This window comes from Tamandua tetradactyla, chromosome 26, assembly GCF_023851605.1.
Source record: "Tamandua tetradactyla isolate mTamTet1 chromosome 26, mTamTet1.pri, whole genome shotgun sequence".
NCBI lineage: Eukaryota > Metazoa > Chordata > Mammalia > Pilosa > Myrmecophagidae > Tamandua > Tamandua tetradactyla.
Genome location: NC_135352.1, coordinates 6,868,879 through 6,940,967, shown reverse-complemented (window position 1 = coordinate 6,940,967; position 72,089 = coordinate 6,868,879).

Genomic DNA, 72,089 nt, shown 5'->3' with positions numbered 1-72,089 from the left:
CTCCACACTCAACAAAGGAGATGGCCTTTAGCAACCAGGGAAGTCTCATCAAATCAGTTGAAGGCCTTAGAGGGAAAACTGTTGATTTCACAGTCAGAGAGAATTTCTATGTCTACTTTAGACAGCCAGCTTTTCCTGGGAAATTCATCAAAATGTACGTAAGAATTCCCACGTTGCAGGAGACCCAGGTTTGATTCCCGGTTGATGCACGTCCCAAAAAACAAACAAGCCAAACAAACTTCAACAAATGGTGCTGTAATAATAGGATACTCACATGGAAAAATAATGAAATGTGACCCCACCATACAGCATACAAAAATAAAAAAAGAATTCCTTTATTGTGGCCTGCCCTACGGTATTCAGACTTGCTAACTCTCATGGTCCTGTAAGACAATTTTTATAATAACTCTCATAATATTTATATTGTGGGTTCTGTTTCCCTGGAGAATCCTGAATAACTATACTATGCTTTCTCTTTCTTTCATCTTCCTTCTCTGTGTCTCTTACTGAATATATTATATTTAATTTAGTCCATTTTTTTCTATACTGGTTTAAGAGTTATTTTATTTCTATTCTTCTAAGAACTATTTGTAAGAATTCGCATATGCTTAAATTGATATTTTCCTAATAAAGTTTTAGTTTTAATCAATATCACTGTACTTCTGAAGAATACAAGGATCAGTTACCATGGCATGTTTTCCTTCCCCATCTAGTCTCTACACCTAAATGTTGATGCAATTTAGAAATTTTGTTCTATATTGCTAAATCACTTTTGTAAACAGATAATATAAATGATAATTACCAAGACTTTAAAGTGTATTTGTCTATCTTCTTTCCATTACTTTTTGCATATCACATCATTCATTTGGATTCATTTTTCTCTTTATTAAAATATATTATTTTAGTCTCAGATTTTTAAGTAAAGCACTCCTAAAGGTACTCACATGCTTTATACACTATCAGTTATTCTTCAATCCATTTCTATCTCTGTTCAATCTCTCAGGACTTCCTTGTGGTTTCTTTAGCTCTGAAATTTCCCCTTCTATTTATGAATTTGGGTATGCATGCGCTTCAAAATATGCATGATATTTCAAAAGTTTGATAAGGGAAGGCAGCTATTTTATGTTTTACCATCTTGAAATCATAATGAGATCTAAGGCTATTTTAAGAGTATATGTTGACAAATGATGGATGGATTTACAGGCTACTGACCAGTGGCTGGGACACATTAATTATAGAGCATTTATTTTAATTTATGAGTTACCAAATCTATTTCAAAATTTTCACTACTTTCTTTTCTGAATGCTAATAGCATAATGAGATTAAGAGCGTAAAACATCAAAATTTTATGAATCTTTAACAATTAACCAAGTCATAGAAATGACCATAGCCAAATTTAATTTCTTCTTAGTATATTCTTTCATGTTCATTTATTTTCCTCATCACGAACAATCTAGGAAGATGTCAAATCATTTATGAACAAAGGAAACAAGTGGCTATGAAACTTCTAGAGCCAATTGAATGGTAGGTGTACAAATTGCTCCTTGACTTTTTCTAATCTAACAGAAATGCACCATCCTCAAAATAATCTTTCTTAGGTACAGACCTTGTACAGAGCTTTCATTCATTCCCTTGTGCATCCTGAATTTATTTCACATTACTCATCATAACAATCAACATTGTGTTCTCATATTTTCTTTGCAGCCAATTTTCAAACAAATTGATATACATGCTTCTTCTGAATTTGTCTAGACATTCCTGTATTCACACCTTTGCTGATTCTATTCAGGATTCTAGGTAAGTGTTCCTCCAATATTTGAGATGCTTCAAATCTTACAAATGGTTTAAAATCCCACTGAAAAGAAAACTTATATCATAAGCTTTTTAGATTTCCTCAACTGTTTGCAAATTTTCTTTATACTCAATTCCAAATGGAATCTTCTTTACTAGTGACATTTACTTGTCTCCATTTGATAATAATATTTTGTGAGATTTTTTTTACACATCTAAACACACATGCCACTTTCACTATTACATTTATAACTTGCTTGGATAGGGTAATATTAGGGTAGCAAAGGTATCCTGAAACAAACTGAAAATTGTAGATAAGAGTGCAGCATCTTGAGCTATATGTCATGTTCAAAGCCTGGCTCCTTCTCTACCACCCACGTGACCTGGGGAGATTTATTTAAATTCTTGTTGCCTTATCTGTAAAACTGATAAAATAATTATGACAAATCATAGGGTTATCATGAGAATAAAATTAGTTCATTCATATCAAGCATTGAAACAGTGCTTGTCATATTCTAAATGCTTGATAAATATTAGGTATTTTTATTATTTATGCTAAAATCTAAGAATCCAGAATTTTCCTAGCTGGATGCATTAATGATAGCATCTAGAAGCATGGTTTAGATGGAAATAAAGCCAAATAATGAGGCATGACAACAAATGCTATACTTACTGGCCTCCTTGAGGAGATGTGAAAATGAGTGGGAGTGGGGGAAAGCAAAAGAGTACAAGAAAGCTAAACTTTAAAAAACTAATTTATTAAAATCATCTAAATTAGCCTTGAGTCCTTACCATACATTCCTTTAAGGATTTTCAAAAAATTAGAACCTTATATTGTAATTGTAACGAAATTACTTAGGCTGTGCCACGGAGTAGGTGTTTGGGTGTCTTAAGATATCATAAAGCTGTATTTACTCTGAAAGCTAATTTGGGCTAATAGGGGAGGTTGATTTAAATTAGTGGGAAATCTCAACTACAGCAAAATTCATTTACATTATGGGTTTATTTAACTTAATTCACGTACTTGAAAGTGATGAAGTATAGCTCAGTAAATAGCTTTTGGGGACCAACTTTAAAGACTAGCTGAGAATATTTTATTTCCGCATATAATTTGGTGTATATTCTAAGTACAATTAAGGTAGGTGTATAAATAGTATTTTATTTTTTACATATATTGAGCATTTTTTTCTAAAATTTCCCCCACATTGAAGTCTTTGAAGTAGATTTTGCTGCACAAAGATAACACAAGTCCGATCTTTATTTGAATTGTCATAAATACTGAATGAAGCTTGAATTAATAAGAAGAAAATCATTTGTGTATTCCCTTTTGTTAGGCCCCATTATATCCTAAACATCTAAAACCTGCATTGAAATTCAGTATCTCTAAAACTGGCTTGAGCTGCAAGTCAAAATTTCTGGGTTGCCATATTCACTGAGTGTTTTAGTGGAAAATTTAATATGATTTGTATAGGAGAGATTTATAATTCTTACCATTTTCTAGAATGACAAGAATAAGAGATCCAGGAACTGAGATTGTGGAACTGAACTGCTGATTTTGATTTCTCTGGAAATTTTGAGCATAGTACATCCCAATTAATGGCCAGGATGGATTTACTTTAATTTATTAGGCACTGTGTACCAGGTACTATGCAAAGTGTTTCACATATGTTTTTCATCATCACAAAATACCTTTGATATTGTCATTATCATCAGTTTCATGTAACTGATGAGAAAATTGAGGCAGTAAGCAATGACTTTAATAGCTAGTAAGTTCTAAATCCAGGAGTTAAATTTAGATCTGCCTGACTCTAAAGCTCTTTCCTCTGCATTATGCCATCTCTAGACCAGGTCATTTTCCATCAATTGCTTCTTTCTCCACAACTGTTTTCTGCAAACTTCCCTGGAAACTCCCACACTCATCATCCCATAAATGGTTCATGCTGTTGGCCAATAATTCTCTTCAAAAATCAATAAAGACTGAATGCTCAGTCTTTATTTAAGTTCCTCAATTAATGAGGAAACTGATAAAGCTAGTTCAATGAACATTTTGAGGAATAGGGAATTTATAATCTACTATGGTATTTTGAAAATAAGTTTCCTAGAACTAGAGATAAAACTGGCTAGGATCCAACAGAGCAATAATACTTTGGGGTTAGTATATCTTCCAAGGGAAATCTACAATTTATCATGTGACTCATGGAGTCTGGGCCCCTAAGAGCAAACAGCAAATTCAAACATAGCTACCTTCCTACTGACAATTACATAATCCTTGTTCAACAATGTGGTAATATGGCACTGAACAGATGTGCCACCCACATTTTTGTCATATTTCTAAGTTTGCAATAATTTTCCTTAACACTATGTTGCTATTTGATCTCATAACATCTGTTTGCCTTATCATGAGATTTATGACAGCTAATATTCTTTGTCATTTTACCCTTCTTTTACTAAATGTTATCTGAAGGTAGGAGTAATACTTGCCTTTTCTGCATTGTAGGGCTAGCTCCAAGCCAGGACTGTGTCTATCATGTAAAAAAATTTTATAAATTAATTAATTTGGATATTTTTAATATGTCAATGAGTGGGTTGCTCAGAAGTTTTCCCCATGGACTGAAATCCAGCTAAAGCAGATATATCAGCTTTTTCTCTCAGCAGCAGGGATAATTCTGCCACAAAAATGAAACTCTACATCTCCAGATTTCTATAACTCGTTCTCAGGGGCCACCTCATTCAGCAGGTATTGGTTTCCTTATAGCTTGGGGAAAAAATGATCATGTTCCTTAGCAGCTGGCTGGCTCAATTGCACTCTTTCTGCATCATTTCCCTAGGACTTCTTACAGCAGAGCTCATAAGATCCTAGAATATTGCATAGCTTTACTATGGAAACTTATTCAGCAGCTCTTAGGATGATATTAACAGAACACGCCTTAACATATAAAATTCTCATTCCCTCTTGAAGTTTCCTCTTGCCCCAAACAGAGCTTCTACCCAGACCAAAGTGTCCTACATCCTAAGCTATCAACACTAAATTTCCTTCCCCTATGTATCCTGAGACTTCACTTTGTTTTTATTATTGACAATTACTTGTGTTTGCTCTGATAGGTCATCAATAGCAAGCGCTCCTCTAAAAAATGTGCTTTTATTAGAGTCGGTAGAGGAAAGGGTGATTTTTGTAACTTTCTAGGCAAGTATAGAGCTCCATTTATTGCAGCGTAGAATTTACAACTTTGCTTTGCTCGAACTCTACCAACTTGGGAATCTGGCAACAACCCTATGTTATTTTTATTGTAAACTCAAAAGCACACAGAATTGCACATGTGAAGAAGCCCCAGAAACATACACTGGGCATCCTGACTTCTTTTACCAATAAACCCTGCTTTATGTTTGCGTTTGTTTCACTGGTAAACATTTCTTAGTTATTTTTCTGCATCTGCCACCTACAAGTTGCATAACTCCCCAGCTTTAATTTTCGAGCCTGTAAGATAAAGGTAATAGTAGCTATGTTGCAAGGTGAATACCAAATGAAATAATACATTTAAAGTGCCTGGTGCAGTGCCAGGTACATAATGAGATGCTGTAAAATTATGTCTCCTTTTCTTTGTTTTTTGCAATTTCCCATTCCTGATGTACAGGACTGGCCAAACAGATATATGTCACTTATATGTGAGATAGTTTCTTCCTTGGGTGTGACCTCAGTTGAGCCCACTCTGAAGAGCCCAGCTGAGATCTAGAATATGGAGAAAGGACAGCCCCAATGGAAAAAAACAGGTGGTTCCATGGGAAGCAGCAACCAGCAGTAATTCACAAAAGGACAAATCAGGATCTACCTTCCACCAAATTGTATGTTACTAGTTATGGCATGCCAGGTGTCATAACATGGCATACACTATGTTAATCATTTTGTATATTTTCTCAGTTATTTTGAGAAGAATATAGTAATATATCCATGTTAAAATCAGTTAAGAGAATTTTAATTAATTTGGTATGTAGAAGAGCTAGGATTTAAGCCCACGTTAACCAATTCTAGAGCTGAGACTTCAAATGTCTAAGCTGTTCTATGTATTCTCCACCTTTGCTCTTAGGTTCCTTCTCTCCACATTAAATGCTAGCCTTTTCCACTTCATGCCTTCATGCGGAAACACAAACTTCAAACACTGCCTGGCTCCAATCTCTTCTAAGGGTTCTTTAGCCTCTAGGTCCTTTTCTGTCATTTCTCCCACCACAACATTTTCTGCTGTGGGTTCCAGTCTTTGGAGGCTGAATGTGTCTATGTATTGAAACTCCTAAATCACACAAATGCATTTTCATAAGAGACAGTATTTTAATGTTAAGTCTTCATCCAAGCTGATAACTCCAGTGGTGAGAATGTTAGGTAGTAAAAAAGCATATGGTGCTAAAATCTCATCACACTACGGACATCTGTTCTTCCCACACAGAGGCCACGTGGCTTACAAAAAACAAAAGAAAACAAAAACACGTTTTCTCCTGCTACTCAGCACCACCCTGGATTAAATGCTTTTAAGGTGAAATATTTGCTGCCTTCGCAACAAACACTGCTAGTTTATCACTCTTATAGAAAAGATGATATTAGTAATAAAACTTATTACTTAGAAGTCAATATTATAACTTCTTTCCTTGTTGGCAAGTCAATCATTTGGCTGATATTGTCCGAGGACTGAGCTTGGTAAGTTTTCTAGGACTTAATTTTGAGGATCTTATGTCCTTTATGGTTTCCTGAAAATATATACCATAGGCCCTTCATTGCCTCCCTTGAAATCACCAAGTAGTTTCTAATTCCCTCTCTTGTCTCCTTTATAATAATGGAAAATTTTTAAACTGTTCAATGTTTTAAATATGCTCAGTATATTGAGGTATTACATTAAATGTCCCTTAGAGCTCACTGGTTAAATGAGCTAAAAGATGCTAATATCTTCAATATCAGCATTTTTGTCATTACTCTGTCACAAATTAATATTTCATGGTTTTCCAAATGGGCCAGCCCTATTTAAGGAATAGTGTAGGACACTGTATTAATAAAACTGCGCAAGTATTTTTACACTTTCAAGAAATTGACCATTTTAAAAATAGGAAAGCAAGTAGAGTATTTGGTAAATTTTAAAGTTGTTAAAGTTTTATTTTACACACACCTGTGACTTTATTGGTAATTGTCTTTTCTTTTTATTATGTATGGGCCATCTTAAAGCTAAAAGTATCAGATGTTTCTTGTGTTCGTTAATATAAACATCTATTGAATAACCACAGAGAGAAAACAGGGCGCTGGTTTGAAGTCAGATAGGAAAGGGTCAGTCTGTGGAATAAAATCTCTATTGTCACAGCCTGCCCATATACTGTTAGCTCCTTTTACCAGCTCTGAGGACCCTAAGCTGCTGACCCTGCTTGCTGTGCTGATAATGGCGCATACCTGAGATACCTGAACTGTGTGGAAGGAGATAGAGAAAACTCTGTGAAGATAAGTCCCGTTTCCGCTCCTCCCCATAGTATGTGGGGCCATCGTGTGTATGTACAAAAGCCCAGATGCTTTGCCTCTAGTCTAGGCAAATTCTGCAATTTTATACTTCAGAGTGACACCCACCTTGTTGGCAATCAGATCACACTCTTTCTTGGCCTTTCTGGTTCCCTGCCCCACTCCCCTCACTCCACTAATGATTTCTCCTGGGATCACTTCTCTAATAAATTACTTCCAAATGAATCCTTGACTTGGGGTCTGCTATTGGGAGAACCTCATTTAAAAACAAGTATGTATGGGGTGGGCAGCAGTGTCTCAGTGGCAGAGTTCTCGCCTGCTGTGCCGGAGACCCGGGTTCGATGCCTGAAGCTTGCCCATGAAAAAAAACAACCACCACAAAAACAAGTATATGTGTATTGAATCAAATTCTCCCAACTCCACAATATATGCTGGAATTTTCCATAAGGGATGATTGGAATGACAGTCTGAAGTCCATACATCTGTCTCTTCTCGTGGTGGCTTTGTGATGTGTCAGCTTGGCTCAGCTGAACCAATTTTCTAGAAGACTCTTCCTCTCTTTCTGTTTGAAACAGGCTATAAGAGAGATACTTGAGAGGCTTGGAGGATGGTTGGGAAATAGCAGCCATTTGCATTTTTTTTTCACATGGGCAGGCACCAGGAACTGAACCCAGTCTCCGACATGGCGGGCAAGAACTCTGCCACTGAGCCCCCGTCGCACCACCCAAATAGCGGGCATTCTGTAGCTCACTCATATTGTTGCAGAGTGACTGATTTATTTTCTTGGTACAAGGCAACAGCAAGGTCAGCAACTGCTTTCCCTTCCTTCATGTCCTCCTTTAGCTTCACTGACTCTAGGGCTAACGGTGTATATTTAGCTTTATGATAAAGAGCCCTAGCTTCTGTAGGACAAGTGCTTCTGTAGGATATCTGTATCACAGAGTCAGAGGAAATGAGAAAGGCTACAGGTTTCATGTCATTCTCATAGGCTCATGCTTGTGGTTCCAGCTTGCCCTTAATGTTCTCCATTCTACATCCGTCTTCCCTCTCTGACTGCCTGCCTAACACCAGACACAAAAACAACAGCCTTAAAGAGATGGCTTGACCAGCATTCATTATTATATAAGGTCAAAGCATTGTAACAAAACTCTTATGTGTGTGTGTGTGTATAAAGTAACATAACCATCCTTAGCTGAAAGAGAAAAGCAGATTAGAAATTAATGTTTTACTTTTTCCTCCTATTTATTGGAGATCAGCAAGGGAGAGGTAGGTTTAAGTAAGCTGGTGAACAATTTCTCCTCTAGGTAATATGAATTCAGATTTGGGGAAATTGCTCTCTACCTCCCTCCAAATAAATATAGATAGATAGATAGACTGGTTTAGTAGATACATCAGACTACAGGAAATCTGATTCTAAAATTTCAGAGATAAACAATAGGGAAAAGGAGTAGAAAACTAGAATCTTCAAAATCTTAAGCTATCCACAGGATAGGTGAAAACAAAGTTAATTAACTAATGAACTACTTTCAATCCTCTGGAAGAATGAGAATCAATTTCTTTTCCCCCAGTCCTCTTAGCTGATGCTTTTGTCTTAGTTTCTAAAGGAAGTTTCCGATATCCTTGTGAAGGGCTCCTGATGCAGGGGTGAGATCCTGGAAGAGAAATTTCTGGATCTTCCACTGGAAACGTAGAAAGAATAAAAAGACAAGGTAACTCTCCCTGTGCTTGCTGTGCAGTATGCTTCCCACCTCATCAGGACTATCTTAATTTGATAATTCTGCATGGACCAGCTCAGCCTGTTCTATCCTCTGTACATAATAAGAAACGCACCTATCACAGTTCAGCCTTCCCATTTAAGGGAGAGCCTGAATGCAGGTAAGGGTTAGAAAAATAAACCCATGCCAATGCCAAAACTAATCGGTATAGTCCTTCATTCGTAAAAATAAATGTACAGCAAAATCCCACCAGATAAGTGAAGGAAATTTTTCAGGACTTAGTATAGAAGAAACAAAATTAATTCAGAGAACAAAATAAAACTCAAAAATATTCTAATTGATTTTCTAGAGATAATGGAATGGATTTTTTTATATGAAAATGAGTAATGGAATGGACATTTTTTTATATGAAAATGAGTAATTAGAGAATTAGAAAGAGTTCTTGAAAATGTAGTATTTATTTCAGAACCAACTTTGGAGGACTAGAGAACTTAAAATATAATTTTAAGCTTTACTTATAAGAAGAAATACTTAGGGATAGCCCCAAAATACATGAAATAAAGAGCAACAAGGAGAAATCTCTTTACTGAATTAAAAAAGCAACACAACAAAACAACAGTGCCATTCTCAAGAAAATACTCTAGTAGAATATTGGTACCAGAGTAGATAAATATATCATAAATATGCCCAAACATCTATATGGGAACTTAACATGTATCATAATCACATTTCAATTCAGTGGAAAAATGATAACCTATTTAATAAATTGTATTGGGATAATTATCTAGTCATATGGAAAAAATAAGTTTAAGCTTGTACCTCATGCTGTAATAAAAGGAATTCTAATATTTTATTACAATTTTAAATAAAATATTTCTATTATAAGTTAAATTCTGTATGAGTAACCTTGGGTGGAAAAGACCTTTCCAAGCAACAGAGGAGAATCAGGCATAATAATAAAGATGTAGACAAATTTAATACCTATCTTATTTCTTGGATAAGGAAAGACACATATTCATAGTAAACAGAAAACTGATGGGAAAAAAAAGCAATTTTCAACAATAACAAGAAGCTAAGAGTTAACAAAAGATGAAATGCCTATAATCTTTTAAGAAAAAGGCAAATAGCCCATAGAAGAGTGGAAAAAGAACATGACTGGTCCATTCATGGGAAATAGAAACAAAATGGCCAAGAAACACATGAAAACATGTTCAGCCAAACTAATGGGCTGAGAAATGCACAATAAAGAAACCAATGAAATTCCATTTTGTTTCAATAATCAGATTGGCAGCAATTAAAAAGAGATTTAGAACCCAGTTCTGAGAAGGATACAGGAAAAAAAAATTGAAAATGGATGTTTTAATAGTTCTACATTTTATGAATGAAATGTTGCAACAGCTATTTAAATTTTGCATGTGTTTAGCAATTATTTTCATAATGTTAAGTTGTACAAGCAGGGTATACCAGGAAACATGAATAGCTATTTAACTTCCTTTGTAACTGCAGAAGGGAAATTAATATAGTCAGACATAAATTTTATGTGCACAAATAGAAAAAAAACAAACTCTGACAATACCAATAGTTGGCAGGAACCAGGAAAACTGGTGATTGGCTAGTAAAAAAGAAAAAAAGAAGAAACTGTGAGGTTAACTTTGCAACATCTAGTAAAACAATGTGCCCAGCAATTTTACTTTGAGCATATACTCTATAAAATGTTTGCAAATAATATAGAAAGATACATGTAAGGATATCTGCTTCCTGATGCTTCATTGATAGTAGTGAAATCCAGTGGCAATCTAGATTTCCAACAATACATATTGGCATAGTCATATAAGCAAATATTATGCACAGCCAGTAAAATAACCCCAAATGAATAAGCTAGTGTGTGAACACTTACTTGTGTATATAAAATGTTCACAAAACTGAAATTTTTAGAAAAATACAACTTATAAAATAATGCGTGCAGCATTATTATTACTGTGTGTATAAATTTAAAAATACACCAGCAACCTAACATATTGTTTATGGACACATGTACATGTAAGGGGTGTTTATTTCCCCCCTTATTGCTCTTGCCATATATATAAAAGTGCAAAGGCTTAGAAAGGAAGAAGTCATACCATAAATGTGACAGTAGTTGTCTTGGTAATAGGACTGGATCATAGCAACTCTACTTTTAATACTCTTTTCTAAAAAAAAAACAGGAAAATGTGAAAATATTAACTGCTTTTATTTATGGGAGATTGTTAGATGGTGTTTATTTCAGTGCCCTGTACTTCCTGTATGTTTGAAAATTTACATTATTAAAAATAAAACAATGCTTTATTGTTGCAGAGTCATATGTATACTAGAAGCTCATTCTGGTAAGAACAAACATCCTCAGTTAAATATATTTGCATGTAGATGTGGAGAAGGTCTGGACAGACACACAGTTCACTAATGAAATGGTTTGGGAGAGGAATGAGTAAATATCAGGGGAAAAACTTTTTTTCTCTGTACATACTTGCACTGTTTCATTAGTTGCAAAGAGGCTGTGTAGGTTTAATAATGTAAAATTTTAACAAGGAAATTTTGATAGAAATAAGCAGAGAACATGAGGAGGTAATTCACAATAGAAGAAATGCTTATGGCATAAATATTTGAAGAAAATGGTAATCTTCATAGTGATAAAAATTCAAATTGAAACAAGAATGAGTTACTTTCTTCTCAGTAGCCCTTCCCCCACAATTGATTGGAGAAATCAAAAAGGGTATGGCAAAAAAGCCACAGAAGATAATATTTCTGGAGAGGAATTTGACAATATATATCAAAAGATATAAAGGATAGATTTGGAAACCCTGAAAATTATTTATGCATTCATCATCACATGTTGATGATAGAGAGAAAAGGAAAAGAATCTTAACATCTATTAACAGAAAAGGGAAAATAAATTCCGGTGCATCTAAGCAAATGTATGATATCTAACTATTAAAATGGCAGTGTAAATGACACTGAAAGGGAATAGCAATGTTATATTACTAAATAAAAACTTCAGGTTAAAAAACACAATTTCTATGGTTCTACTTTATAAGAAAATAAATATAATAAAATGCATGAGTGCTTACATTAATACAAATAATTCTTACCAAAATGTTAACTCTGGGATTTGGAGTTACAAATTAGATTTAGTTTATTCAAATGTATTTTTTAGTATGCTTGCCAATTTCTTTGCAATGGAAATGTTTTTCTTTTATTATAGTACAATTAAATATAAAAACAAAATTCCAATAAAAAATACAAATATCAATCCATAATAAAATGGGCATAATTGAAGATCAAGTTAGTGATACAGAAGATAAATTGAGGGCACTCTTTCAGAGATAGAGGAAGGAGATGGAAATGTGAAAGAAATGTAAACAAACATGAAAGAAATAACAAAGATGTTTAACATTCATCTAATGAGAACTATAAGAGATGACAGACACAATGGACAAATGCAAGAACTTTTTTCCTGAGCTGAAGACAGGAGAATTCAGATTGGAAGTACCCTCCAACCCCCACCAAGCACAATGAAATTTCTCTGTGCTTAGACAGATACTGGTGAAATGGCATTACCACAAGATGAACCGAAAGTCCTATAAATTTCAGGAATGCAATTACAAGGTATCATGTTTTCTGTTAAGCATGGTGAACTGAAAGCATGGGCTTATCTCTACTTCCTCCTGGCTCCCACTAAAGTGACAGTAAAGGGATGAAGATAAAAGGAAGAAAGGGCCAAAAAAAAAAAAACTTGCAAAGATCCAGAAGGTCAGGTCATGCTCAAAATTCATCCAGCAATAGAGGATGCTGCAAAGAGTGAGAGAAAATGAAATAATAACAACTACAATAATAATGATAAATACATCGCTTAATGCAATTAATATCCTGTGGGAAATTTGAAAGGAATATGCACCCATGAAACAGACAACATGTGCTGAAAAGGGCTTTTTTTGAAAGAAGAAAGACTCTTGAAATTAAAACTATAACAGCAGAAATGAAAAATGCAATATGAACAGCGGAAAGTGAAGTTCTCGAATTCTCTCTAGCACTTAAAGAAATTAGAGACTTAGTCCACGAAGTGCAAGGACCAAATAAGAATTGTGTATAGAGAAAAGAGAAAAATGGAGAGGGGAATTTGTCAAAGAAAAAATGCAATAACATCTCCCAGAATTGAAAAAAATGAAAAGTCTGAAAAGACCCACACAATTAAAGTCCCTAAGCACACACTCATACACACACAGACACACACACACACATGTAGGTAAAAACTGTTAAAAAAAAAAAATCCAGAAAAAATCCAGAGCCTATATGACGTTGAGCTTCTCAACAGCAACACTGGACATTGGAAGATGTCTTCAAAATTCTGAGGGAAAATGAAACTTAGTAAAAAAAAAAAGAAAATAATAAAATGTGAAGGAAGTATAAAGATGAGGCATTGTCAAATATTTAAGTTGTCAAAACAAACTACCTCAAATATCCTTTCTCAGAAACTACTGGGAATACTGCACTAACATGGGAAAGTAAACAAAGAAAGAGGAAGAAACAGAAGGGCCAATGGTGGAGAGAGAATGGGATATCCCAGATACCGGGAAAGAGAGATCCCAAGGTAATAGCGTATTGCCACCCCAAAATGTATATATCCTGGTTGGAGCAGGAGCGTAGAGGGTCTGGAGGAGCTTAAGGAAATTCATGAATGTTCTGATGTGTTTACAGCAATTGCCAGATCTATCAAGAAATTTAAACCTGAATTAGTGGCAGCAAGCTAAACGACCAAGGTTGGGGTGAAGGAAGTTGTATAGTTAATGAAATATAATCACATAACACTAGACAGCTGGGCTGTGAATAATATTTAAATAGTTGCTATTAATAAACATGCTCAATTTAGAGTTTAAAAAAGTGGTGATGTATCTATATGAGAAACCTGGGAAAACTCTATCAATGTACTTGCACTGTGTGAGGGAAATTGCAAAAGCAAAATCCTGAATTTTCCATACTGGGAACACAATAGGCCTAAAAAAATTGAGAAATGGCAGCATAAGCATGCATTTAGAAATATTGAATTAAATTCCAGGAAATAACCTACTAAAAGGACCTTTATGAGTGGTAAACTTCCTGAGGCGATTAAAAGGTGAGTCACAGACTACTATTTCTTCTTATAAGCCTCCTAGGTTATTTGATTTGTTTGCTCATGTGCAATTTATTTGATAAAATAAAATAAATTTTCTTCTTTCTCATCTCTTTTCTCTTCTCCTCTCACCCCCTCCCTTTCTGTATTATTTTTCTATTGCTGCTGCAGCAAATTGCCACAAACTGGGTAGCTTCAGACAACACACGTCTATTATCTTTCAGTTCCATAGGTGAGAAGACTGACCAGGTCTACTGGGCTAAAATGAAGATGTAGGCATGGGGGTTCCATTCTGGAGGCTCTAGAGTACAGTATGATACCTTGTCTTTTCCTGCTGCTAGAGGCTGCCCACATCCCTTACTCACAGCTCCCTTCCTCCATATCCAGAGCCAGCAGCATTACATCTCTCTGACCCTTCTGTCCTATCTTCCACAGACTCTGATCCCAGCTGGCAAAGATTTTCTGCTCTTAGGGACGCACTAATTAAACCTGGCCCACCCCAAGAATTCAGAATAATTTTCCTGTCTCCCATCTCACATTGCAAAGTTCCTGCTGCCATGTGAGGTAAAACATTCTCAGGTATGCAACACTAGGAAGTGGGTCATTATTGCATGTAGCACACCTCCTCGCCCTTCCCTTCCAGAACGAGCCAGTCCAAGAGTAGTTAATACTGAGTGGGGTAGTCCTCAGTGTGGAAGGGGGGCAGCCATGGTGGACCACAGTCTGTGTCAGAGTCTGAGCCCATAGGTGGCTCTGTAAAGGTGGCCAGGCATGGAGTAGACACCTGAGAAGGTAAGAATATGTCTGTGGAAGCCCAGCCAAGTTAGAGTGTGAGATGGTGAGAAGGGTGGCTGCCCAGGAGGTTGGGAGACAAAGCATGGTGTGGGCGTGGGGGTAAGGGGATAAGAGGGTTACTTGAATTGGTGTGTTAGAGCCTGAGAGGAGGAGGAGGGCACCGACATGGGGGTGAGGGTGGTGGCACCAACGGGGCTATCAGCACCTGAACAGGGTAAGAATGTACATGTGAAGGAAAGTTAGCAACTGCCCTGCATAGAGTATCAGAGCCCAGAAAGTGTGAAGAGGGTATGCATATATATATATATATATATATATATATATATATATATAAAATCAAGGATAATGACAGCCAAGTATCTCACCCTGGAAAAAGGAAGTTACAGATATGGAAAGAGGGAAACTAGAATGGGCAATGTGGTGTTGAATAGGAATTAGAGGTATTGGCATAAATTCTTGTTTTCAATACATATATAGATAAAGAAATAATTTTAGATGTAAATGTATGTATGTATGTGTATATATATATATATATAAAACTATACAAGCACACATGTGTAATAATGCATCCACATACATCTGTATATAGCCCCCAACTCATGTTATCTAGGATCTATTTTTTCCATAAACAGCACTAGCACTCTTTATTGACATAGCTAATTCCAGGGCTGGGACAGGGCTAGTACAAGATGTGTTTGGACTATCTTGGTATATCAGAAGGTGTGGTGGTTTGAAAACTCTTATGTATCCCAGGAAAGGCCGTGTTCTTTTAATTCATTCCTGTGAGTGCAGACCTGTGGGCGGGACCTTTCAGTTAGATTATCCCCATTGAGATGTGACCCCTCCCATTCAAGTTGGGTCTCAATCTTTTCACTGGAGTTTTAATGGTTGGGTTGTGGGTATGTGTAGAATGTCTACATTTGTAGGGAATATACACTGTAGTATTTGGAACTGTTGGGGGTTAGAGTGAATTGAAAGGTCCTGAAGATGTCAGTGTCATTTCTATGCAAAATGTGTTTTTATTATCTGGATAAATATTTCAGAAATCATCCTGAGCTAGCTCCATGTTACACTCCATTGAAGCATTCCTCTGCCCTTTATTCTGATATTGTTGAGTACTGTAAAAAATAATCATAACTTTTAAGTCTTTTCAACAAGAGCTGGTCCCAGTTTCCCCCCCATGCTTTCCCAGAGGCCCATGGCACAATCTACCAAGTTGAAGTTGACTTTCCTAGAAGAAAATCACCAGAAGAACCACAGTTTCTGTAAAGGACCCTATCTAATGAAGCTGCATGAAATCAACTCCTGGGTTCAGGTTCCCTACTGTAAGCTGATGTCAGCATAGGAGAAAACATTTCTCAGACTGTACCAAGAGACTGAGTCAGGGTCTACAGGGTTTCAGGAACCAAGTAACTTAAAAATTCATGATTTTCAGTCAAGATCTGCCAAACAGGAGTTAAGGGAATGGACTGAGAAGGGGAATTTTTAGGGGAAATGTTTTTTGAATTGCATTTCTGTGATCCTGAGAATTGTTTCAGGGAGAAAAAAAAAAAGATGAGCATCATGGTAATAAAAAAAATCAATTTTTCTAATAGTCAACACAAATGAAAATTATATTCTCCATATTTTTGCAATCCCATTTAATATTTACCAATATGGAAAAGATTCCCCTGATTTACGTGTGGACCCACATGAAAAACTGATTAAAAGTACAAATATCCACAGTAAGAAGTATTTGAAAAATATATTGATAGACCAGGAAAAAAAATACTTAAAAGGGAGTTAGCTATGAAATAAAGATAATTAGACTGCGTTAAACTTTTCATCAGAGCACCCAATATTAGAAGTATATTTAGCGAAGTCTTAAGTTTTTAGGGGAAAAGAAAGTTTTCATTCTTGAATTCTCAGTCCAGCCAAAATATCAGTATACTCTGAAAGCAAAATTGTACTTTTCCCAAAACTAGTCAAAAATAATTTTATTTAGAAGAGTAAAAATATTAGGAATAATCGGGGTACACGGGAACACTATTTTTACATGATTTTTCTACAACTTCTTTTATTAAAATAAATTAGTAAATAAAAAAGAAGCAGTGGCAAGTGACCATGCACCAGAGGCTGTGATTAATAAGGACAGCAAACATTCATGGAGGACTTACTACATGCTAGACATTAAATACTCTTAATATATGAAGTTATTTAATCTCAAAATAAACCCACAAGATAGGTACTAATATTATCTCCACTTAAAAGCACAGAGGGATTAAATAACTTGATCAAATTCTCTGAGTTCACATCAGAGCCAGGGGGTCCTGCCTCCACCAGTAAAAATAAATGAGCAGCAATTAAAAGAGAATCTATTTGATCTTTAACACTTGAAGAATCCCCTTTTGAATGGTCAAGTTTAGTGGCAAAGAATTATATAAAATTTTTTATTAGTTTGATCACAGTACTTGGTTAATAGTATGCATTTATACTTAGAGATGTAATTATATTTATTGAATAGACTGTAAATCTGACAATGATTGAAAATGAACAAATTACCATAAAACAAAAAAAATATGAGATAGAATAGCAAGGATGTATAAAAAGAAAAGGTGCAGTTGAAAATATCTAAAATTAATAAATCAAGAAAATACATACATACATATACATGCACACATAAATATACATTTACATATGTATATTATATATAGTTTAGATATATGTTATATATGTGTACACATATTACATATAAAAGCGGTGACTAGTTGAACTAGATAAAACAGAAATTTTGACCTTAGCCTCTTTTGGAGAGTTTCGTTAAGGTTCAGAGACAGGAAAAGATACATTTGCTTTTCATTTTATGACTTTTGTTATTTTTTCAATTATTTTACAATGTGCATTCAATCTTTGGGTAATTTAAAATAAAAACAATTTAAAAATCCAATATAGGACACTGCACATTACTGCCAAAGAATGCAATAGATCTGTTAGTGTGGACCTGGGGAGATATCCCCAGTATATTGTTGAATGAAAGAAATAATTTGTCAAAAATCCCAATTGTGGTTTTCAAAGTATACCAGTATATACATGCACATAGGCATGTGAGTATCTCTGTGGCCATATATGTGCATGTAATTTAATACATGAAAGGTGTTGGAAAGGTGTTGAAAATATGTGATTCTAAGGAGTGGGACTGTGTCATAGTGAAGGAAAAATTGTAGGTTTACTTATTTCACTTCCATGATATTTTAATATTTTCACAAGTTTTGTGTATTATATGATTGCATGATGATAATAAAATAAACTTTTGAGAAAGTAGAAGAATGGCAAGAGATTTGCTCAGTTGCAGAAAAATTACTGAAGACAACAAACAGTGTAAGATTTCAGCTCTATCATAAGCTATCAAGGGCATAAATAATACCAGTTAAATTTTGTGACGTTGGGCGAGAAGTGGAGTGCAGGTGACTAGAATGCGAAAGTGAAAAAAGTAGACAGAGGATAGAATTTTTAACATTCAATATCTCACTTCACTTGTCACTCTGGCTGTTTATGCAATAAGAAATTATAGCTCCCAAAGGAATGATAGATTCATATTTGACCTCCAATGCTTCACCAAATACTTATTTCTTACCTCTGCTCTGTTCAACTGGCTTTGATCTTTGGAGAAATAGAAAAGCCCATAATGTACATAAATTAGTCTAGACTGCCTTCCCAGGGAATTTTGGAGCCCAGTCAAGAATGAAATTCCTTAAAATTATAGAGTCAAATAAGATGCTGGTCAGGTTGTTATGCTTGTTTCCATGGGAACAGATGTACCCTTCATCCTCACCACTTTTCCTTATCCCTGCTGCCTAGATGCACATACTCACTAATGAATTTCACACTGGGTACTCTTCCTGAGCAAGGCAATATTTTTCACAAAAAGAAGTACTGGAGCATCCTCACTTCTTCAGTATTGAATGCAGGAATATTATCAAGTCACAGCTCACTCGTGTATTTAGCTGCAATTTCCTCTAGCATTTTGATGCATCTGCTATTAATGAGGAGAACTTGGGGTGAGAGGAGACTGGTTGTTACACACTCAGCAGCTAAGAAACTAAAGAAGTATGCAGCCTCCACAGCCTATGTGCATTCCCATGCTGGGGCTGATGACACTCAAGACAGTTAGAATTCAAACCAGTAATTGGGGATATTCTTAGGCCAGATGCCGGTTAATGCCACCCAAAAATGCAATTTCTTGGGAGGCCCATGGTGCTCAACAGGCAGAATTCTTGCCTGCCATGCCAGAGACCTGGGTTCAATTCCTGGTGACTGCCTATGAGAAAAAAAAAAGCAATTTCTCAAGGTTCAGGCTGAATTCCTTTTGAACCCACAAGACAAAGCTTAAGAGAAGCTGGGTGAGAAAAGCACTGCTGTGGTAAGGACAGCTAATGTTTATTGAATATGTTCTGTGTCAGGAATATTGTTTTAAGAGTATCAAAGAAGAATTAAATTTCACACTAGCTTATGAGTTAGGCATCATTAGTGTTCACTCTAGTAGATGAGAAAACCTGGGCACTGAGAACATCTTTCCCTAAATCTACCCTCCCCATCTTCCCCAGTCATAATTTTAGGCTCTTACTCTTTTTTATGAGAATATTCTCTGAACTCGATGTCAGAGAAAAAAAGCTCCCAGAGCTAACAAATCCATGTAATTCTTTGGTTTTTATTTGCTATAGTAATAGATATGAAATTGAAAGGACAGAGGAATTAATGATGAATTAGGTTTGCACAACTCATAGAGATACATGTATAATACAACTTCTTAAACACTGAAATTTCTGCAGTGTACTTATTTTTTTCACTTATCCCTTAGCATTCATCAGTATCACCTGTCCCTCATTCCCTGTACTGTTTTCTCCAATAATGGAATCACACACACACACACCTCACTTCTGCCTTGATTTTAGAGTTGAACTTCAAAACTGCTCTCACCCTAACCTCTTGGCCACATTTTGATATGAGAGTTGGATTGCCCAGAGAACTTCAAAGAGGTGTGATAATCTATTAGGAAGAACAAACCATAAAAGCACTTTAATGAAGACCTGGGCTCTGTTCCTCCCAGTTCCTGTAATGTGGGGACATAAAAGGGAAGCTGAAGCATTGGCATGGTGCCGCCATTGAGAGAGAAACTGTGCAACAAATACTCCAGACAGAGATCTGCTACATAGTCCTATCATCATTATGGAAGTATGGTGATAAGGATGGTTATCTAGAATATCAGGCCAGGAAATTCTGAATTCATTCATTTAATTCGTTTATTCAACACTTCAAACATTCGCAGGGCATCTACAATATCTAGGGGTCCAGGGCACACAAAGCTGAACGCCTACCTCAGAACCCACCGAAAGATAAAAATCACCAACCCCTGTCCTAGATAGAGCCCTGCTACTCAGTGTGGCCCACAGATCAGTAGTGTTGGCATTACCTGGGGCTTTGCTAGGAAGGTAGAATATCAGGCCCATCCTGACTTTCTATATAAGCTAACTATCACTTTGTAACAAATTGCCACATAACACAGTGGTTTAAAATAACAACGATTTATAATTGTCCATGAGTGCAGGGGTCAGTTGGAAGTTGCTTCTGGTCTTAGCTTAGTCTTCATAGATTTTTCTCACGCCCCAACAACAGTGAGCTTCAAGTTAATGACAGAGCTCCGCTTCTAAATGTGAGTTGGCTATCGACTGTGTATCCCAGTTCTCCTCCTTATGGCTTCTCATTGTCCAGCAGGCTACTTTGGGCTGATTCTCACGGTGGGCACACAGTTCCAACAGAAGAAATGGCCTCAGTGTGGAACTGGCTGAATATTACTTCCTCCACATTCTTTTAGTCAAGGCAAGTCACAGGTCAATCCAGATTCTACTGGAAAGGAAATAGATTCCACTCCTTGGGAGGGAGAGTTGAAACATCAAATTACAAAGGGCATGGACAGAAGAAGAGATGGGGAATTGTGGCCATATGTGCTATCTACCATAGCTACCAAATCAGAATCTTCACAAGATCTCCAGATGTTTTATAGGCATATCAAAGTTTGAGTATTTTCATAGTATCTATAGATGCTACTTTTCCTCACTCTCCTCCTGAAGCAGTTTCATATTCCTGTTTTAAATAACCAGTAGTCAGAGAGGACTCAGAAGAGATATCTATTCAATACCTAACATCTATCAGGATATAGAGCTTGACCTTATGACTACTGCCACTCAAGATCTTCCTGATGGGACACTAGCCACCAAGAGGCACACCTGAACAGCCTAATTTATTCATTCACACGTCACATGAATCCTTTGCCTCTTCAGAGAGCTCTTGCTTCCAATCCAAGATGGTGTTTTGTGACTTTCAGCCTGTGAAGGAGAAATTTCTAATGGCTCATTGGAATCTACCCTATGGTTGCACATGAGGCCAGAATTCTCTGAGGAGCTAATTAGGTATCATGAATATACACAAGGAAACTATCTAAGGTTGAAGCAATAGAAGGATAGTGATGGATACATATATGTGAATGTGGTGTAAAGACTTTTACTTCCTACAAAGTTGGAATAATTCACAGCATAAAATAGAATATTGTTAAACTATGATAGATTTCCTGATGGCTAAGAAGACAAGACCTGGAGCCAGATTGCCTGAGTTAAATTCCAAGTCTGCCACTCATTGGGCATGACATTGGGCCAATTACTGAGTTTCTGTGTGCTTCATGATTTTGATCTTTGAAACAGAAGTAATAGTAGTTAATGCACAGGATTTTGAAGTGGAGTAAATGAACTGATATTTGAAAATAATCAAAGAGTACCTGCTTGAATTGTCTTATGAACATTATCAGTATCACTATTACAATTTTCTTGACATAAGAGCAACAACTCAGCCTGTATAGCTAAATTGATACTGCTTTGTGATCTTCAGTGAATTTTCAATTTTTTAAATAAAAAATTCACTCTTAGCCGCATTTTTTCACTTTGTGCATCATCAGACCATCTGTCATACCATAATATACTGGATGTATATACATGTATTAATATTTGCAGGATTTACAGAAATGACCTGTTTATCATATCAAGTATAAAAAATTGAAATTTTAATATATGTAATTATGCTATTTGCAAATGTGACAGCTTTGGTTACTAGAGCAATGCAAGAACATGATGTTACATTAAATTCACGACGCTATAATATTCTGATTAGTACTCATATTTGCGGTTTGTTTCTGGTGCAAACTTTCCCTGGGATAACATTAGTTACTACCCTTGAATCATTTTCTCTTAATTAAATTTTTTTTTTTACTAGAGAAGTTGAAGGTTTACAGAAATATCATGCATAAAATACATGAAATACAGAGTTCCCATAGACCATCCTATTATTTTATTAACACTTTGCATTAGAGTGGTGCATTTGTTATAACTCATGAAAGAACATTTTTATAATTGTACTATTGTACTAAATCCATCATTTGATAGGGTTCACTGTTTATATTGCAGAATTCTATGTTTTTATTTCTTTTAGTTTTTATTCTAGTAACATATATATATATATATAACCTAAAATTTCCCCTTTTAACCACATTCATATATTTAATTCAATGTTATTAATTGTATTTATAATGTTGTGCTACCATCACCACCAATCCTTAAAAGTCTTTATGATCAACCCAAATAGAAACTGTATAGTTTAAACATTAACAATAAAGTTTTCTCCCCCCACCTCATTTCCTGGTAACCTATATTCTAGATTCTAACTTATTAATCTGCTCTGGAACAAAACTCTGGGTTTCATCTCTTAGCCTCTGCTGGAGCTGGAGATTTCTTCCCTTCAGTTTCTGGCTATTTCTGTTTTAATCTCCAAATGTCTACATCAAGCTCTGCTGTGAGATCTCTCCAAAATGTCTCCTCATTTGAAGGACTCCAGTAAATTAATCGAGACCCACCTTGCATGGGTGGAGCCACATCTCCATCTAATCAAAAGTTGCATTTTGAGTATACAGTACTACTGGATTTTGCATTTATTCTTTTAGTTACTTTTACTGAAGATCTTCCTTTTTTCACACTATTCCAAGCTACTCTTTCCTTTCTTTTCTTTCCAATCTGAAGATTTCCCTTTAGCAATTCTTGTAGGGCAGGACTTTTATTGATGAGTGCTCTCAACTTTTGCTTATATGTGACTGTTTCAAATTCTCCCTCATTTTTTTTTTCACTTGTAGAAGGTCTAGTGAAATGGAATTATTCAGAACAAATATATTAAACAAATATATATTTGTAAAATGCTATCCTAAAAATTATAGTGTTATCAAGTTCAATAAAAATTAATTGCAGCATAATAAATGAAAATAGTTAAGCCAGTATAAGATTAATCAATATTGCTTATAAAGAGGAAAGACCCTACCATATACCAACTGATAGATGAGGTTATCTCCAATTTTTTTGTCAAATTCCAAAAACTATCGTAGGAGAGGATAGTGGGGATTCAGTGGCAGTGAACGCGGAACCTTCAGACTCCTGAAGACTGCAGTTGAAACATCCATGGCAAAATGGCCACCTGGGAAAAACTGGGACTTCACCTCTACTTTTGTCAGTATTTCTTTGTAATCATGCTCCTTTCTTTGAGCTTTCTCTCAGTGGCCAGAGCTTCAGCTCTTATCTTGGGTTTTCTTCTAACAGTATAATCTGGCTGTTTAGAAGGAAGTGTTTTTTTCTGATTCTTTGTCCAGGCCTTCAACCATCTTCTTGTAGAGGTTAAGCTTCTGATAGGTGAGATTGATTTTTCTGTATACTTTGGTGAAGTTTCTTCTCCATTTCTGAGCAGAAAGATTTTTCCTCAGTTGAATTTCTCTTGGGTTGTGGCAAGCATTTTTGGTGAACCTCAGAAACTACTTGAAGGTTCATCTGAAACTTCTCTGTCTTGTTCTCCAGCTGTGGATTTATACACTGCAGAGACGTTTTGTCATTCTGAAGAGTTTTTATCTGCCATGGAATCTATTTATTCATCTGCTTTCTGTTCTAGTTTGCTAGCTGCCGGAATGCAACACACCAGAGATGGATTGGCTTTTAATAAAAGGGGATTTATTTCATTAGTTCTCCAGAGGAAAGGCAGCTAACTTTCATCTGAGGTTCTTTCTTATGCAGGAAGGTAGAGGGTGATCTCTGCTGGCCTTCTCTCCAGGCCTCTGGGTTCCAACAACTTTCCCCAGGGTGATTTCTTTCTGTATCTCCAAAGATACAGGGCTGAGCTGCTAGTGCTGAGATGAGGTATGCTGAGCTGCTTGGGCTGTGCTATGTTGACTTCTCTCATTTAAGCACCAGCCAATTAAAGCAAACCTCATTCATTGCAGCAGGCATGCCTCCTAGCTGACCGCAGATGTAATGAGCAACAGATGAGGTTCACGTATCATAACTAGGCACCTTCACCTGGCCAAGTTGAGAACTGACTCTAATTACCACATGTCCACCCCTTGTCAACTTGGCAACTATACGCATCACCTTAATATTAAGGTGCAAAAAATTCTCTTCTAGCTGTGGACCTATGAATCTCAAAAGAAGTTATCTGGTGCCAATATGCAAAGGAGAACAGTCACAGGATCCACAGGGAGAAACTGGAAGGAAAACCTGCAGGGCAAACACCACTGGATTTCAAAGTCTGAAAGTCATTTATCCTTCGGCAGTTATCCTGCCTTTAGAAAGCGGCAGCCCCACCCTTTCCAAGGGCCTATGCAGTGGCCCACCTTTTTCCAAATTAACCTTGGGGAACACTGAGTAGACCACCTTTTTTTTCAGCTCCACTCTCTCCAGGCATCAGGACCACCCCTGGGCTCTCTAACATTTCCAGGGCACATGCTCAACCCCTCCATATGGTGGCAGCCAGTCCCCCAAGGAGCGTGCTGTAACTTCTCCAAGGCCTGAAGCTGCACGACTTTTCCACTGCAATGAGAGAAAACTCATCCTCGTCCTTCAGTGTAAACTCACCCTCTCCTGTATGTGGGTGGGTCCACTCTCCTGGCCAAGGTTTCTTGGCTTCAGACCCAAGCTTCCACAGTTCTCACTTTGCAAACTCCAATTTGTCTCTTTTGTGTCCCCCTTTGTCCAGATTGGCAGTGGTCCCATTTATACCAACAGTCTCTTCAAACACTCTAGGATTTCTCCATCATTCTCTTCACAGTTCCTCCAAAATCTTCCCCTTAGCCATCCAAAAAACCATTCCAACATATCTGACATTTGCAAACCACAGCAGCACCTCACTTTCTGGTACCAAATCCGTTCTACTTTGCGAGCTGCTGGAATGCAACACACCAGAGATGGATTGGCTTCCCCCCCCCCCCCATGGATTGGCTTTTAATAAAAGGGGATTTATTTCATTAGTTCTTCAGAGGAAAGGCAGCTAACTTTCATCTGAGGTTCTTTCTTATGTGGGAAAGCTCAGGGTAATCTCTACTGAACTTCTCTCCAGGCCTCTGGGTTCCAACAACTTTCCCCAGGGTGAATTCTTTCTGTATCTACAGAGGCCTGGGCTGAGCCTCGAGCACTGAGATGAGGTATGCTGAGCTACTGGGGCTGTGCTACGTTGCGCTCTCTCATTTAAGCACCAGCCAATTAAGTCAAACTTCATTCATTGCAGCAGGCACGATTCCTAGCCAACTGCAGATGTAATCAGCCACAGATGAGGTTCATGTACCATTGGCTCATGTCCACAGCAACAGACCTAGGTGCCTTCACCTGGCCAAGTTGACAACAGAGTCTAACTACCACACACCTTCAACAAGATCTTTGTACTTTGTGTTTTTCTTCCTAGACTGCTCTTATCCCAAATATCCTCATGGTTCATGTATAAGTCATCTATTGTTCCAAAATTCAGCAGCCCAAAATGACAAATATTTATTACCTTGTACAATTTTTAGGGTCAACAACATGGGAAGGGAAGTTTTGTCTCAGGATCTCTGATGAGAGTGCAGTTCAAGACATTGACCAGTATCTGCTCCCAGATCCCGTTGGCAGAGGCTGCAGTTCCCCCATTGTCATTTTCTCCATAGAACTGTTCATGAGACCACATTCTATTCATTAGGCCAGATCACTAAGTTTAGCCCACATTCAACGGGAGGGACGTTAAGCTCCACTCTTCAAGGAAGTTGAATCAAAGATGTTTTGGCATTTTTTTAAAACTATCACAGCTCATGTCTGTCATCTGTCAGATCTCCACCCCAAAATAGCTTATCTGCAAGACCTTTCCTGTCCGCAGTCTATAAAATATGATGCACTGCCCCTAGGTACTTCTCTTAAACCTGTTTCATTTTCTCTTGTGATGCTTATTGTGATCTAAAATAGAATGTTTATTTCTTTATTTGTAACATTACCAGTTTTCTTGAATTCTAAGCCCCCAGAACATAAACTCCAAGAGGACAGGAAATTTGTCTATTATATTAACTGCTATATCCTCCACTCTGAAAATAGTGCCCAGCTTATAGTAGACAATCAATAAATAGCATAAACGACTAAATGAATAAAGGAATGATAAAAAGAATACATACTCCTTTATAAGCCTAAAAGCAAGGTGACCTAAGATTATAATTGAGTGTTTGGTCCTACCTTGCTTTCTTGTGTTCATTATTTAGTGCAAGAAAACCTCAAGAGGCTGGGAAATTTGCTTTTGCCTTATATAGGAGGGGGTATACTTATCAGATTCAGACTTTCCTTCAGGCTGCAAATAGAGATTTTCAAGCCCAAATTGATTCACATATAAAAGAAGGATAAATCTCAAAAGTGAGTGAACAGCTTATACCCAAAAGTCAGAATTCTGTTTAGTGACCTAGTCCCTTTGGCTCTCTACCAGACTGACCTAGACAATTGAAATCAGCTGGTTTTTATTTTTCTTTCTTCAAATTCCTCCATTAAATGAACAAATTGCTCACCTATTTATCCCCATAAATCTAATCCCATATAACCTCCAGATCAATATCTCAACCAGTGACCTACCATAGCTGCCCGATCTGAGTCTTAAAGTGCTGACTAGCTGTGGAAGCCATGATACCTGGGTGACCTCTGGTCCTGGCACCCCTTTGTCAGCCCTTTTTGCTATTTCCCATGCCATGGCCTGACAGAGTCTCAGTATCTGTAGGCATTCCATATGTAAATATCTAAAACTAATTGTCAATGTGAAGTAATTTTTTTTAAGGAAAGGACAATATAAAAAACAAATACGAAGATATATCCAAGGTTCCCTTCTCAGTTCCTTATGCAATTAGCAAGCTGCTTAAATGCTCCTAGATGACATTTTCTCAAATTTTATGAAAAAAGTGATCAAAGAGTAATCAACTCTTCTTGGCAAGTATTCAAGACCATCAGGATGTTAAACAGTCAAATGTCTCTCCATTATATCCTAAAAGTCATGGAGGAACAGTTGTGAAGGGGCTTTGGACTGGTACGGTAGTCCAGCTATAGGTGCTCAGAATTAATTTTGATAAATGAGCAGGTTTGATCTGTTTATCATCAAGGCTCTCATCATGTTCAGTTGTTTTAATTTCGGTTTACATATATTAAAAACAAAGTGCACAGACTCTTGAGAATTAGAAGTTACAAAGTAAAACTTTATCTGCTCTTTCTCCTTCTTATTTCTCCTCCTGCTCCACCTCTTCCTCCTCCTCTTTCTCCTCCTTCTTTTTCTTCTTCATTGCAATTCAGGAAATAAAATTGGGAAGGAAAATAATAATTTCTCGTTTGCAAAGAGGTTATCAAATCAAACAGAAAAATCTCCAAAATTAAAAAAAAATAAACTGATTTCTATAAACAACAAGAACAACAAAATCCAAATTGTTTTCTATTTCAAAATCCGTTTTTCCATCCACTTGTGCTTGAGATTCACCGAATTAAATGACCTATAGTTATTTATCAAAATATAAGCCTCCAGTTAATGTACCTAAACTTTGATTATGCAGAATCCTGATTTAGCAACTCCATTTTCACCTATTTTTTTTTCACCCTTCCATCCAGGCATTGAAAGATTTTAAGATGGTGAGATGAAGTGACTAAAGAAGAGTATAAGAGAGAAGCAGAGTGTATTTTGCCATGGCCGTGATGAGACCATAATATCTCCTTCTACCATCTGCGATCTCATGCCTTCCCCAAACAACTAATTTAAGTCTGGAGTACATAAAAAATTAAAGCGCAATTTGCAGTACATAAAATTGCCTCCATTTGGAAGGAATTAATCCTAGTAACAACCACCTCAAATAAAGAGAACAAAAAGTATTTCTAGAGCTCTATCTGAGGAAAGATAATAGAATAAGATGGCCAAAGGAGATGTTCTAACTATTGATCAACCTTGAATGCCTACTTATGATTAAAATAACAAAGAAAAGGACATTAAGTACCATAAAGTTCAAGCTTGGGTATAACTATGCCCATGAAGCTCACAACAATTTCTCCACCTTTAATTTTTCTATATTTATATTGAATATTTTAAAATACTATAAATTCTCGTATTATTTGTCCCATACAATTCAACAGCACCTTACCTCAGTATGTACTGCTGGTGCATAAAGAAACCTTGCTTATTTACAATGTTTTGTGGGTGTAATTCATGTTTCTGAGTAGAGTAAATGACTTGGGTCAAGACTCATGCCTGATAATTATTTTCTTACTTCTTCAGCCCCTAAAAGACTGCTAAAAATTTTTTTTTCAAATACTTGTTAACAGAATAAGGTCCAGAAAGTCATTTGTCATTCTCATTAATATTAAATATCTGACTAATTGTTCTGGAAATATAACTCTTGCCAAAGGTCAAAGTGTTTTTGACAAGCTACAACTCTTTGGAAAGAGCTTCAAAGAATTGATTGTCAAGGCATCCAATTATAGATAATTTGATATTTAGGATTCTAGACTAGAATATGACTTGACTTGCCTATTATACTTGAAATTTGGTGAGGCTTATGGAACTTTCAGATTTAACCTCTCCACTCTATTTAAACTCATATTCAAAGGATCTCCTTGCATTAGAGGAGTGATCACATAGCACCAGGAATTCATGAGATTATAGCATCTTCTCCAAACCCATTCAGTCCTTCAATTCTAAACAAGTGGATAACTAAACTATGTTAAATTGTTACAATAACTGAGAGTTTGGTTTCTTTTATCTTACTCTTCTAAGGCAATACACAATGTCTTTAAGACATCTAACTATTCATTTTTTTGCTTATTTTGACACCAAATTTATCTCAACCTCTACTCATTCATTGTTCCTAATTCTATCTTGTAAGATGAAAGGAAGAAAAAAATCATATCAGATCTCTCTTCTGTATGAGAGTTTGCAATATTGTTCCTGTTCATACTCCAAATATGTTTTACTTTAATTCTTTTTACTCTTTCTCATATGACATAGCTTCATTTCTCATCAATGACCTTTGAATGGGCTCAGTTGAATATGCCTGCATTGATTTTCTATTGCTGCTATAACACATTGTACAAATGGAGTGTCTTGAAAAAATGCAAATTTATCATCTTACAGTTCTGCAGAACAGAAGTCTCACTGGGTTAAAATCAAGGTGTATCAGGACTGGGTTCCTTTCCAGAGGCTGTTTCCTTGCCTTTTTTAGTATCTAGAGACTCTCTACCTTTTTTCTCCATTTGGAAGCCATCAACAGTTGATCCAATTCTTCTGGAAGAAAAAAAAGTTATCAGCCAGTCTGAAATCCATCCTTCCAACTATGGCTACTCGGGGTGGGGGGGGGGGGGAAGGGAAAATAAGAAACAAAGAGGGAAAAATAATCTAGTCAAGTCTCTTCATTAACATGTTAATTGGACCTCTTAATAGCATTTTCTTTAAAGAGTGTCTTTATTTATGGAATGCTTTTTGCAGAGTCCATCTGGTCTGCTAGGATTGCTTATGGTAAATAATGCTGGAAGACAGGGAAAACTGAAAGGGAAGACGATAATAAGAAAAAAGAAAAAGAAAAAAAGAGAAAGAATAAAGAATGAGAAGAAAAATTAGTGAAAAGATTACCTATGTTGGGATGTAGTAAGACATTCTTAGGAATTGCCACAGATGCTATTTGACTCCAGCTAATACTCTTGAGTTAGAGCACAGATACCAGATGCCTACATACCAACTTTCCCACAAGACATCCAATTGAAGCCAATTAATAAGGAATATATCTTGCATAAGGAGAAAGCATAAATTCGTGCCAAAAGTTAGAAAACCAAGTGTCTTAAACTAGTGTGAATAATAACAATAAACAGAGATGAAAAGAAATGAGCATTATACTTAACCCTAGGCACCAAATTTATAGAGGAATAATAATAAACTAAAGACTTTTAAATAAGAGACTGACCAAGGAAATTCAATCTTATATTAGATCAAGACAGAATGGATCATTTTAGAGATGAATCAGGGAGGAAATATACAAAAGTTTTTCATTGGAAGAAAACTTGCCTTGCAAATAGAATTAGAACATCATGTTGAAGAAGGCAGGGAAACAGATTTTATTTTCTGATGGGAAAAAAATATTTTGACAAAAATAATGTGAGGTGTGAATAAGAATGACAAATCACATTTGATAATCTTTACCAGGGATGTTGCACATTTAAATATCAGAAGCGTGAGTACATGTAATACAACTCTTTTTCTTTTAATTCAGAATGTCTATTCTTTTATTGCTCAATAATGGATGTTTTAGGTTCTCTGAAGGTGCTCATCTTACTCAGCAGAGCATCTGAAGCACTGTCATGGATAATGTGACCCAGAGCTATTCTTTGACTGCATTTTCTGCCACTTCCCCCTCATACTCTCTGCTCTAGTCATATAAAACTTCATGCTGTTTCTTAATTGTGCTAGGCACACCTGCTTTTGCACTTTCTCTTTCATTTTCCTGGAACCCTATTCCTCTAGCTATCCACAACCAAATGGCTCTTTTCCTCACTTCAGTCAGGTCTCTAATCAAATGTCACTGCATCAGAAAAGCTTCCATGATCATGCCATATAAAATAATGCCTCCTCATTCTCTAGATTCTTACTCTGATTTATGAATCTGCATGGCAAATTTTACCACCTTAGGTTTGTGTTTATTTGTTTATTTTCTATCTCCCCCACCTAGTATATAATCTCCCTGAATGCAGGAACAATGGTTTAAGTACTGCTGTATCTGCAGAGCTTAGGATAATAACCTGGAGCATACTATTGAACCAATAATTATATGTTAAAAGAAAGAATGAACACATAAATTGACTCTAAAAATGCTGAATGTAGAGAGCAATTGTTACCTCAATTCTACCCCATCATCATTGGATTTCTCAAAAGAACATCTAAGGAGACTTTGATTATTCTAGTACATTTTGGTGTCAAAGAACAAGTAGGTGTGTGTGTGTGTGTACATATGCATCTATCTGTGTGTGACGAACTCTAGCGTTGGCTTCACATCTCTCTCTTTCAGTCTGCAGAGGCATGAGCAGGGCATGGTACATTCATGATTTTTCCCTCTCGGGTTCAGCTCATCCCTGAGATATTACTTCATGAGAAAAAGAACTATAAACATTGCAAGTGAATAAAACATCTCATCCCAACTTGATCTCAGGAAAGAAAAGAAGACATAAGTGACAGTGATGAGTTTTGAATTGTTAATGAAAACTCTTCCTGAAAGAGTTTACATTGGTGAAACATTCTAAGGCCCAAAGGCTAAGATGGAACTAATTTCAGCTCAAAAATCCATTTTGTTTCACATTGAAGGTGCTCAGAGCTCATAGCACTGCCAGGCTTTGCCTAGTATATCCTCCTACTACTCAGAAAATGAAGCGTGCCTGCTGTTACAAGCTCCAGTTTTATAACAAGGAAATCAAGTCAAAGCTAATTGGTTTTCTCAATTTCAAACAGCAGGTTAGTCCAGAGCTCAGGGAACTCCCCTCCTTTGCCCTTTCCTTGTAGACTTTTCTGTATAATTCTGTACTATAGAAATTTCAGGAAATTGAATACGTTTAGAAATATTTTCATAAGAATGCTTCCCCTTCCTCTCCTTACATGCTCCATCTAGGAGCTTCATAAGACAAGTTTTTCCTTTTTTGTTTTTTGCTAATTCATATTTTACCAGAAACTAAAAGCATGCCCTAGTAAATCCAGAACAAGCTGTTATCACGTTGATAGGGGTTGGAACCTCAACGTATGTCAGCCATCTCCAAGTAGAACTCATTGTCAAGATTGCATGAGAAATCAAGGGTGGTAGGAGCTCACTCATGAAATGAAAGAGGACTTGCTTTCAAGAAAAAAGTCTGAAAAAAATAATAGAATAGCATCTGAGATAATATATCGCATATTATACGTGAAAATGACTAGAAGTCTATAGGTCCAATTCCTCCACTGTAAAGATGGAGAAAGGAGGTCAGGGAGTAAAACTGACTTGCTGAAATTGGGAGACAGATTTGACTGTTAAACATGGTTCCCAATGTTTATTTTGACTCTGATCTCAAAACAAAGTCACCACAAGGATGTGTTCTATGATCTCAAGATAAAAATCAGAAATTAATAATGAAAATTAGATGGAATTTTAACATAAATATCAGATATAAAAAAATAACCAAAAATCTAAATGGATATTGAATAAAAGAGGAAACCAGAGACAAATTAGCTAATGCTACACAAGGACCATGAGGTATATGTCTACCAAAGTTTAGGAATATGGTTAAAGAGGTTCTTTAAGCCAAAGTTATTGTATTAAATCCTATATGGTTGAAAATAAACAATAATGTTGAATGAACATCATTCAGTCAAAGAAGTTAAAAAACAATAAAAGTGAAAAGAAGTAAAACATGAGCTGGAACTAGTAAATTAAATATTAAAGATGTAAAAATAAAAAAAACATAAAAAGGTAAATATAAGTGATTTTCCTCCCAAGAGTGGAAAGGAAAAAATTGAAAATAAATTGATAACATGTTTAGTCAAGGAAAATATGGCAACTTAAATTTAAAATGAGAGAACAACAGACAAACACAGAGGTGGAGAATATTTAATAGGAGAACAATTTGTATAATTGTTCTCCTATTAAAAAAAAGCTGAATCATCTGAAATTCTCTTTTACATCTTTACATTATTAGAAAATATGTCATCAACATTCATTAAAGGGGAAGTAGAAAATGTAAATAGGCTAAGGGTCCTGAAACATATTGTAAAACAAATATACAATAGTTCAAGAGATTTGATTTTTATTTTGAAGTTACTTAAATTTAAAGGGCTTACAAATTCTACATCATCTATGATGTTTTAAAGCCAGTGAAATTTTGGAAAGTTAACAAATTAATTTACAAACATACTAAGACAAACACTCTGACAATGTACAAATGTAGAAGGCACACACTATGCTCAATCACAAGTAGAAATGAAAAAGTGATAAGTAAATCTGCAAATTTGATTAAAAATGTACTAGAAGAATCTGTGGGCAGAAGGATTTTGAAACTATTAATGGACTCAACAGGAAAAGAGTTCAGGAAATATATATTATACCTTCAAAGTGCCCGGAATGGAAAAGTAGCTATATGTATGCCTCAGTCTTTCATATAAAAAGGAATTTAATATGTGATAAAAGTGATACAAAAGTAAATAAAGGAAGGATTATTTTTAAATATTTATAATAATAATAGTATTGCAAAAAGTCAAATTGTATTCTCAACCATACCATAAACCAAAATAATCCTAAATGTATTCAATATTTCAGTGTAACAATAACCCGTAAAAATTACCAAAATAGTGCAGGAATATTTTAATGGGTTGCATTATTCTGGAAATGCTAACACATTTTGACAAGCAAAAGAAATAAAACCTCAATAATTAGAAAGGAGGACATATTTGCAAATGAAGTATTTGAATACATAAAGAATGAAAAGAAATAACTATAGTTCTCAAGTTAATATAAGTTTATAATATATCTGAACAATTTCTAGGTTGACTTCTTTGTATTCTTTTCCACAATTTGCTTTCACTGACTCTGCTATTTAAATTTTTTCCAAAGGAATATTTTTCAAATGAAAATTTGCCTAATTAAGAAAAATCATTTTGCTATTTTTATTGTGAAATTAATAAATTCACAGATCATCCTAAAATTTTTAAAATAATCATGATGCTGAACTTCCTGTTACACATGTGTGTATATGTACCAACCTCCATTGCATTTAGGAATCTACCAAAAAATCATAAAAGTAGTAAAAATAAGCAATAAAGTATAGATAAAAAATTGTAATGGTCAAGAATTCCACTGATTTGGATTCAGATCACCTGGGCCATTTGCTGGATTTACGAGCAGGGCTGGTGTTTATTGTCTGTTTAATTCTCAGTTTCCCTGAGGTTAAAAGGGCAGAACGATGGTATTTATTTCATAAAGTTGCTTTGAGAACTAAAGAAGACAAAGCACAAGGCATAAAATACAGTAAACTAGCAACAAATGATAGCTGAAAAACAGAAAAGAAGGAAGAGGAGAATAGAGGGAAGAAGGAAGGAAAGAAGGTAGGGAGGTCAGAAAAGAGGGGAGGAAAAATGAAATATATATATTTAATATAATTAACCTCTAAGTGAGGGAATCCAAACAATTGGATTTAAACCAATCAGCTGATGGCTTTAAAGGAAGAGGCAATGACTTCAGCAGTCAAAAGTGAATTGTCTCCATTTCAGCCAGTCAGCCTTTCCTGGGAATTCACTGAAGACCTTCATCATTGTTGACAGCTTCCAGGCAGTCTTATAGAATCTGAACTCTTACATCCCCATATTTGCATAAGACCCTTTTATAAAATCTCATATTTACAGGTATCTCCTCTTAGTTCAGTATCCCTAGAGAACCCTGATACAGTCTCATACTGGTAATGGAGTGCTGCATTTTGTAAATACCAAAAATACTGGGAAGGCTTTATAAATGGGTAAGGAGAAGATTCTGGAAGATTTGTGACATTCTTCACAGAAAAGGCCTTGACTGGTTTGAAAAGACTGTTGGTAGAAATACAGATGCTAAGGGCACTTCCAGTGAGGACTTAGACAGTAATGATGAATGTAGCATTGCAAACCTGAAGGCAGGTGACCTCTGTTTTAAAATGGCAGAGAATTTGGCAAAACTGAGTTCTGGTGTTGGATGGAAGGTAGAATTTGAACGTGACAAGCTGTGGTATCTAGCTGAAGAAATTTCTAAACTAAGTGTAGAAAATGCAGCCTGATTTCTCCTTGCAGCTTATAGCAAAATGCAAGAGGAAAGGAATAACTTGAGAATTAAACTCTTAGGTAAAAAGAAGTCAGAAACTAAGTATTTAGAAAATTCTGAGCTTTTGGAAAATGGGTCCCCAGAAAATAGTGCTCCATGTGAAGATTTAACCAACATGGAACCAGTCAGCCATTTCAGCATAAGCCAGGATTAGAAATGAAGTTATCCAGAAAGGATTTGTGGAAAGTCCCTATTGTCTGATGGTTGTGATCCCTGCATGCTGCATGTCAAGTCAGCAATTTTTTGTGGGATTTGTGTAGGGGGTCTGGACTAAGAGGGGCAGATTGAGGGAAAATGACTTCAAAGACAGAACCACAGAAATTAAGATTTGTAACTAAAAACCTCAGGCCAGGAGAGTGGATCCACCCATCCATGTGGAAAGGGCAGGTTTGTACCAGAGCTTACAGAGGGTGGGCCTTCCACCCATGGTTCAAAAAGACTGTCACGCGGTAAGAGCCAAGGGTTAAAACAAGACCTGCAGAATTTGTTGGGAGCAGCTGGCCTCAGGATGGCAGTAGTAAACTGTGGAGATTGTTATGTAGAGCAGTCTGGGAGGAAGAGAATGTTTACCCCAAATGGTTATGTTAAGTGTGAAGGAAGAGAGCACTGAAAGATAAGCTCTCTGTTCCCTCAAGAAATACATGCATGCCTTTTGTCACCTTGCAGTATATAAGCAGGATCTGGATAAGAATAAAGTTGGCTGATGTCTGTCATTTGTTAAAGTTAAGCTTCAGACCCCCTGAACCTGTCTGCCTCTTTTTTCTTTCTTTCTTTCTTTTTCTTCCTTCCTTCCTTCCTTCCTTCCTTCCTTCCTTCCTTCCTTCCTTCCTTCCTTCCTTCCTTCCTTCCTTCCTTTCTTTCTTTTCCTCCTTCCTTCCCTCCCTCCTTTCCTTCCTTCCTTCCTTCCTTTCCTCCCTCCCTCCCTCCCTCCCTCCCTCCCTCCCTTCTTTCTTTCTTTCTTTCTTTCTTTCTTTCTTTCTTTCTTTCTTTCTTTCTTTCTTTCTTTCTTTCTTTCTTTCTTTCTTTCTTTCTTTCTTTCTTTCTTTCTCATCATTCCTTAATATCTTTTGAACTCCATTTCAATAGGAAGCAACATTACCACCCCAGGGATCTCACATGGCTGGGGAGTTGGGGGGTTGTCTGGAAGCTTCCCTGTTCTTTTAACCTAATCATGTGGGGGCAGAACTATTGTTGGGTGAGACTTATTGATTAGGCTGTTTCCATGAAGATGTGACCCCACCCATTCAAGGTGCATCTTAGTCCACTTACTGGAGTCATTTAAGAGGGAGCCATTTTGGAGAATAGGCAGCTGCTTGGAGATAGAAATGCCCTGGGAGATGCCAAGAAAGGACCCACAGAAACTGAAGGACTCAGAACCTGGAAGGAGAAAAGAGAAGCCAAGAGATGAAGTCCAAAGTTTGCCTCAGAGAAGCTATCGTGGTCAGGTCCATGTGTCAACTTGGCCAGGTGATGGTACTTGTTTGTCTTGTTGGGCAATTGCTGGCCTGTCTTTTGCTATGAGGACATTTCATAGAATTAGACCATGATCACATCAGTTACATCCACAGCTGATTCCATTTGTAATCAACCAGGGGGACTGTCTTCTTTAATGAATGGTGCTTGATCTTTTAAGGAGGATTCAGAAAAGACAGACTGTCTTCCTCCTTTGGCCGGCAAGCTTCTCCTGTGGAGTTTGTCCAGACCCTCCATCAGAATCATCAGTTTCACAGCCTGCCCTACAGATTTTGGGTTCTCTGTTCCTATGGTTACATAAGACAGTTTTACAAATTTTATATTTATGAATATTTCCTGTTGATTCTGTTTCTTTAGAGAACCTTAACTAATACAACTTGGTATCAGGAGTGGTTCTTAAGAAACAGAATCTTAAAAATTGGTTTTTATGAATGGTTTTCTAAACTTACTGGACTGAAAGGCACTAAGGACTCTGATTCCCATAATCAGAATGACATTAACAATCCGTGGAGTAAGTTGGCAAAAGAGATAGTCAAATATCACCATTCAACTCTTCTAATGCTTCACTTGTATGAAGTCAAGCTCTGGGGGTAATGTTCTTGACATCTTTACAGAATGCTGTGGAAATAGTAAATACAGAGATGTTGGCTGGTTGTTGTTACATGCACTGTATACATTAATGAGTGAAACAGATGGGCTTAAGGCTTCAAACGAGAAGCTTAAGCACTATCTGACAGATGTAGATGTTTCTGTGAGTGTCCTGAAAGAAAATCTTATTTCCTGTAGCTATACACTTGAGTTCACTGAATATCAAATTCAGAATCTTATTTTTAGAGTAGCAACTTTACAACATAAACTGAAATCTCAATCTTGCATGGTGTCTGCCGTTAAAGTGAGGGCATTGATTGGAAATGAGTGGAATCCTGAAAAATGGAATGGCTACATATGGGTTGATAATGATGTCAGTGGAGAGGTTGAAACCCTAGATTATGCTGAGTCTTCACTAGATAACCCTGTAATAGTGTGACTTGCCGATATTACCTGAGGTTAAAATGCCAGAACTGCCCTGGTATAATGTAGATGAGGGAATCCAGAGGCCTAGAGAGATCAGAATGTTAGACTGGATTGATCATGCAAAGCCTGCTCTTATACCCCAGGAATGTCTGGAGGATGCACCTTTTACCAGAACAGTGAGAAATAAATTTGTGCAACTGGTGCCATCATCCCTGAAGAGCTCTGTAGTTGCACTTCTCTGTAGGTCAGATGTTACTGTGGGAACTCCTGTCACTGAGCTGGAATCCTTAAACACAATGGTGATGACTGGATCCCGAGTTGGCAGAAGCCAGGTGGCAGCACTTAATTGCTGAAGACAGGGTGGACGTGGCTATCAAAATAAACAGCACACTCAAAGCAGGAGTCAAAATAATCTGACTCGCAGAGATTTGTGGCATTGGCTAGTAAATCATGGGGTACCTAGAAATACAATAACTAGATTCTTGTTTGAGCTGTATAAACAAGAGTTCTAGGTCAAGTGAACAGAAGTCTAACTCGAGTTACAAAAAGACAGAGTCATGGCCCCTTAATCAATTTCCAGACTTGAGACAGTTTACAGACCCAGAGCCCCTCGAATGAAGGGGAGGCCAGGTCCCTTTGGGGGAGAACCCTGTTACATTGCCACAAATCTATACTGCTAGTCTTCCTCCAAGTTTTCCCCAAGGAAATCAACATCCTTTTACTAGGGTAGTTGTGCATTGGGGAAAAGAAAATGATTAGATATTTCAGGGATTATTAGACACTGGTTCAGAAGTGATATTAATTCCAGGGGACCGAAAACATCATTCTGGTTCACCAGTCAGAGTGGGGGCTTATGGAGGTCAGGTGATTGAAGGTGAGATAGCTCAAATTCATCTCACAGTGGGTCCAATGGGCCCCCAGATCCATTCTGTAGTTATCTCCCCAGTTCCCGAGTGCATAATTGGAATAGACATACTGAGCAACTGGCAGAATCCCCACATTGGCTCTCTAACTCATGCAGTGAGGGCTATTATGGTGGGAAAAGCCAAGTGGAAGCCACCAGAACTGCTCCCAACTAGCAAAATAATAAATCAGAAGGAATACTGGATTCCTGGACGGATTGTAGAGATTACTGCCACTCTGATGGTCTTGATGGATGCAGAGGTGGTAATTCCCACCACATCCCATTTGTCATGGTTAGGGACAGGTGTCAACTTGGCCAAGTTATGGTACCTGTTCATCTGATTGGGCAAGCGCTGACCTGTTTGTTGCAATGAGGACATTTCATAGGATTAGGTCATGATCACATCAGCTACATCCACAGCTGATTCCATTTGTAATCAGCCAAAGGGGAGTGTCTTCTGCAATTAGTGATGCTAAATCCAATCATGGGAAGCCTTTTAAGGAGGACTCAGAGGAGACAGGTTGCATTCCTGCTTTGGCTGGTGAGCCTCTCCTGTGGAGTTCATCCAGGCCATCCATTGGAGTCATCGGCTTTGGAGCCTGCCCTGTGGATTTTGGATTCTGCATTTCTACGGTCACGTGAGACACTTTCATAAATTTTATATTTGCAAGTATTCCCTGTTGATTCTGTTTCTCTAGAGAACCCTAACTAATACACCATTCAACTCTCCTATTTGTCCTGTGCAGAAAACAGATGGGTCTTGGAGGATGACAATGGATTATCATAAGCTCAGCCAGGTGGTAACTCCAATTGCAGCTGCTGTTCCAGATGTGGTATCCTTACTTGAGCAAATCAATAAATCCCCTGATAACTGGTATGCAGCTATTGATCTGGCAAATGCTTTTTTCTCAATAGCTGTTATTAAGGACCACCAGAAACAGTTTGCTTTCAGCTGGCACAGTCAGCAATGTACTTCCACTGTCCTCCCTCAGAGGTATATCAACTCTCCAGCCCTATGCCATAATCTTGTCTGCAGGGACCTTGATTGTTTCTCCCTCCTACAAGACACCACACTGGTCCATTACATTAATGATATCTTGTTGATTGGACCTAGTAAGCAAGAAGTACCTACTACTCTAGATCTTCTGATAAGGCTTTTGCATGTCAAAGGATGGGAGATTAACCCAACAAAAATACAGGGGCCTTCCACCTCAGTGAAATTTCTAGGTGCCCAGTGGTGTGGGGCATTTCAAGATATCCTTTCTAAGGTGAGGATAAATTGCTGCATCTGGTCACTCCTACAACCAAAAAAGATGTGCAATGCGTAGTTGGTTTCTTCAGATTTGGTGACAACATATTCTTCATTTGGGTGTGCTACTCCAGCCTGTTTTTTGAGTGCCCAGAAAGGGTGCTAATTTTAAGTGGGGACCTGAACAAGAGGAGGCTTTGTAACAGGTCCAGACTTCTGTACAAGCTGCTCTGCCACTTGGGCCATATGATCCAGCAGATCCAATGGTGCTGGAAGTGTCAGTGGCAAATAGAGATGCTGTTTGGAGCCTTTGGCAGGCCCCTATAGGAGAATCACAATGCAGACCCTTAGGATTTTGGAGCAAAGCTTACCATCTGCTGCAGATAACTACTCTCCTTTTGAGAAACAGTGTTTGACCTGCTACTGGGCCTTAGGAGAAACCAAATGTTTCACCTTGGGCCACGAAGTTATCAAGAGACCTGAGTTGCCTATCATCAACTGGGTGTCATCTGACCCACCGAGCCATAAAGTTTGGTGTGTACAGCAGCACTCTATTGTAAAATAGAAATGGTATATACGAGATAGGGCCAGAACAGGTCCTGAAGGCACATGAGGAAGTGGCCCAAATGTCCATCTTCTCCACTCCTGCCACATTATCTTCTCTTTCCCAGACCAGAGCTATGACCTCTTGGGGAGTTCCTTATGGTGAATTGACTGAGGAAGAGAAAACTTGAGACTGGTTTACAGATGGTTCAGCACGATATGCAGGTACCACCTGAAAGTGGACAGCTGCAGCCCTACAACCCCTTTCTGGGGTGTCCTTGAAGTACAGTGAGGGAAATTCCTCCCAGTGGGCAGACCTTTGAGCAGTGCACCTGGTTGTTCATTTTGCTTGGAAGGAGAACTTGCCAGAGGGGTGTTTAAATATTGACTCATAGGCTGTTGCTAATGGTTTGGCTTGATGGTCAGGGACTTGGAAAGACTATAATTGGAAAATTGGTGACAAAGAGGTCTGGGGAAGAGGTATGTGGATAGATTTTTCTGAGTGGGCAAAAAACATGAAGATATTTGTGTCCCATGTGAATGCACACCAGAGGGTGACTTCAGCAGAGGAAAGTTTTAATAATCAAGTGGATAAGATGACCCGTTCTTTGGATACCAGTCAGCCTCTTTCCCCAGCAATTCCTGTCATTGCCCAGTGGGCTCATGAACAAAGTGGTCATGGTGGTAGGGATGGAGATTATGCATGGGCTCAGCAACATGGACTTCCACTCACCAAGGCTGACCTGGCTACAGCCACTGCTGAGTGCCCAATCTTCCAGCAGCAAAGACCCATGCTCAGCCCCCGATATGGCACCATTCCTAAGGTGACCAGCTGGCTACATGGTGGCAGGTTGATTACATTGGACCACTCCCTTCATGGAAAGGGCAGTGATTTGTTCTAACTGGAATAGAAACATACTCTGGAAATGGGTTTGCTTTCCCTGAACACAATGCTTATGCCAAAACTATCATCTATGGGCTTATAGAATGCTTATCTATCATCATGGTATCCCACACAGCATTGTTTCTGATCAGGAAACACACTTCACAACAAATGAAGTGTGGGAATGTGCACATGCTCATGGAATTCTTTGGTCTTACCACATTCCCCATCATCCAGAAGTAGCTGGATTGATAGAACAGTGGAATGGCTTTTTGAAAACTCAATTATGGTGCCAACTAAGTGGCAATACCTTGAAGGGCTGGGGTAATGTTCTCCAGGAAGCTGTGTATGCTCTGAATCAGCATCCGCTGTATGGTGCTGTTTCTCCCATATCCAGGATCCATGGGTCCAGGAACCAAGGGGTGAAAATGGAAGTGGCACTACTCACTATTTCCCCTAGTAATCCATGAGGAAAATTTTTGCTTCCTGTCCCTGAGACCCTGAGCTCTGCTGGTCTACAGGTTTTAGTTCCAAAACAGGGAGTGCTTCCACTAGGAGAAACAGCAATGATTCCATTGAACTGTAATCTAAGACTGCCATTTGATCACTTTGGGCTACTCATGCCCCTGGATCAACAAGCCAAAAAGGGGATTACATTACTGGCTGGGGTGATTGACCCTGACTATCAGGGGAGAATAGGAGTGCAGCCACACAATGGAGATAAAGAAGATTTTTCTTGGAATGTACGAGATCCCCTAGGGTGTCTTTTAGTACTACCATGCCCTGTAATTAAAATCAATGGAAAACTGCAACAACCTGATCCAGGCAGGGCTACCAATGGCTCTGAAACTTCAGGAATGAAGATTTGGGTCACCCCACCAGGCAAAGAATCATGGCCAGCTGAAGTGCTTGCTGAGGGTAAAGGGAACATGGAATGGGTAGTGGAAGAAGGTAGAAATAAATATGAACTATGGCCACGTGATTAGTTACAGAAATGAGGAGTGTAATATCATTTTGTTCATGTTATGCAATTTAAGTTGTAAGATATCAAGTTTAAGAATGAATATTACCTAAGGACTTGCACCTTATTCTGGAGAGATTTAATGTGTTTCTGGTTATACACAGGACACTTGAGTATTGTTAGGTGAGAAAAAAAATGTGTCTTTTATTGTTTTCTATTTAGAAATTAGGTATGGTTTAAGGTGATGAGTGTAGCTGCCAAGTTGACAAGGGGTGGATGGTTATCTGGTTGGGCATGTGCTGGCCTGTCTTTTGCTATGAGGACATTTCATAGAATTAGATCATGATCACATTGGCTACATCCACAGCTGATTCCATTTGTAATCAGCCAGGGGATGTGTCTTCTTTAATGAGTGATGCTTGATTTAATCACTGGAAGCCTTTTAAGGAAGATTCAGAAGACAGAGGCTCTCTTCCTGCTTCGGCTGGTGAGCTTCTTCTGTGGAGTTCATCCAAACCCTCCAATGGAATCGTCAGCTGCACAGCCTACAGATTTTGGACTTTATGTTCCCATGGTTACGTGAGACGCTTTTATAAATTTTATATTTAGGAATATTTCCTGTTGATTCTGTTTCTCGAGAGAACCCTAACTAATACAGAATCTAAGAGAAGACCCACCACACCTAGAGAGTGAGATGCTCTAGAGATGGTGACGTAATACCTGTAGGACACAGAGGGAAGGACACTGGAGTCAGAAGGTGAGGTAAGATATTGGGACCAAAGGCCAGCAGATGCCAGTGATATGCTTCTGAGCTGAGAGAGGTGACCCAGGTGTCAGTGGCCTTTCTTCAGAGTCCAGGTATGCTCTTGCTGATGTTTTAAATTCAGATGTTTTCATGACCTTAGAATTATAAATTTGTAGCCTACATCCCTTTTTAAAGCAAATCCGTTTCTGGTATATTGTATTTTGAAAGCTTTAGCAAACACAAAAGAGATTTTTATGCCAGAATTGGGGTTCAGGAAGATGACAATGCAGTATGGTAAACCTAACTAGTTGGCGACTCCAATTGCAACTGTTATGCAGATGTGTTATCATTGTTGAGCTCATCAACCCACCCCGTGGTACCTGGTATGCATCTATGGATCTGGAAAATGCTTTTTTCTCAATAGTTGTTAGTAAGAACCACCAAAAATATTTTGCTTTCATCTGGCTAGGCCAGAAATAAACCTTCACTTTCCTACCACGGGGATATATAAACTCTCCAGCCCTTTGTCATAATTTTGTCTGCAGGGACCTTGATCATTTCTCCCTCCCACAAGACATTTCACTGATCCATTATATTGAAGATACCATGTTAATTGAACCTAGTGAGCAAGATGTAGCAACTACTCTAACTTACTGGTAAAATTTTTACATGTCAAAGGATGGGAGATAAATCCAACAAAAATAGAGGGCACTTCTCACTTAAGTGAAATTTGTAAGTGTACAGTGGTGTGGGATGTGTCAAGATATCTCTTCTGTTTTGGTTTGCAAGCTTCTGGAATGTGATATACAAGAACTGAAATGGGTTTTAAAAAGAGGAATTTAATAAGTTATAATTTTATAATTCTAAGCCTATAAAAATGTCCAAACTATAAGGCATCCAGAGAAAGATACCTTAATTCAAGGAAGGTTGATAGGTTAGGAACACCTTTGTCAGCTGGGTAGTCTCATGGCTGGTTTCTGCTGGTCCCTTGTCCTGGGTTCCATGCTTTCAACCTCTGTTCCTGTGGGGGTTCCTTATTTTGCTTCTCCAGGGCTGGCTTTCATCTCTTGACTTCCTTTGGTTCTCTCCAGGTTCTGGTTGCTTAACATCTCACAGCAACATCTGTTGGATTCCATGCATGTTCAGACATCTGTGTGTTCTCCAAGTGTCAGCTATGCTTTGAAGTTTCTGTCAACTCTCATTTCTGGGGCTGCTCAAAAATTCTTTTAAAGCCTCTAGTAAATTAATCAAGAACCACTTAGAATGGCTGGAGTCATGTCTCCATCTAATCAAATGGTCACACCCATAATTGGGTGTGTCACATCTCCACGGAGATCATTTAATCAAAATTTTCCAACCCATAGTATTGAATCTAAAAGCCAGGAATAAAACATGGCTTTTCTGAGGTACATGGTATTTCCAAACTGACACTTTCTAAAGTGAAGGATAAGCTTTTGCATCTGGACAGTCCTATGACAAAAAAAAAGAGGCACAATGCCTAGTTGGCCTCTGATTTTGGAGATAATATATTCCTCACTTGAGTGTGATAACCAGGCTCATTTACCAAGTGATCAGAAATGCTACTAGTTTTGAGTGGGGGCTGGAAGAAGAGGAGGCATGGCAATAGGTCCATGCTCCTGTGCAAGCTGATCTGCCACTTGGGCCATGTAATCCAGAATTTCCAATCATGCTAGAAGTGTCAGTGGCAAATAGAGATGCTGTCTGGGCACTTTCTTAGACCCTAATAGAAGTAAAGCATTGCCATACTGTACAGATAACTACTTTCATTTTGAGAAGCAGCTTTTGGCTTGCTACTGGGCCTTAGTAGAGACTGAACACTTAACCATGGGCCACCAGTTTACCATGAGACCTGAGTTGCCTATCATAAGCTACATGTTACATGTCCTGCCAAGCCATAAATTGGGCCTGCACAGCAGAACTTCATCATAAAATGGAAGTGGTATATATGAAATAGGGCTCGAGCAGGTCTTGAAGGCATAAGTAATTTATATGGGAAAGTGGCACAAATGCCCATGTCCCTTACTCCTGCCATATTACCTACTCTTTCTGAATCCAGAACTCTGTCCTCTTGGGGAATTCCTTACAATCAATTGACTGAGGAAGAGAAAATTTAGGCCAGGTTTACAGATGGTTCTGCATGATATACAGGTACAACCCAAAAGTGGTCAGCTGCAGCACTGCAGCCCCTTTCTGGGATGTCCTGGAAAGAAAGTGGTGAAGTAAAGTCCTTACAGTGGGTAGAAATTTGAGCAGTGCATCTGGTTGTTGATTTTGCTCAGAAGGAGAACTAGCCTGACGTGTTTATATACTGATTCTTAAGCCATTCCTTATGGTTTGGCTGGATGGTTAGGGACTTAGGAGGAGCATGTTTGGAACATAGGTGATAAAGGAGTCTGAGGAAGAGGTATGCAGATAAACATTTCTGAGTGGTCAAAAAAAAACCCTGAAGATATTTGTGTCCCATATGAATACTCATCAGAGAAGGTCTACATCAGAGGAAGGTCTTAATAATCAAGTGGATGAGATGCATTGTTCTGTAAAGTCACTCTCTTTAGCCAGCCACTCATGTCATTGCCTAATGGGCTCGTGAACAAAATGGTCATGGTGTTAGGATGGAGGCTATGTTCATCAACATGCTCAGCAACATGGACTTCTACTCATCAAGTCCAACCTGGCTATAATGAGTGCCAAGTGCCTAATCTTCCAGCAGCAGAGACCAACACTCAGTTCCCAATATGGCATCATTCCCCAAGTTGTCTTCTACCTGGTGACAGTTTGATTACACTGGACCATTTACATCATGGAAGAGGTAGTAATTTTTTCTAACTAGACAAATACTTTGGATATGGGTTTGCTTTCCCTGCATGCATTGTTTCCATCAAAACTAACATCTGTGGACTTACAGAATGCTTTATCCACCATCATGGTTTTCCACACAGCAGTACTTCTGATCAAGGAATCCACTTCACAGCAAATGAATTCTCTGGTCTTACCATGTTCCCCATCATCTTGAAGAAGCTGGATTGATCAAATGGTGAAATGGCCCTTGGAAAACTCAAATTATGGTGCCAACTAGGTGGAAATTTCTTGCAAGATTGGGCAATGTTCTTCAAGAACCTGTGTATGCTGAATCAGGGTCCACTCTATGGTGCTGTTTCTCCCATAGCCAGGATTCTTGGGCCAGGAATCTAGGGGTGGAAATGAGAGTGGTACCACTCACTATCACCCCTAGAGAGATTTTTGCTTCCTCTCTCTGCAACCTTGAACTCTGCTGGTCTACAGGTCTTGGTTCCAAAAGGAGAAGTGCTCCTAACAGGAGACACAACAATTATTCCATTGAAATGGAAGTTAAGACAACCACCTGGCCATTTTGGGCTTCTCAAGACTGAATCGCCAGGAAAGGAAGCAGATTACTTTTACTGGCTGGAATGATTGATCCTGACTATCAAGGGGATATAGGACTGCAACTACACTATGGAGATCAAGAAGAGTTTTCCTGGAATACAGGAGATCCCTTAGGGCATCTCTTAGTACTGCAATCCCTATGATTAAAGTCAATGGAAAGTTGCAATAACCCATACAGGCAGGACTACTAATGGCCTAAAAACTTCAGGAATGGAGGTTTTAGGTCACTACCAGACAAAAAACGACAGTCAGCTGAGATACTGTTAAGTGTAAAGGGAACGTGGTAAAGATAATGGATGAAGGTAGTGATAAATATGAACTAAAACCACAAGACAAGTTACAGAAACAAGGACTGTTACAGTATGAATATTTCTTCCTTGCTTTATTATGGGTACATTTGAATTTGTACATAAATAAAATATCTTTGTTTTCTCCCCTATCTTATCCCTTTATCATATGACATAAATCATATTGTTCATGTTGTATTGTTTAAATTACAAGATATCAAATTTAAGAGTGAATGTTAGCCAAGGACTCTGGTCCTATTCTGGAGAGATTTAATGCATTTCAGGGTGTATGCATGACAGCTGGTTATTAATAGGCAAAAAATATGTGTGTTTCTGTGTTCTATTTAGAGATTAATTATGGTTTAAGGTGATGTGTATAGCTGCCAATTTGAGAAGGGGTGGACTGCGAATGTTAGGCTCTTCTGTCAAGTTGGGCAGGTGATGGTACCTAGTTATCTGGTCAAGCGAGCACTGGCCTGTTACTGTGAGTACATTTTGTGAACTTAAATTATTAGCACATTGATTACATCTATGACTGATTGTATTTTTTGATCCCTCTAAGGGGTGGGTCTTCCACAATGAGAGAATCCAATCATTTGAACTTAATCCAATCAATCAGATTTAATCCAATCTTTCAGCAGCCAAAATACAGAGCTTTTGTCTCCACTAAAGCCAGCCAGCCTTTCCTGGGAATTCATCAAAGACATTCACCATTGTTGACAGCTTGCAATCTGCGCTACAGAATTGGAACTCATGCATCCCCCCATTTGCATGAGAAACTTTTATAAAATCTCAAATTTGCAGGTATCTCTTATTGGTTCTTTTCCCTATATAACCCTAACTAATATAATGAAACTGACTTTCTTGCATCAATTTCCTCCCAGCCCATTCTATCCTCTACAATTTCTAGGGTTCCCTTTCTAAAACATCAATTGTTTAATCTGCTTTCCTTCTTTAAAAAATGGGTTTGAAGAAACAAAAAGCACTCTTTCTCAGACTATGAAAAATTTCTATAAGATTTTTTAATCTTTCAAAATTTGTATTTTGTTCTTTGTTTGGAATGTCCTTATTCTCTACTTCAAAGAAAGTTCTACATCTCCTGTAAGTGTCACTTTAACATGTTTCTGTGATCCTCTCCAATTGACTCAGGAAGTATTAGTCGCTATGGCTTCCAGACTCCCACAGTACATGCATTAGCCTTTCAGAAAATCCTCAGAATATTTAATATAATTATTTTCCTGTAGATTTGAATGGGAATGAAACTGACTCTTTATTTCACTTTTGTGGTTCCAATAATGAAAAAAAATTAGCAACCTCCTCATTCCTAACTTACCCATTACATATTCATTTGACTTAACTGATCAAGACAGAGCACTTAAAGTTACTTAATTTACTAGCTTCAATTTCTAGTAGCTAAACATACAGAGGAGTTTCCAGCATACAGAACCATATAATGACACCCTTTCCTCTAAAAATTACAAATACATTGTATACAGTTAATGTTTGACCCTTAAAATCACCAGATTTTTTCATTTATTTTATTCTACTCAAGATGGGAATCAAGTGACATCTATTAGCTATTAATTAGAAGGAAATAATATTTTTCTCATCATTTCCTATTTCATCAGGTTGTTGTAGAGAACATGCGTGAAGGGTTTTCCTCCAGCCTCACACATTTCATGATAGCCAGATTTCTTTCTCTATGTCTTCCTCACTGACCAGCTCCATTTACCAACCATAAGTCATCCTTACCGCTGCCCCACTTTACCTGAGACATCTGAGTCCCTGTCGAGCCCTCCTCTCTGGCACTGGTTGTGAAACATGTGGTCAAGATTCCACAACACCTCTTACTGACCAGGGCCAAGGCAAATAATTAAGGATTGCTTTCTCCTTCTGTGGTTGAGGCAAATTTGTGAATTCATATATTGATTTCTTCAGATTGGTGTGAATGAGACTCTGAAAAAAACATGTTGATATCATAGTACAAGCACGTTTGTTTCTGGAAAGAAATGACTCTCTGGGTCAGCTGGGCTAGGTCAAATTCAGTCAAAAATAAATTTTCAGAAGGAAAATGAGGAGTATGGAAAATACAAATCTCATAAGAAAATGCATCACAAGAGATAGGAGTCCTTCATTCATACAAGCCTTTTCTAACAAAGACTTGTTGGGAGGGGGAAGGAGTTGCGGGAGGGGTGGTGGGAAGGGTGAAGGGCGGGGTGGAGACATGAACCCCTTCATGCTGGCTGAGTTTTTAGCCGGTAAAGAGCTTCACTGGAAATCCCTCCCAGGGGATTCCACCTTCAGCTCACTCACCATAAGAGTTTTGAATGAACACTTCTCGTTTCAAGGGGGATTAACTTTTTGTTTGTGTGTAGGTTGGTTTTTCCCTTTGTTCTTAAGTTGCCATCCCAAATATGATTGCTATAAGGAAGAAGAGGAGATTAGATAATGGGAGAACTACTAGTACAAGTTATTTCTCTCACAGGGACAAAATGTCCCAAATCCTCATCACAAAAAGTTGATTTTCATTTTATAGAAAGAAAAGGAAAACATGGGGAAGTAGGAGATTTCTTTCTTCATTTCTTTTTTTTTTTTTTGAAAAAGATAAGTATTCCAGGCAATTATGTGCATTTATGAATCGCTCTAATTTCAGCTTCAGTATTCAGTTGAGTGGCAGGGCAATCTTTGTTTTTCTTGATTCCCTTCTCCAATAAAACATCTGGCTATAGCCTAGAATTTTCATTACAAGAGCACAGGGAGTTTCATCATAATTCACTCGTAAGTCTTTTTCTGGCAAGTCCTTGTATTAAACAATCTTTCCTTTAATATGAATCTGATACACTTTTGCTGGTATGAGAATTGCATTCAACTGATATAATGAGGGTTTGTTTTTGAACAGAGGAACTTTGAGTGGACAAGATGGGAGAGAATGTGGGGAAGAATGTATGTTATATTTTTATAGGATGATATATTGCTATTTTTAAAGCTCTGAGGAGAGAGATTCAACCTTGTCAGTCTTGATTTATGTTTGTTCATTCAGTGATTCAATAGGAAGGTCAGGTGAGCTTTACTGAAATACTTTGTTATATATATTTCTACTGACTGCAATGAAAAGCACCCTGCACCCCTTGCCTCATTCTCCCCCATTACTAGAGTTGAGCTGAACTTTTGCTGAATGTCTGCTGCATAACATTACCACCAAAAAGCTAACCACACCCTTGTGTTCACCTCAACATAGGTTGTTGCGATCCTATTATTAATGGAGAGATTAGAATATGCATTTGGAAAAGCTTTAAACCTCATTTTACAGGGCAGCCTCTCAAAACGTTTTACTATTTATGAAATTTTTTGTTTACAAATATAGGAATCACAACATCTGCAATTTAAAATCAAATACAGAGGCGTATCCTACTTAAGAATGTAAAATTATGATCTTGGATATGTTAGGATTACTTCAGTGATATTATTTGGGCTGTGAAGTTGTAGAGCAGTACCTGAACAGGCATTTAATTATCAAAACATACCCATAAATACCCTCTTTGCATGTAGGAAGAGATTATATGAGAATGTCATTTCAAAATTAGAGATAAAAAATATTGAATTGTTAAAAAAAAGTAGTGTCAGAACAACAACTTGGCAGTAAAGGAAAAAATAAAGATAGATATGTAACCCATTCTTTGTGAAAAATTAACTACAGAAACGTGGGTCATTTGTTTAAGGAAGTTCAAAGGAGTAAGGTGTGCATAATCAAGACATACAACTTAGGCATTATAGAGGATGAAACTAATCAATCTGATACATAAAAATCAAAATCCCCAAATGAGTAAGATTATAAAACAAATAAAAAGAAAAAAATGACAAATCACAATGAAAAAAAGTTCAAAAAATAATAGAGAAAAGATTAATTTTAGAATAAGCTTTCAGAACTAAAAAAAAAAAAAAAAGTTCTTCTCCATTGGAAATAGAAAAGACTGTGAAGAGGCCACGGAAGCAACTGACAGTCAAATCCAACTCAACTGTGAGTGGAGGCAAATTTGTGAATTCATATATTGATTTCCTCAGATTGGTGTGAATGAGACTCTGAAAAAAACATGTTGATATCATAGTACAAGCACGTTTGTTTCTGGAAAGAAATGACTCTCTGGGTCAGCTGGGCTAGGTCAAATTCAGTCAAAAATAAATTTTCAGAAGGAAAATGAGGAGTATGGAAAATACAAATCTCATAAGAAAATGCATCACAAGAGATAGGAGTCCTTCATTCATACAAGCCTTTTCTAACAAAGACTTGTTGGGAGGGGGAAGGAGTTGAGGGAGGGGTGGTGGGAAATCCATAAAAAATCCATAAAAAAAAGAAGTTCTGCCTCACTCATAATTAAAGGAATGCAAATAGAAATTGATTCACGTTTTTAAAAATGTTTTAGAAAACTCACTGCTTCCAGGACTGAAAAAAATAAAAATGCACACATCTTGGCAGGAGTGTAAATTGTTGCAGCATTTTTGGAGGACAATTGGTGATATTAATTATTAATGAGGTTGAGAATATATCATGAGTTCATCATTTAAGGCTATTGTCTATTTTTCTATTGGACTGTTTTCTTTTTTTCTTCTTGATTTGTAAAAGTTTTCAAAATTTTCTACATGTCATTTGTTTGTCTGTTTGTATGTGTACATGTTTGTATTGTACCTGCAATCTGTAAGTGACTTTTAATAGAATTGTGAACTCCATGAAAATGGAATCATTACACTCTATTTTGTGTGCAAATAAAAAAAGTGACTCAATTTCAGGGTACTGCACATGTTTTTCATTGCATTTTTATTTTATTTGCACATTTGTAATGTGCAAATAGGGTACTGCAAAATTCTTAAGGATATGGTTTAATAAATTTTTACCAAGTGAACACATCTCTATAACAACATCCTGGTAAGAGAATTATGCAGTGTCATCACTCTAGAGTCCTCCTTCCCACCTAATCTCAATTATGAATTCCCCCTAATGGTAATTATTAATTCTGAATTTTTTCACTGTGGAGTAGTTTTGCCTGTTTCTGCTCTTTTTATAGATGCATTCATTTAGTATATTTTATTTTTGCTTGGCTTCCTTTGCTTAGCACCATGTTAGAGGGATTAGTTCATGTCATGTGTAGAAGTACTTAATTCATTGTAATTGCTGTACAGTATTCCATTATATGAATATTAAGTCACAACTTAGTTTTCTTTCTATGGTTGATGGGCATTTGAGTTGCCCTCCTGCTTTTTGGGTATTATAAATAATGCTATTATAACATCCTTGTATATGACTTTGGTTAGCATATGCATGCATTTATGTTGAATATATACCTAAGCATAGAGTTGCTAAGATACAATTTGCATATATTCAGTTTAGTGGATCCTGTCAAGCAGTTTTTTTTTTAAATGATTGCACCAATTCACACTCCCAATGGCTGGTGCATAACAGATCCAGGACTCCATGTTCTTACCAATATGTTTGATTTTTCACAGGATAAAATATATTCATACATACATATATATGTGTATGTGTTCATATATAAAATAGTCATTTTCTTGATTATGTAGAGGTATCTCATTGTGGTTTCCATTTTTATTTCTCTAGTGAGTAATGAACTTCAACATATGAGTTTATTGGCCTTTTGGAATTTTTTGGGAATTCTTTTTTTAAGTACATATTCAATTCTCTTGCTATTCTTAGGTTGCCTATCTTCTTCAATTGGGATGTATAATCATTTTTCACTTTGCGATTGTCTTTTTATGCCTCGTGTAGTGTGATTTTTTTTTTGATAAATAGGGATTCCTAATTTTAACAGTTAAATTCTCAAATATGTGCTTTACATTCTCTTTTATGTTCTGTTCAAATACTTTTTTTAAATTTTTCTGTTCAAATACTTTTGCCTACCCTAAGGCCATGGAGCTACCGTGCCCATTGTTATTTTCTGGAAGCTTTGTTATTATTACCTTTTACATTTAGATATGTAATCTACTTTGAGTTTGTTTTATCATATTTTGAATTGTGCTGAGATTCATTTAGCTTTAACCCAATTGATGCAATACGCTTTATTGATAATAAAATTTTTACCCATTATACTCCCTTGTCACATTATCAGAAATCAAGTGACAATGTACGTATAGGTCTGCCCTATGCTGCTTTAGTTTGCTAAGGCTGCCAGAATGCAATACACCATAAATGGACTGGCTTTTATAAAAAGGATTTATTTCATTACAAATTTACAGTTCTTCAGAGGAAAGGCTTTCCTCGGCTTTCTCTGACACATGGGAAGGCACGTGGCAATGTCTGCTGCCCTTCCCTCCCAGCTTCTGGGTTCAAATGGCTTTCCCCAGAGTAATCTCTTTGTGTTTCCAGATATCTGGGTCTAAGCCAACTCTGAGCTCTTCTTTTCTAAATCCTTCTTTTAAGCTTCACTCATTAGGGAAGGCACTCCCCTTAGCCAACCACAGATACAATCAGCCATAGATGAAGTACGTGCTGATGATTTAAGTCCATAGCAATAGAACAATAGGGCACCATCACCTGACCAAATTGACACCTGAACCTAACCACTCTATAGGCTTTTCATTCTATTCCCTTTTTCTATTTAACTAAAATTGAGTCAATACCACAGTGTTTTGTTTTGTTTCTCTTTCCTTATTTGCTCTGGTCATATTTCCAGTATAATGCTAAATATAAATAGAAATAGCATGTCTTTCTCTCTCACTCCTAATCTCCATAGAAAACCTTCTATATCATCATTAAACCTGTTTTTAATATATTTTAAAAAAATAAGATTAATACAGTCCTCCAACTTTGGTCTTCTTCTTTAAAATTGTTTTGGCTATAGTTTGCCATTTACATTTTCATATACATTTTAGAATTAGCTTGTTAAGTTCCAGAAAAAGACATATTGGGATGTTGATGCATTAAATTCTTCCCACATTGGGGAGAATTGAGATCTTTTCCTTACTGAATCTTTTTATCCATGAATATAATCTATCCCTCCATTTATTAAGGTCATTAATCTTTTTCTTCAATTATATATTTTTAAATTTTACATTAAGGGGTCTGGTATATTTTTATTATGTGTATGTAAGTATTTATTTTTTTCTGAACTGTTTCAAACATTTTTAAGAATTCATTTAAGAAGGAGTCTAGGCCTAGGGTTTCTATGTGGGAAATTCATGAAGCTAGTTTGCTGAAATTTCCAGTGCTCTTTACTTTCATAATTTCAAGTTTCCAGGTGTGAATTTTAATGTAACTTGATCTTAATATAAGTAGCGCTAAGGGTGCATGGGTTGTTCAGTGGTAAAATGTTCACCTTCCATGAGGGGGACTCAGGTTCAATTCCCAGATCCTGCACTCAAAAAAAAGAAATAGCATTACTGTGTAATGTCTCATTCTGTCCTGAATTTTAGTTTCTGTCCCTAAATATCCCATTGCCCTCTTCTTTTACTGTGGGCACTCTGGAAACCTCAGGATACTGGATATTCGGTGATCTTTGTAAGGACCCACATTCATCTAACTTTCATCTTAATACCAGGGCTGATCCTCAACATGTGTATAATAGCTGATGCTGCTGTAACAGGTGCCCATAATTGTCTTCAGTGCCCAGGCTTGGATTGGTACCCCTGCTCTGTCTCACTGTGTAATTCCAGGAAATAGAGACAAGGCTTCAAGACCTGTCTCACAGCATCCTTGCCTTTGAATAGGGTTGAGAAAATACAATTGCGTCACTCCCCTCATATATGAGACTCTATAATTCACTGTGAACGGTCAAATACCACTTCATTACAGGGATCTCCACTTGAAATGCAGGAGTTCTTTGGCTGGAATTAGAAAAGACCTGATATGGCAGAGGAGCAGTAGCATTTCAAAGAGCTCCACTTTTACATCACGTGGGCAATTTGTTCCGAAACCCGCACATGGTTTTGAATTTATTCCCTTTTAAGTGACTCTCTCATCTGGTTCTGTGAAGATGGAAGACTCAATTAAGATACCACTGCGTGGCAGTCACAGCCGGGCCCTTTATCCTGTTCAGTATGGAGGAGAAAAGAGAGATTTCTCAGAACAAAATGTGTCTTAGAGGTTTCATTCATTTGACCTTTCTTTACTGACTACGTTCACTGAAAGTTTGTTTTTTTAACAGGGAAAGCATGAAAGGCATAGAATGGCTTTAGTTGTTTCCTTGAAGTGGTATAAGGGAAGAAGCCATTACGCCATGGATGTTCAGAAAATGGGTTATCCTGTCTGTCCTGGTGTTCTAGTTTGCTAGCTGCCAGAATGCAATATACCAGAAATGGAATGGCTTTTAAAAGGGGGAATTCAATAAATTGCTAGTTTACAGTTCTAAGGCTGAGAAAATGTCCCAATTAAAACAAGTCTATAGAAATATCCAATCAAAGGCATCCATCCAGGGAAAGATACCTTGGTGCAAAGAGGCCGATAAAGTTCAGAGTCTCTCCCTCAAGTGAGAAGGCACATGACATACACAGTCAGGGTTTCTCTCTCAACTGGAAGGGCAAATGGCAAATGGCAAACGCGGCGTCATCTGCTAGCTTTCTCTCCTGGCTTCCTGTTTCATGAAGCTCCCCGGGAGGTGTTTTCCTTCTTCATCTCCAAAGGTCGCTGGCTCGTGGATTCTCTGCTTCGTGGTGCTGCAGCATTCTCTGTTCTCTCCGAATCTCCAAAATGTTTTCTCTTTTATAGGACTTCAGAAACTAATCAAGACCCACCCGAATGGGTGGAGACATGTCATCACCTAATCCAGTTTAGCAACCACTATCGATTACATCACATCTCCAGGGAGATGATCTGATTACAGATTCAAACATACAATATTGAATAGGGATTATTCAGCCTTTACAAAATGGGATCAGGACTTAAACATGGCTTTTCTAGGGGACATACAGCCTTTCAAGCCAGCACACCTGTACACCTGCTTGTCCACCCAAGAAGTTAATGAAGCTTCCCTTTCCCCTTCACTATATCACCCTAATCCCTCTCAACTAGACTCATTACTTGTGCGTGTTTTTATCAACGAGATCAAATTGAGAAATCAAGTTGACCTCGGCAGTGTTTTGCGTGGACAGTAAAGAAGAGAGAGAGAAGAGACTCAGAGTTGACCCTTGGAAACTCATGAGGCTTAGTTGGAAGTTGGAGTAAATTGCTCCCAGCAATGGGAATCAGTCTTGAGAAAAATCTGTATTTTCTAATCAGACTCAAATATGTCCTCTGTTTTCTAAAATATTGACTACAGAGGTTCTTTAGCAGATAAACTTCCTTACTAAATTCTAAATGCTTCTATTTATAAAACCTCAATTAGCCCAACTTGCTGTGAGCAATCCCTTTATCGAAAGAAAAGATTATGTCCTCTGTTAAATAAAGCTATATAAAGGTTTCTAAAATCGAATATAGGAGTGCTAGGTACACAAGATGATCATCAGGATGCCCAAAATACTAACACTTCCATTTATATTTATTTTTCCCTAAAAATAAGAAAGAAAATCATCTTTGCAGTATTAATTTATGAGTTGACACTGGCACCATTCTATCATGTCCCAAATAGGAAATGCCAGGTACCCTGGCACTGAGGGATAGATATCTGAATGCAGAGTTGTAGTTACCAAAGTTCGCACATATGTGGAGAAGCTGATTTATTGATTGAATTTTCTGCCAACTGTCACATGTGGTTTAGTACAATTTCTGAAAATTATGCAGAAAGAAAATATTGGAAAACACAATGTAAGAAAATATCAATAAAATGAAAGATTTAATATTTCTACAATTAGAATAAGCTTATCATCATCCATATTAAAAGTCAGGGACAAAGATGATCTAATCAGATCCAAGATGTTTCTTCATATTTTTCCCAGTTTATTAGTCATGACAGCACTATGGATTTTTGTCCTTTTAGTTAAAATAAATCAAAATTATGTTTTGATTATTTTATTAATCAATTTAATAAATTAATAAACTTGATTAATTTGATTATTAAAAGTAATTTAAAATTACTTTTAAATTTTATACATTCACTATATTTTTATAATGTAAGTTACATGATGGTATAAGAGAAAGTGTCTATAATTTATAATGAAATAAGTGTCTGACTATAAGAGCTCTATGATTCAAATTTTTGTCGATGGAGTCCATGGCCAGAAAAGTTTAGAAACCACCAGTGAAGGATTTTGCTTCTCTTTGACCAGAGGAAAGGCCTTGTTAGTCATCCCTGGAGCAAATCATATGCCTTCTCCAGGCACATGGACGAGTGCCCCAAGCTTTTGGGCCATGCACATTCGGACAGGCAAAAGACTCAGGGAGAGGTACAGCCCTCCCCACAGCTATTTTTGGATGTTTCTTAAGTATTCAAATTCCTAAAATAGCAATGCATTTCATTTGGATCAATAAGGTCTATGATGAATTACAAATTTCCCTGGAAAAGTCTAAAGGTGATACTCTTATCCCCCAACCCCATCACCTTTGCAGCCTGGATTCAGCAAACAGTCAGCAGAAAAATCCCACATGCATCATATCCCTTTGTAATACATCAGACCACTGCTCCACACGAAAGAGGGAGATTCCCTCCTTCAGAAATAAGGAAATTCATTCCCAAGCAAGAGGTGGTGCTTTGCTTTTTTAGTTAATCGTGCATCCATAATGTATGGACAGCTTCGTGATGATGTAGATTTCTGCTAATAGACTTTGAGGACAGGTAGACTAGAAAGCTTCAACATTAGGAAATAAATCTCACTAGCAAATAATTCCCATGCGTACCCTGAGACAAGACAGCAGTAGATAAGGTTGCATTCTTTTCGTTTTGCTGCCCACAACTTTGGTTCAGTGCACCAAGAGCCCTTTTCTGAGGCTATGTTACCAATCTTCACTTTTACTTTAGACCAATCTTAGCTTTACTTCATGTTTCTATTATAAAATACCCAAAGACTTTTGTTCTGGCAGCTATTTGTGTGTTCATGAGTAAAAATTACTACACTGCAGGATTTTTATTTTATTGCATCCACCTGGATGGCACTTATTTAGGTGGAATGCAATGAAGCATGACAGTGAAAAACAAAACAACAAAACCTACAGTGCAAATTTTTATGTATTAAAAGTACATATTCAAATTTTCCTAAGAAAGGGAAAGTGCACATACGTGCCCTGGGAAGATAAAGCTTTTCTGAAACTGAACATGTTTTCATAAAGACTGATTTAAGCTTCTCTTGATTTCCACATTTGGCATGAATATTTTTCTGGGTCAGGAAACAAGATATGGTATTTGTGGATCTACATTTTGTCAAGAATATGGAATAAAGAAAGCAATGAACAAGCTATTTGCAAAACCAGATATTGAAAGCAACCTTCGGGGGAACTTTACGTCCTTGAATTCTTATTTCCTGCAAGCATGTTCAGTGAAATTCATTTGGATTTATCGTTATTAAAATTCTTCATCATCACTATCAGAATCATTATCACTCCCAGGTGCACATAGCACTTTTCTTACCAGATGCTTAAGTTGCTTTACTTATATTACTGTAGTCATTTTTAAATATGCTTAAAATATCAGCCCACATCCTTTTCCCTGCAATATCTCTCTATGGAGAAAAAGTAAAAGTAAAATGACTAAAATTGACATTTTTTCCCACAGTCTCTGGCCAGGGAAGCCGATGGCCATTCCAAGGCTATATCACTTCAATTATTCTTACAGTATTCCAATGAGATAAGAAAGTGAAAAGCATTTACACCATCTAATAAGGAATGAAACAGGGTATAGAATATAAAGGAGACTTATCCAAGGTCACAGTCTGAATTAACAGCATTGCCTATGCCATGGTCAGGTGATCAGGTTCATGTGTCAACTTGGCCAAGCGGTGGTACCTGTTTGTCTGGCTGGGCAAGTGCTGGTCTGTCTGTTGCCATGAGGACATTTCATAGAATTAAATTATGATCACGTCACCTGTATTCACAGCTGATTCCATTTATAATCAGCCAAGGGGCATATCTTCTGCAATGAATGATGCTTAATCTAATCACTGGAAGCCTTTTAAGAAGAATTCAAAAGAGACAGTCTCTTTGCCTGCTTTGGCTGGTGAGCCTCTCCTGTGGAGTTCGTCCAGACCTGCCACTAGAATCATCAACTTCACGGCTTGCCCTGTGGATTTTGGACTCTACATTCCCACGGTTACATGAGACACTTTCATAAATTTTTATATTTGCAAGTGTTCCCTGTTGATTCTGTTTCTCTAGAGAACTCTAATACAGCCTATAAAGGAGCCAAAGTCTTCTGATTTCCGCAACAATATTCTTCCTGATCAAATATGCTAATTCATTAATAAAGATTTTATTGAGATTTATTCTGTGCAAGTCATGTGCTTTAAAACCCTGCAAAAATGATGACTACAAGCCTTGGGGATAGTAAATAGGGTAGGCAGAAGTGGGTACAATTGGAGAGTCACTGAGATTTTTGTGGAAAAAAAACAGAATTTAGAATGAGGTTAAAGTGAATTTGAAGTTAAACTTCTCCTCGTTGTGCTTCTTAGTAATTCCATGACCTTGGGCAAGTTTTTAAATTTCTTTGATTTGAGGCTTATCAACAGGAACAAAGAAGTAATAAGACTACCTTGCCTAATAGCTTTTAGGAATAAATGCTATTGTTTGGCACGCGATGAGAATATCATGCTCTATAGCTGTTGCTTTTATTTTTGCATCATTATTGTCATTAGTGATACTATTAGTTGAATGATACTGTGTCCTTTTGCTGGGAGTTGCAAAGTTTCTTGACTGCTAGTTATGATCAGTAGCCCTCAAGAAGTAACACCATGTGTGATTTGTTTGGTTTCTGGTTTCAAATACCTTCCCTCCACTATTTTAACTCAATCCCCAAATATGCGTAAAGCACTGACCAAAACTCAAAGTGCCCACTGTCAGGGGGGCATTAAGGAATTCCAGGAAATCCAGTAAATCAGTATCTACTCTTTCCATCTGGGATACTTTCCTGTATTATGCTCTCTTTTTTCTGACTGGTTTCTGGCTTTGTGACCAAAACCCTGTCTCTTATTTTATTTTTTCATGTTATCTCTTAAATATTTATTTTTAATGCAATTTTATTGATACACATTATATAGTCACATGCCATGAATTCATCCAAATTGTACAATGATTCACAGCCTTATCATATAGCTGTGCATTTTTGAAAATTTTTGTTACTCTAAAAGAAACAAAACTTAGAATAAAATTTAAAATAAAAGTAAAAAGAACAACCTCTGCAGTAACCCAGGTCCAAAAGCCTGGGACTCTGAGGCTTGCTTCCATCAATTTCTGTGCTTCTAATGCCCAATGCCCCTCCATCTCCATGCCTGGCCTCTAACCCCATCACTGGTTCTCCTGTCTGCTGGATTCACTGCATATTCTCTGTCCAGGATTCTCTGAGTTTACCTTTAAAATAAAGAGACAGCTCAATACCTGACCCTCATGATTGCCACCAGATCCTCTGGTTAGAGCAATTTGTCTAATCTAAAATGCTTTACCCCAGTCTGCTCAACCAGGACTCATTCATGCCCCATGCTGGTCGGCGTGTTTAGATTTCAGATACTCACTCCTCCTGCTCATCCTTGTTTTAGCTTTTGTTAAGAATTTTCCTCCCATCTAAGGATATCTTGGGTTCTGGGAGGGAAGGGGGTTCCCTAGAGGTTTCTAAGCCAAACACAATTTGTGTCAATGTTTGTACCCAGGGACAGGCAGATTTTAGTGAGTATCGGTAGATGATTGAGGCTGAAAAGAAATCACAGATGGAATTCTTTTTTTTTTAATACACTCTAGGCATTTCTAGATTATACCATCTCAATCTCTATTGTCTATCTTTCTTTCTGATTTCATTTGTACCCCCAGCCCTCCTCCTTCTGTCATTCTCACATGCAGCTTCATTCAGTGTTTTAACATAATTGTATTACAATTAGGTAGTATTGTGCTGTCCATTTCTGAATTTTTACATTCAGTCCTGTTGCACAATCTGTATCCGTTCATCTCCAATTACCCAATATCCTACCCTATTTCTATCTCCTGATGGTCTCTGTTACCAATGAAATTCTCCAAGTTTATTCACTAATGTCAGTTCATATCAGTGAGACCATACGGTATTTGTCCTTTTGTTTCTGGCTAATCTCACTCAGCATAATGTCCTTAAGGTCCATCCATGTTGTTACATACTTCGTAACTTTATTCTGTCTTGCAGCTGCATAATATTCCATCATATGTATACACCACAGTTTGTTTAACCACTCATCTGTTGATGGACATTTGGCTGTTTCCATCTCTTTGCAATTGTAAACAATGCTACTATAAACATTGGTGTGCAAGTGTCTGCTTGTGTCCTTGCCCTCATGTCCTCTGAGTAGATACCTAGCAATGGCATTGCTGGATCATATGGCAATTCTATGTTTAACTTTTTGAGGAACCGCCAAATTGCCTTGCACAGCGGTTGTACCATTTGACATTCCCACCAACAGAGGATAAGTGTGCCTCCTTCTCCACATGCTCTCCAGCACTTGTCATTTTCTGTTTTGTTGATAATGGCCATTCTGGTGGATGTGAGATGATAATCTCATTGTGATTTTGATTTGCATTTCCCTAGTAGCCAGGGAAGTTGAGCATCTCTTCATGTGCCTTTTGGCCATTTGTATTTCCTCTTCTGAGAAGTGTCTGTTCAAGTCTTTTGCCCATTTTGTAATTGGGTTGGCTGTCTTTTTGCTGTTGAGTTGAACAATCTCTTTATAAATTCTGGATACTAGACCTTTACTGATATGTCATTTCCAAATATTGCCTCCCACTTGTGTAGGCTGTATTTTTACTTTCTTGATGAAGTTTTTTGATGCACAAAAGTGTTTAATTTTGAGGAGTTCCCATTTATTTTTTGCTTTCTTCAGTGCTCTTGCTTTGGGTGTAAAGTCTATAAAACTTCCTCCAAGTATAAGATTTATAAAATATTTCCCTACATTTTCTTCTAACAGTTTTATGATCTTAGATCTAATGTTTAGGTCTTTGATCCGTTTTGAGTTAACTTTTGTATAGGATGTGAGATATGAGTCCTCTTTCATTCTTTTGCATATGGATATCCAGTTCTCTAGGCACCATTTATTGAAGAGACTGTTCTGTCCCAGGTGGGTTGGCTTGACTGCCTTATCAAAGATCAATTGTCCATAGATGAGAGGGTCTATATCTGAACACTGGAATTCTAAGAGATGTTTCTTCAGGAGCTAAGCTTGAGAGTGTGGATACATGTTGCAATGGCTGAGGGGAGGTACAGGTTAATGGTAAGCACTAAACTTCAGATCTCTCCAAATCCATTGGCATGCACACCACATTCTCTTCCCTTCTCCATTGCTCCTGCATAAGATGTTGCTTCCCCAATCACAGTTCTGTAGTTTCAGCACCATCATCAGTTACCCAATGGATCCAACTTTTTCACACACACATTGCAAGTTTCATAGGACTATCCAACTTTATCTAAAAGCAACCCAATAGACTTTTTGATATAAATGGTATCTTTTCCTTTTCCTGCATCTGGAACAGAATTCATTTTTTGTGGGGAGGGTGAGTATTACATTCTCCACTTTTCTATGATGAATGCCTGTGGACCCAGAATTGACAGTAATATATAAACAGATCAGAAACAAAACAAAGCAAAAGCGTGCAAACAGTAAATAGCCTTTGGACTTATAACAAGAACCCACCTGTCCTTCCATGGAAGCACAGTCTGATCACCCCTTGCCTCTTAACATCCTAAATCTCACCACCACTGCTTACCTTGATACAATCAGGCTGACTACCTTATGTCCTTTATCTCTGTTTACATCATCCCTCATCTTTTGATGTTAATATCCATGTGGATCTATAAGAAGGAAGGCAACATCCACTTTACTGCCCATTCCCGAAACTTATCTTCTTTTTACTATGCTTGTCCTCTCTTCCCTAACTATGATGTAAGCTCCGTGAGGAAAAGAATTTCATATGAGTTAGAATGTTTCACTTACTGCAGTCGCCCCAACATTTAAAGCAGCGCTGACATCTAGTAGCATGCTCATTGAATGATGATGGTGATGATAGTAATATTTTCACTTATTAAGTACTTTTAATACTACATCTCACCATGGTATTCAACCTCCTGGAGTGGAAAGGGAGAAAAATAAATTGTTTAGCTTGCATTGAATACAAAAGCTCTGGCTTTGCTTCTATGGTTATCATCCCAATGCCCCAAATCTATGTAACCTTTATACTAAGTACTGAGAAACAATTGTAAAGGTAATATAGCCAAACCCTGGATTTTCTTCTTCTAGATAATATCCACTCTATTTTACTCATCACTTTATGCTCTTCCTCTTATTCCTCTCATCTCTCTCAATCAAAAGACTTTGACTTTGAGGAAATAACATTTACTTAAAACATATGCTTTGGCTGCATGAGAGCAATTGAAATTTTGCCTAAGGTCCTATTATTAGGAACACCCATTTGAACTCTTCAATTCATAATTTTACTTATGACTCATTCTCCAGCTTTGTCCTACTCTAGCCATGACATAATAATCACAAACTACCAATCCTCTTTATACACTACTGTGTTTTTCATGCATTTGGCAATCACATATATCCCCCTTTCACCTCTACTTCCTAAAATTGACTCTTGTCTAATCACTTCTAAGTACAGGTTGTCAAAGCTCTGAGCTTCTTTGGGAACCCACTTCTCTTAATATAAGTAAATGATTTCAGAGTTACAACTTTTATTTCTCATTTTCCTTCTTTCATGTCTTTCTTTCACCCCTTTCTTCCTCCCTCCCTCCTTCCCTTCTTTCCTTCCTTTCTTCCTTCTTTCCTTCTTTCCCTCTCTTCCATCTTTGCTTATTCTCTTCTTATGCTTTTGATCATCTACTACAAACTATTGTATGAAACATGGGTTCAAGAGCAAATCTAGTACAGTTCCTCCATCTAAGGGAATTATATTTTATAGAAGAAGATTGACCTATAAATTACAAAATTACATAGGAGACTTCCAAATAAATGACATTAAGGATTTTATTTCAAAATTCTCATTTAAATAACTAATATAATATAAATATAGGCAAAATCTATATCAATTATGGAAATTAGGAAAGAATGCTACCCATGAACCTAAAACCTCTTATATGCTTCTACCTTGTGAGAGAAGGAGTAGGGTTGAAAGGCAGTTATAGGCTTTCTGGGGACACTCTCTATTGGGCTCTGTTGTCACTGTTGACACATGTAGCAGGGACAGAGGTGCATTATTTTAATTTCTCTGGAAAAAAAATCTTTTGTAAGAGGTGCTTTGGAGCATGTTCTTCAGGTGTTAGTGTCTGTATTTCTGCTTGACTTGAAAGGTCAGTATTGGTTAGAGGAAAAATAAGTTTAAAAAGTAAAGCATAATGAAGGAAAGGCTAAGATAAAAACCATGAAAAACATGTAGAACTAATAAATAAATTTAAAAGTGTGGAGTTGGAAAATTAACAAAATACACAAACCACTAACAGACTATTTGAAAAAAAAAACAAAAACAGAGAAAGCAAGCTATGCCAAATAAATGAAAGAGAGAAATATTCAGTAAAACACAGAAAACATATTTTTTAAATCATAAAAGATGAATTTGATAAGCACGAGACATATAAAATTTAGATGAAGTGGAAAATGTTCATGAAATTCTTATTTAAAAATTTTACTTGCCAATTGTGCTGGTATGAACGGATTTATGTACCCTAGAAAAGACATATTTTAGTTCTAATTAATCTTGTGAAAGCTATGGTTTCTTCTTATCCCTGTTCAGCACTATAAGTTGGGTACTTGATTAGATCATCTCCACAGAGATGTGACTTGATCAAGTGTGGGTGCTAAGCTTGATTAGATCGAGATGTGTCTCCACCCGTTCTACATGTGTCTTGATTAGTTTACTAGGATCCTATAAAAGAGGAAACTTTGGTGAGAGAATGCCTTTTGAGAATGATGGGAGAATGTGGAGAATGATGGGAAAGCAGCACACCAGAGTCCCAATGACAAGAGAGCCAGAGTCCACCAGCCAGCAATTTCTGGAGATGAAGAAGGATGATGCCTCCCAGGGAGCTTCAGGAAACACAAAGCCAGAAGAGAAAGCTAGCAGGCTTTACCATTTGCCCTTCCAGCCGAGAGAAGCCCTGAATATTATTGCCTTTTTTAAACCAAGGTATCTTTCCCTGGATACCTTAGATTGGACATTTCTACAAATTGTCTTTAATTGGCTTTAAAACTGTAAACTTGCAGCTTATTAAATTCCTTTTCAAATGCCATTCCATTTCTGGTATATTGCATTCCAGCAGCTAGCACCTAGTACACCAACCAAGAGAGAACATTTAAAAGATCAATCTCCACACAAGAAATAGGAAATATTTCAAAGAACTATGTCACAATAAAAAAAAGAGAAAAAAGAAAAAGAAAAAAACAGATCCAGAAGCTTTTAAGGAAAATTCTACAGAATCTTCAAAGTCTAAGTAATCCCAGTGTTCTGTTAAGTAATTTAAGGGCTAAATTAAATTTCATTTTAAGAAGTTAGTAAAGCATTGATACTTAAATTTGATTTTTTTAAAAAGCTGCACAATAAAAGAAAGCTACGCACTAATTTTGCATCATTTGTACAAAAGTTGTATAGAAAATAGAGCACATAAAAATAAACCCCATGACCATAGTGGTAGCTCTGAGAAAAAGCATATAAATTGTCATTGAAAAAGCCTTTGATAAAACAACATTCACTTCAGATTAATAACAAAATAAAACCAAGAAAAGAAAAAAAACGAGTCAATGGATGCTTCTTTAACATGGCAAAAATACCCATAGCCTAGTTCAAAAACCAGAATCTTGTGTAATGGAGAAAAACTAAAATTTTTGAAAGAAATGATGCACACCTCTCTTTACCTTTGTCCTGGAGATGTTACTCAATGAAATTAATGAAAGAAAACAAAATTAGAAGACATTTGAAAAGAGGAAAGGTATAGTTATTTCTACTTACAGAGGTATGTGACATATTTACCTAGAAACCATCAGATAATCAACAACAAATCTAATACAATGAGAAAATTCAGTATAATGTAAAACACACAATCAATATAGAAAAACCAATGGCCTTAATATATATGCAAATAATATTTAGTTAGATGATACAATGTCAGAAAAATAAAATTAACTCTCTATAAGTAAACTTAATAAGAAATGTACAAATTCCATATGAGGAAAATATTAGAACAGTTCATAGTCACAAAACTGGATGTCAATGACCGAAACAACATATTCTTAGAAATGGAATGACTCAATATCATGAAATATAAATTCCCCTTGTATTAATATATAGATTGAACACAACTTCTAATTAAAATACTAACTTAATTGTAAATTTTATGTGAAAAATAATTGAAAATACCAAAAAAAGAAATAGAAGAGCAAAGGGGTTTAGTTGTTTCTAAAATATGTTTATATATAAGATGTTCCTCAGAGAAATATAGTGCTAGACAAAATGTGGAGAGACAGATGTACCTATACACAATTGGTAAGGAAGTTGAGAGGTGCAGTTTTATGGCTTCACAGGAGGCTAGGTGTGAGTTTGCTTATAATTCTGCATCCCTGTTGTTACGTGTATACTTGGAGGAGCTGAGAGCAAGGACACAAATGGACTTCTGCACAATGTGTTTAGGGTGGTAGTGTTTGTGATTTGGACTGGATGGAGGTGGCCAAAGAGGAAATGTGGCAAATACAATGTACTATTGAGTAGCTGCAAGAAGGAATGAAGTTGTGAGGCATGCAACTAGGTGTATGAAACTTGGGAACAGTATGTTGAGTGAAATAAGCCAGAAACGGAAAGACAAATATTATAATGCTTCATGAATATGGACTAATTGCAAAGTGCAAACTCTGAGAATTGATTTCAGCAGTATAGGTCATCAGGGGAAGTCCTACCATAAAAGTTACTAGAGTGTAAGCTCTTGGAAGTTATATCTATTCCAGAGTGGACTCTGCTATTTCTAAATTTTGAGATGCTCAGCTCTTTGCATATAACCTTTTGGATATTAGTGATACTCATGATACTCAGAGCTCGAGTTCTGCAGCTACGAAAGTCAGCATTGCCCCATTCAGCAACTGTTAAAAACACTGAAAAAGTGATTAGATTTAAATTAAAGCTACGAATGAAGATTATCTAGTTAGGACAAAGGAAAATCAGAATAAAAGGTAAAGGACTATATTGAGTATATATATTAAAATTTCAACTTCTGTGTGAGACCAAAGAAAAAAAGATGTTCATTGGGTGCAAATTTATATTTTCAGTAGCGCAATATCTAATATAACTTGCATGATCAGCTTATTAAACGTCATAATCACATAGAAACTTGAAGAGGGAGCCAAACTTCGTTGGTTTTTACAAGCTAGTGTGATGCCCAATATGTCATACCAAGCTAAAAACTATTTGCAACGTTCCTTTGAGGGACTGGAGGAAAAGGTGGAAAAATTAAACTTCCCCATTGGGGAAGAACTGATATTCTCTCAAACATTGGGCATACTAAGTGCAGAGGCCAGGCCTTTGACCTTGGGGCTTATGAAACTTATTCCTGAAAAATAGAAGCTAAGCCTACTTATGGCTATGCTTAAGTGTCATCCCCAGGGAACCTCTTCTGTTGCACAGACATGCCTCTCTCTCTAAGCCAACTGAACATGTGAACTCACTGTTTTTTCCCTTATGTGGGACATGAGTCCCAGGGGTATGAATGTCCCTGGCAACATGAAACATAATTCCTGGGGAGGAGCCTGGCCCTGGCATCAGGGGATTGAGAAAGCCTTCTTGACCAAAAGAGAGAAGAGAAATGAAAGAAAATAAAGCTTCAGTGGCTGGGAGATTTCAAACAGAGTTGAGAGGTAGTTCCAGAGATTATTCTTATGCAGTCTATAGATATCCCTTTTCAGTTTTTGGTGCATTGGAGTAGCTGTCAGGGAAATACCTGATACTCTTGAACTCTAATCCAGCAACCTTGATTCTTGAAGATGATTCTATAACTATATAGCTTTTAAGGGGTGATTGTGTGATTGTGAAATCACAAACTGTGTGATTGTGTGATTGCGAAAACCAAGGGTTGGCATTTCCTTTATCAAATGCATGGACAGATGAGTAAGAAAATAAAGGCAAAAATAAATACATAATAGGGTGGTCGGGAAGTTTGGGGTGTTCTTTTTCTATTTTTATTTTACTTTATTCTTATTTTTATTGTTTTGGGGTATTGAAAATGTTAAAAAAAATTAGTTGTGATGATGAATACACACCTGTATGATGATACTGTGAATCACAGATTGTACATCTCAGATAATTATATGGTATGTGAATATATAATATATTTCAATAAAATTGCATTAAAATAGATGCTTTTTGTATTAAAATGTATTGGGAAGTATCTTTAATTTGATAGTGTCTTTTCCTGACCCAGGGTAACTGGTAGGTAACCAGGCTAAAAGATAAGAAAAAGAAAAAAAATGAACAGGGACACTGAGGCTGTGTAACGTGGTGAAAACAGACTTCAAAGAGTGCAGCTAAGTAACTAAAGAGATCAATTAATGGTCAAGAAAATAACAACAATATTACTCCCCTGAGAGTACATTCTAGTTTTCAAAGTAATTACACAACGTAAAGTAACTGTACACAAGAAATAGCAATGGCTTTTGAAAGGCCACCAGTGCTGGATTTAGATGACAAAGTCATCTAAGCACCATCATAAATGTGTGCAAAGAACTTAAGGAAACCATGTCCAAAAAAAATGAAAGAGAGGTACGATGATAATGTCTCATCAAGTGCAGAATAATAGTACAGATATACAAATTATTTTTAAAATTGAAATTCTGGACTTAAAATGTATAACTGTAATGAATAATCCACTAGCAGGTCTCAATAATTGACAAAGGAAAATATCAATGAACTTGAAGACAGGTCCATAGAGACTTTGTAACCTGACGAATAGAGAGAAAGAAGAATGAAGAAAAATAAACAGAATTTCAGAGATAAATCTGAAGCTGATATATTTGAGTGTATATATTTGGGATATATATCTAATATATTTGAGTGTACCAAAATATGCATAATGAGAGTACCAGAAGAAGAGAAATATAGAGTAAAGGAACAGAAAAAGTATTTGAAGAAATGATGACTAAAATCTCCCTAACTATGATGAAAACCATTTATCCATACACCCAAGAAACTGGATTAATTCTAAGTAGGATAAACACAGAAATCCCATTACTAAACATATAGTAGTAAAAATGTTGAAAGCCAAAGAGAAAAGGTAAGTCTTGGATGCAATAAGAATGAAGATGAGATTTTTGGTGACATTTGTTGATGGCAACAATCCTTTCCAAGCAGTTCAAGAAAGGACTTCCGGAGAAGATGGCGGCTTAGTAAGACATGCAGATCTTAGTTCCAACTCCAGAACAGCTACTAGGGGAGTAGAAACGATACAGAACAGCTCCCGGAGCCACGACAGAGATCAAAAAGACAGCGTACCCCATCCTGGAACGGCTGACTGGCTGAGAGAACCTGCTCTGGTGAGATCGCCGGGGGCGGGCTTCCCCGGGCCGGGGCAGCAAGCGGCCGGAGTCCCTCCCTTCCTCCTTCCTGGGCCAGCTGGGATAATTGGACAGGTGGTCCCCTCAAGCTGTGGCAGCTGGCGCCCCCCACCCCCCACGCGTGGCCCCCCAGACCAACTGGGAGAATTGGATAGGAGATCCCCAGGCCGTGGAGAACAGTGACCGGGGTCCCTTCCAAACACGTGACTTCCTGGTCCGGCTGGGAGCGGTGCACTTTCCCGGGCCGCGGGGGCTGGCGCCCTCCTGCCATGCTTGGTGCCCCGGGGCGACTAGGAGATTCAGACGGGTGCTCTTCCAGGCTGCGGCGGCCGGCGACCCTCCCCGCGTTTGGATCCCCGGGCCAGCTGGCACTCTTCCAATAAGCTTTGGCTGGCGAACCTCCCCCAGGGTGAGAGTTTTCCAAAGTTAAAGGACCCACAGCACCTTTTACTGGTGGGACCCGCAGACAAACATGTGCCACGAGCGCCACCTACTGGGCAGGATAAGAAAAACAGAACCCAGAGATTTCACAGAAAAATCTTTCAACCTGTTGGGTCCAACACCCAGGGAAATCTGACTAAATGCCCAGACACCAGCAGAAGATAACGGATCATGCTCAGAAAATTGAAAATATGGCCCAGTCAAAGGAACAAACCAATAGTTCAAATGAGATACAGAAGCTGAGACAACTAATGCTGAATATACGAACAGAAATGGAAAACCTCTTCAAAAACGAAATCGATAAATTGAGGGAGGACATGAAGAAGACATGGGCTGAACAAAAAGAAGAAATAGAAAAACTGAAAAAACAAATCACAGAACTTATGGAAGTGAAGGATAAAGTAGAAAGGATGGAAAAAACAATGGATACATACAATGATAGATTTAAAGAGATAGAAGATAGAATTAGTGATTTGGAGGATGGAACATCTGAATTCCAAAAAGAAACAGAAACTATAGGGAAAAGAATGGAAAAATTTGAACAGGGGATCTGAGAACTGAAGGACAAGATGAAGCGCACAAATATACGTGTTGTGGGTGTCCCAGAAGGAGAAGAGAAGGGAAAAGGAGGAGAAAAACTAATGGAAGAAATTATCACTGAAAATTTCCCAACTCTTATGAAAGACCTAAAATTACAGATCCAAGAAGTGCAGCGCACCACAAAGAGAATAGACCCAAATAGGCGTTCTCCAAGACACTTACTAGTCAGAATGTCAGAGGTCAAAGAGAAAGAGAGGATCTTGAAAGCAGCAAGAGAAAACAATCCATCACATACAAGGGAAACCCAATAAGACTATGTGTAGATTTCTCAGCAGAAACCATGGAAGCTAGAAGACAGTGGGATGATATATTTAAATTACTAAAAGAGAAAAACTGCCAACCAAGACTCCTATATCCAGCAAAATTGTCCTTCAAAAATGAGGGAGAAATTAAAACATTCTCAGACAAAAAGTCACTGAGAGAATTTGTGACCAAGAGACCAGCTCTGCAAGAAATACTAAAGGGAGCACTAGAGTCAGAACCGAAAAGACAGAAGAGAGAGGTATGGACAAGAGTGTAGAAAGAAGGAAAGTCAGATATGACATATATAATACAAAAGGCAAAATGGTAGAGGAAAATATTATCCAAACAGTAATAACACTAAATGTTAATGGACTGAATTCCCCAATCAAAAGACATAGACTGGCAGAATGGATTAAAAAACAGGATCCTTCTATATGCTGTCTACAGGAAACACATCTTAGACACAAAGATAAACATAGATTGAAAGTGAAAGGTTGGGAAAAGATATTTCATGCAAATAACAACCAGAAAAGAGCAGGAGTAGATATACTAATATCCAACAAATTAGACTTCAAATGTAAAACAGTTAAAAGAGACAAAGAAGGACACTATCTACTAATAAAAGGAACAATTAAACAAGAAGACATAACAATCATTAATATTTATGCACCGAACCAGAATGCCCCAAAATACATGAGGAATACACTGCAAACACTGAAAAAGGAAATAGACACATATACCATAATACTTGGAGACTTCAATTCCCCACTCTCATCAATGGACAGAACATCTAGACAGAGGATCAATAAAGAAATAGAGAATCTGAATATTACTATAAATGAGCTAGACTTAACAGACATTTCTAGGACATTACATCGCACAACAGCAGGATACACCTTTTTCTCAAGTGCTCATGGATCATTCTCAAAGATAGACCATATGCTGGGTCACAAACCAAGTCTTAACAAATTTAAAAAGATTGAAATCATACACAACACTTTCTCGGATCATAAAGGAATGAAGTTGGAAATCAATAATAGGCGGAGTGCCAGAAAATTCACAAATACGTGGAGGCTCAACAACACACTCTTAAACAACGAGTGGGTCAAAGAAGAAATTGCAAGAGAAATTAGTAAATACCTTGAGGCAAATGAAAACAAAAACACAACATTTCAAAACTTATGGGACGCAGCAAAGGCAGTGCTAAGAGGGAAATTTATTGCCCTAAATGTCTATATCAGAAAAGAAGAAAAGGCAAAAATGCAGGAATTAACGGTCCACTTGGAAGAACTGGAGAAAGAACAGCAAACAAATCCCAAAGCAAGCAAAAGAAAAGAATTAACAAAGATTAGAGCAGAAATAAATGAAATTGAAAACATGAAAACAATAGAGAAAATCAATAAGACCAGAAGTTGGTTCTATGAGAAAATCAATAAGATTGATGGGCCCTTAGCAAGATTGACAAAAAGAAGAAAAGAGAGGATGCAAATAAATACGATCAGAAATGGAAGAGGAGACATAACTACTGACCTCACAGAAATAAAGGAGGTAATAAC